Below are 72,089 nucleotides of genomic sequence, written 5' to 3'. Positions count from 1 at the left end.
GAGCATACAGATGCCCATTGTGATAATTCTGAAGAAGAATGGAAAAATCAAAGTATGTGTGGATTTAAAGAAGGTTAACATAGCCACTAGACGTGACCACTACCCCCTGCCATTCACGGAACATGTTCTAGAAAGGGTTGTTTGGAAAGGAAGGGTATAACTTCTTAGATGGATTTTCGGGTTACAACCAAGTCTCAATCGGCCCCCAAGATCAACATAAGACCACCTTCACAACCAAATGGGGAGTATATGCAGCCAAGGTTATGATATTTGGTCTAACCAATGCCCCAGCTACTTTCCAATGTATGGTGATCATGGTATTCAAGTACCTGAGGGACTTTGTAGAAGTCTTCTTGGACGATATCTGCATGAACTCGAAATGGGATGACCACCTGAAGTATCTCAGGCTCATCCTCGAGGAGTGTCGCTTATACCGCATATCCCTCAACCCCCTCAAGTGCCAATTTTGGGTCAAACATGGTGTCATCTTGGGTCACATAGTGTCCCGGAATGAAATCTCTACAGACCACAATAAAATCAAACTAATTAGCCCCCCACCAATGCTAAGGGAGTCCAATGATTTATTGCACATATGGGCTATTACCAAAGATTCATACTATTCTATGCCAACATAGCCTGCGTGTTATACAAACTGCTAGTATCCTTTGAGTGGACTGATGAATGTCAAACATCCTTTGAAACCTTCAAGCTAGCTCTAGCCACCGCCCCAGTATGGACATCTCCCGATTGTCTCGACTGTGAGAGAGGGTCTTGCCATGGCCTTTGCAGTCAAGAAATTTAGGCACTACTTGTTAGCTATAACATGTTTCTCTTCACAGCATAAAAAGTGCTGCAAGCTGGTCTCTGGTGGCTAACGCTCTTCGGAGATGTGGCCAAATTCATCAAATGATGTGACCCCTGCCAGTGCATCCAAATCCCACACAGGGATGACATGATGCCCCTAACTGAGATCCTAGAGCTGACCAACCCTTTGAGAAGTGAGGCATCGATTTCATTGATCCCATAAGCCCAGTCGCTAAGGGGACCGGGGCTCGATACATCATCCTAGCTACCGACTACTTTACCAAGTGGGTCGAAGGAAGAGCCACAATAAAGGCTAATGCAAGATCCATCGCAAAGTTCTTATATGAACAAGTCATCACGTGGTTTGGATGCCCGTTAGAGTTAGTCAGCGACCAAGGAACTCACTTCCTCAACAAAACCATAGCAATCCTAACAAGCGAGTTTATGATCATTCATAGGATGTCAACGCCATACTACCCCAGAGCAAATGGCTTGGCTAAAAGATCAAACAAAACTTGTTGTAAGATTATCACATGTACGGTAGAAGCCAGTCATACCGACTGGGCGCATAAGCTCATAGCAGTGTTATGGGCCTACAAGACCTCCTACAAGGTGGCAACTCATTGTAGCCCCTTCAAATTAGCCTTTGGGGTAGAGGCAGAATTGCGAATGGAGTATGTAGTGCCTAGCCTCCGTCTTGCTATAAAGGAAAGACTCACGAAAAATGCACGAAAAATGCACTGGTCGAATGGCTAGTCGACCTCGAAAAGCTAGAGGAGACAAGGTTGCAAGCAGCTTATGCTCTCCAAGTAGAAAAGGTTCAATGTAAAAAGTGGTTCGACTGCAACCTCAAGAACAAGGACCTGGCAGAAGGAGACTTGGCACTCCTGTACAATGTTTGCAACATCAAACATAAGCTTAAGTACCGAGGTATGGGTCCTTCCCATGTAGCTGAGATCACCCCCCAAGGGGCGTGCTGAATAGCCACCCTTGATGGAACATAAATGGATGGCTACCTAAACAGAAGCAAATTGAAAAGATACTATGATGTTCACTGCCAACCGTCGCCATAAATTCAACGCCGATCGTCGCCAAACTAGTATCCCACCAATCGGGGGGATAAAAATCTATAAAAGTAGGCCTACACAGCTAGGTCATCGCCATAGCAGTTGCAGCCAAACTCTATCAACATTTCCCAAAATCTGACAGTTTCCTACCCACTTCCCCTCCATTCCCACCAACAAATTGATGTCCTCTTGTTCTTCCTCATCCACCGATTCCCTTGTCATGCAACTCCCACTTCTGTTTGCCATGGAGTCTGACCACGACTTTTTCGAATTTGAGTCACACTTGGACCTCCACCCTCGCCCTATTCCAGAGGCCACTGGCCCATCAGACTCTCAGAGCACCCCTTCAGCCACAATTCGAATGCTAGACAAAATACCCACGAAGGACTTACAAGAGGAAGACACCTCCACCAGACAAGCTACTCAAGAGGAGCCAGTCGCAGTAGGCACAACTCCCATCAAACACGAAAGCGCACCCCGGTCCCAACCGTTGGTGAGGACAAGATCATGTGTTCGGAAGCACACTTGCGATTGGGAGAATCATAGCTTCGAGATCTAAATGCTTGCATGGTCCACTCGCGCTTCGCATTCGAGGGTCGGGACTACACCTTCCACTAGCACACTGTAGCAGCATATTCCACTCTCCAGGACTCAGTAGTCATGGAAGACCTTAACTTTTTAGGCTTGCAGAGAGTAGCAGATTGCTTCGCATGCCACCTGGACATGAAGTTATTGGCAGAGTTCCAAGACATACAACGACAACACCAAAATCGGTGTCTTGAGAGATGCAGCAGGCAACTCCCACCACTATCAAATTACTCAAGACACGGTGTGGGTAATATTCAACCTGCCAGTGGTGGCAGAAAGATATTCTCAGCAAAATAAGAACCTCGACTCCCGAAAGAAGTTATGTCCCTACAACCACCACAAGTGCAGAGGCCACTACAGAGGCCACATCTAGTTCAACACCATCTACAAGCCCGAGGTAGAGCACCCAGCAAGAGCCCTGCAATGGCTCACTCAAGTAAAGCACTCAAATCATCATCAAGCCATTGTGCCCAATATCTTGCTGAGGATGGTGAACTTTCAAAAGACGAAGTGGGCTGACTACTATTGCATTCAAATAAGAGAGGACCTCAGCACCCATGGGGACATCATCAGCAACCCCATGTTGTACATGCCGGTCCTCTACTACCTCAAAAGTCAGCATCCACCCATCGGCTATGGACTTGTTGAGAAATCTGCCATCCGTCCCATGCCGATCGAGCACGAAGAGACAGAAACTAGGCCCAAGAGAGCATGGACAATCCCAGGTGCCACTCCGGTCCCCAAGTGCAACCAGAACAAAGTCAGCCACCCAACCCATATGAGGAAAGCCAGTTCCATGAATTTGTGCAATGACAACTACGCATGCAGTGCGGCCAGGTCCTCAAGATAAGGGCAAATAGGTGCAAGGAGGGCCTATTCTCATTGAAGACCTCCAAGGCAATGACACCATCAAAATCAACATCCATCCAGGAGCTGAGACTATGCCGACAACCCTGGCCCCACCCTTCGTCTCAATATCCACCACCCCTCAGGAGACTGCATCCTTTGCCAGAGGCACCTCTTCCATGCCTTGGGCAAGCCTAGCAGAGACCACACAATTTTTCAGCACACCCCAGTACAGGGCAATGGGAGGCTATAGCCATATGTGATGGCAGATTAATTGTCACGCACCGACACCATAGAAATGAACCTCTTTGAAGCCATGGCACAATTGCCGCAAGTCACCCGCACAATCTTACAAAGGATGCAAAAGCAAGCCTCACAACTCTCCTCCAACCTCGTTCAAGCCCAGCTCTCGGCACATGAAAGCCACTCGACAATGGTCACAGCGGCGAAGCCGCACTACATCGAGCCGAAGAGTACTGGGCTAAGGTGGAAGAGCTCAAGCTCACTCTGATGAAAGTCAAAGATGACCTCACCACTAGCAAATCCTTGGTCCAAACGTTTATGGATCAAGTAGAAAAGGCAGAATCAGCCTGGCATCATACGACGTTGGAGCAGCAATAATACGCAGAGCAGTGGTACGCCTGCACCGAGGAGACCTAGGACCACAGATCCGCTCCCTATAAAATCTCTTGGCACAAGAGAGGAGCCTCACTGTCTCCCTCCAAGATGAGAGACAACATGCCACTGGCCACTCGGAAGAGTCAAGGTTGGAAGACCGCGAGCTTTAGGAGTTCACGATGTATGGGAGGTGTCTCCGTAGTTAGCCATGTATACACTTGCACCACGCACCATCATGCAAATCCTCCAAATGCACTTTGATGCACTTCATGCACAAAACCTCACCTTCTACCTAGACCTCACTACTCCACTACCGCCCAAAGCCCTTCAAACCATCCTCCATCGTAATCCCGACCACTACCGCCCCATCTTAGCCATGTCATATTTTTCTCTTGATCTTCAGCCCACCTCCCTATCTCTTCTTTGCCCCTCTGATCTATAAACCCTATCCGCCCATCCCATTCTTCTCAACTTTCAAGGTTGGTGCTGCATCACCATTGAGTCCTTCAATTATCTCACAGACGACGAGGTGATGCAACTCGCAAAGCTCGAAGAGCTCACGCCATGGATTTGCACTCCCAAAATTCTACATGGAGACATAACTTGGATGCAGACCTATGGCAGAGTCTAAGTAGTCCAATCTCAAGGACACCTTGTGGCCTACCAGACCACCACCTACCGTCCCCTCGGAATCATATTAATGTTTAATCGGGTGCTACAAGCTCTCCAAGACTCACTTGAGTCCTTGGTGAGCAATTTTGAAACAATTCACATAGCATACCTCTCCCCCCATCAATAAGGGGAGGGGGCCACTTTTTGAAATTTGAATTTCAAATTTTGGATCTCCCTCCCTCCCTCTGTCTCTCCCTCCCTCCCTTCCTCCTCCTTCCTCTCCCTCTCCCTCCCTCCCCCTCCCTCCTCTCCCCTCCTCCATCTTGCTCCTCCTCCTCCCTCCTCCCTCCTCCCTCTCCCCTCCTCCTCCTCCTTCTGGCTCCTCCTCCCTCCTTCCTCTCCCCTCCCCAAAGAAATAACCTAGGATGAAGAACAAAATGCAATCACCCTCTTTCATACCACTGCCCCCCCTACTGATATTCCATTACCACCTCCACTAGATCTCACCCAACAAGCTACCCAACCTCCTCTCCCTCGGATAACACTACCCGAGTACTTCTCCACAATGCCTCCAACACCACCACTTCAAAGCACAGACCTTCCCCGTCCATCACCTCAAATGCTTCAGTCACCTCCCTGATGAGGCATTCAAGATGCCGCTCAAAGCAACATATTTTGTACAAAGCACCGATGTCGTGACTCCTATAGGCCCCCCAAAGACAGAGCCAATGCCGCTTGCAAATGATGAAGCTATGCCATCCCCGCCAAGGTCTCCTCTTGAAGATCTTCATTGGTATCTGGACTTACAGTCCTTCGAAGAGTTATCGGATAGTGCGCTCATGCACCACTGGAAGTGCCAACTCAAGGGCTCCAACCTCCATCTCTATGAAATTCTGGAGGTGCTTCCTTTCACACAATTCATCACACAGTCATTCAACGACTGGCAGCAAGCACATCCCAAGCGCACAAGAAGATAATACACCACAACACATGAGTCACCCACTAAGACCACACCACAGACCTTAAATTTGTAAACTGTAATATTTTAGAGAATGGCATTGTTGTTCTACCACTTTGGTAAATCTGTAACAAATATCGTAAGGAATAACTAAGTACAACTATCGAAGGTTAGATCAAGAGTATGATTCGAGAAGGAAACCAAAAGCTACTATCTCTATTAGTTAAGAAATCATCATTTTTTTCTAATAAAAGATAGTGAATAGGTTGAAGACCATATATACCTACAATAACTCTTAGCTTTCCACAAATATGATAATTCATTGAGGTCATTACATTCATACAAGTTTGTATTGGTTTTCCTAGTTTATACCCAAGTTGAATTTAATATTGTTAGAATCCTTGCTAACTGAGATCACTATATATTTAGAACATCAGCTACCTGCGCTTCTATAAGACCAACTTTCAATTGTATTGATGTTATAAGAGAAATTGAGTATTGAGTAAGAACTACTAGAATGCACTTGATCTTGGGATTTATAAACAATTGAGGATATTATCATTCTAATTATGATTTTTAAAAAAATTAATGCCTTTGTTCTCTTGTACTCGTTGAGATTATTTCCACCAATATGCTTAGAGAAATTTATATCAACCATGTGTAGCAAAAATATAACAAGTCTATTTGACAAAGAGAACCTTTTCTTATTACTACTTTACTTGTAGTTATCAATCCTTTCAAATGGGTAATATATTCAGAGTCTTTAGTCATTCTATCAAGTTTCATGCCATAGAGTAAAACTATTCTTCACTATAATTTAAAGACATGTGCTGAAATCTACAGCTAAGTCCTACAACGCAACTAGTTAATATATATACAGTTTTTACTAATTGATGAAAACCAAGACTTAGACGAGTCACCCACCAACCAATCTCTCTCCCTCTCTCTCTTGTAAAAAGTAGTCACCCACCGACCAATCTCTCTCTCTCTCTCATTAAAATTGAATTTTGAGAGGAGAGTGAAACCACATGAGAACATCATCCATGATCGAATATTCCTACATGGTGCCAAAAATGGCTTCCAAAAATCCTTTAATGCCATGTGCATAAAACCAAAGTTGAAAGGGTATATATTGACTCCTTGTACAAAGGAGTCAATCGCCGACCAATCTCTCTCTCTCTTGTGCGTGTAGTGTAAAAAAATGTCAACATCTGAAGGACAAGAAAAAGGCAATGCCAATACGCAAATTGGAATATTGGTCTTTTTCCACACGTCTTTCTAGCCCTCTGTTCCCCTTAGTACTTCCTTCTCTTTCTCTCTCTCTCTCCCTCTCTCTCTCTCTATTAATTTTCCTTGGCAATCGTTACATGTATTGTAACTTATATTGACTGCATAGTAACTTGTTAATGAATATGAAATTTAATGCCATTATAGAAGGTTGGCCCTTCAAAAATGGCTTCCAAAAATCCTTTAATTCCACGTGAATAGAATCAACGTTGAGAGGGCGTATATGCTTACTCCTTATATATATTGGCTCCTTGTAAAAAGTAGTCACCCATCGTCCAATCTCTCCCTCTCCCTCTCTCTCTTGTAAAAAGTAGTCACCCACCGACTAATCTCTCTCTCTCTCTCTCTCATTAAAATTGAATTTTGAGAGGAGAGTGAAACCACATGATAACATCCTCCATGATCGGATATTCCTACATGGTGCCAAAAATGGCTTCCAAAAATCCTTTAACGCCATGTGCATAAAACCAAAGCTGAAAGGGTATATATTGACTCCTTGTACAAGGAGCCAACCACCGACCAATCTCTTTCTCTCTCTCTCTCTTTCTCTGTCTCTCTCTCTCTTGTGGATGTGGTGTAAGAAAATGTCAACATCTGAAGGACAGAAAAAGGCAATGGCAATGTGCACATCTCTTTCAGCTAGCCCTCTATTCCCCTTATTACTTTCTTCTCTCTCTCTCTCTCTCTCTCTCTCTCTCTCTCTCTCTCGGTTTTCCTTGGGAGTCGTTACATGCATTGCAACTTTTATTCACCGCATAGTAACTTGTTAATGAATATGAAATTTAATGCCATTATAGAAGGTCGGCACTTAAAAAATGGCTTCCGAAATTCCTTTACTTCAACACGTATGATCGACAGAGTGGCCTATATAAGTGTATGGCTGGGTGCTTCCACCTGCACTACTTACTCTGAGGCCTTCCAAGTCCTTTGCAAGCCACATTAGTCAGGCAAGAGAGCATGGATAAGCCAACCTTTTCGACTTTGCCTCAACTTGACCGCTCCGAGAAGATGCATCCCCCTACCCATCCCCAGAATGCCCCCCCTAAAATCGCCCCTCCTACTCAACTAGTAGACGCACGGAGTTTCTACCTTCCCCCGCTCCCTTGCTCGACGCTACCCAAATTGCATCGCCATTATGATGCTGTCCGAAAGGCCTACGACCCTTGGTTGATAGCTTGTTTGCAGCCACCAAATGAAGCATCCAAGGAGTTGCTCATTCAATCGAACGCCCATTGTTTGTTTGTTTGGCAATGCCGGATGCGGTGCATCACAAGGTATTGCCCTTGTGTAAGATGATCGCCTTGCTGGGCATCCTGGATGACTTGAGTGAAGATTTGTTGCTTTTGGCCGACGATTTGACGTCAGGAAAGGAGTACTACGACTATATCCTGTCTCTGCTAGAAGGCCGGCCTTGCTCCTCCAACAATTACTTGAAGATCAGCGATCTACAGCAATTGTCCGAACAGCTGCTCTATGTATGGACAGAAATCCGCTCCTCCATGTCCTCACGGCTGCAAAAGCGTTTCATTAACAGTGTGAAAGATTTCTTCTACGCCTTACTCCTGGAGTCTCGGTTGTGCCGAGAGAAAGGGATCGTCGATCTTGCAACTTACCAGTCTTTCCGGAAATTCAGCGGCGAGGGCTACGTATTCATGATCATGGCGGAATATGGTAACGATCTGGATCTAGAGGACGAGATTCTTGCGGATCCTGCTATTGTCAGGCTTCAAGAGCTCGTAGCTTATCACATAGCCTATGTGAACGACCTTCTATCCTTTCGGAGAGAATTTTGCGAAGGCCAATATGAAAATCTGCCATCCTCCACAATTACAGCCTGCAGGAGTCCATATACCAAGTCAGTAACATGATACACACCTTGGACGACAAGTTTGTAAGTTTGCAAAACAAGGTTCTGAATTCCGATCAGCTGGTCAACAGACAGGGGCTGAGGTCCTATGTGGATGTCTTAGGCTACGTGATGTCTGGGTTCTTGGAATGGGCTTATCAAACTGCGCGATACCACGGAGTCAACAATCGTCTCACGCTCCGACATGGATTGGTGAGCTTACTTCACCGAGATCGGACGTTGATCACCCAAACCGGCGTGTCGACCTTAGTACAGCACTAAGAAATAAGACAGCTTTGTTTATGGGTATAGTACGCTACTAAGTGTTCAAGCGGGGTGGGATGGGCTATGAGAGCCGAAAATTTGATCTTGTAAGTCTGTCTATATGTCACAAAATCTCACTATGTATGTGCTATGAAGTAAAATTTCCCTTGCTCAAGAAAAGGTGTTGCTAATCAATTCTTTAAAATCTATTTAGCAGAAGAATCCATAGGTGTATAAGGACATGATTATACCATTCTACAGAACAAAGAAAAGGTGTTGCTAATCAATTCTTTAAAATCTATTTAGCACCATAACTTAAAAAATGAAAATCTCTCTCTCTCCCTCACACACACACACATACACACCCCAAAAAAGCATATAACATGCATGTCGAGCACCATTTCTTGTCACTCATTCAATTCTTGGTCACATATTCCTCCTCATTTGCAAAAGATAAATTGTATGCACAAATGATGGGAAAAATGGGAAACCTTATCGAGAATGTTCCAATGAGTTATCATGTAATTACCTACACATATTTCTATACCTCAACTACTATTGTTCTCACCTGACAAAGATGGTGTTGATGTGCTTTCTTTGGTGCAGCAGATTCCTAATGATGAAGGGATAACTTCTTTTAAGCTGCCTCCATCCATAAATGCCTTGGATTTGTACAATATTATCAAAGCTATAGACTTTATTAATGGGATGCATTTATAAGCATGCGGAGTGTGCTATATTCTCTTTGCACGGGCTTATTAATGGGATGCATTTACAGCATGTGCACTCGGGGGGTTCACCTCTCAAAAAATTAATGTACAATGTGCATTCAAAACAAGGGATATTTTTATAAAATATATAAAAAAAGTATATATATATATGTATATATATATATATGTATGTATATATATATATATGTATGTATATGTATATATATATATATATATATATATATGTATGTATGTATGTATATGTATATATACGTATGTATATGTATGTGTGTATATATATATATATATAGATATATATACGTCTATATATATATGTATATATATGTATATATATGTATATATATGTATATGTATGTATGAATATATATGTATATATATGTATATATGTATATATGTATATGTGTGTGTGTATATATATATATGTGTGTGTGTGTGTGTACGTATATGTATATGTATATACATAATATTCATAGGAGCAAAATAAAAGATGGAGACTCACACACGGTTCCATACACAAACCATCCCTAACCATCACCCAAGGCGTAATACACAAAACAACCTTAAGTCCCCCTTGGGTCTCCTAAGGCCTATAGTGAATGTATATCTTTTACCGTCACAATGACCCTATTCGTGTGGATGACAATTAGTATAAGATCATCCACGAGGTGTACCAAGTAGGCCTCAATTGCATGCTACAAGGGAAGAAAGGCATCTGCTAAATATGCCAAGAGGCCTCCACAACCCCTCACCTCAACCACCTAGATGTTGTGCTTTGGTTAAGATCCTGCATGATCTCATGTACCACTCTGGCAAACCTCATCTTTGGGATAAGTAGATCGATTGACTTCTAAAGCCTCTAAATTTACCAAAGTGCCACAATACCCAGTTTGAACCTATATTTCTTCACTACAGGAGGACCTCTTTGGCCTGGACATAGAGGTGGTTGATGTGCTCTCCTTGGCATGGGTGTGGGAAGAGGTGGCTGCTATTTGATTCCCTAGGGGTGTCCTTGAGCTTGAATCTCTTTTTGTGCTTGCGCCTCATGAAAAATTTGCTCATTTAATTGATTTTGTTTCATCCTCTGCTCCCTTCATTGCTAGAACTCCTCTTTGGCTTCTTCTTTGGTCTTTGAATCATCTCTTCTTCTTGAATTTTCTTCCTTCACACTAGAATCTTCTACCAGTGTCTCTTGTTAAAGGTGGGGGATTATTGAGTGTGTCCTCATCATTTGATGGCAGCTTCTCACCCAGATTCCTCGCCTTCTACTTGGTCTTAGCCATGGGGGATGGAGAGAGAGAGAGAGAGAGAGAGAGAGAGAGAGAGAGAGAGAGAGAGGGAGAGAGGAAGAGAGGGGGAGAGAGAGAGAGAGAGAGAGAGAGAGAGAGAGAGAGAGAGAGCGACCTACTAGACCACCACCTACCATCCCCTCGGAATAAAATAATGTTTAATCGGGTGCTACAAGCTCTCCAAGACTCACTTGAGTCCTTGGTGAGCAATTTTGAAACAATTCACATGGCATACCTCTCCCCCCATCAATGAGGGGAGGGGGCCACTTTTTGAAATTTGAATTTCAAATTTTGAATCTCCCTCCCTCCCTCTCTTTCTCTCTCCCTCCCTTCCTCCCTCCCTCACTCCCTCCCTCCCTCCTCCTTCCTCTCCCTCTCCCTCCCTCCCCCTCCCTCCTCCTCTTCCCTCCTCCATCTTGCTCCTCCTCCTCCCTCCTCCCTCCTCCGTCTCCCCTCCTCCTCCTCCTTCTAGCTCCTCCTCCCTCCTTCCTCTCCCCTCCCCAAAGAAATAACCTAGGATGAAGAACAAAATGCAATCACCCTTTTTCATACCACCACCCCCCCTGCTGAAATTCCATTACCACCTCCACTAGATCCCTCCCAACCCACCCAACAAGCTACCCAACCTCCTCTCCCTCGGACAACACTACCCGAGTACTTCTCCACAATGCCTCCAACACCACCACTACACAGCATAGACCTTCCCTGTCCATCACCTCCAATGCTCCAGTCGACCTCCCTGATGAGGCATTCAACATGTTGCTCAAAGCAACACATTTTGTACAAAGCACCGACGTCACAACTCCTACAGGCCCCCCAAAGAAGAACCAATGCCGCTCGCAGATGATGAAGCTCTGCCATCCCTGCCAAGGTCTCGTCTTGAAGATCTTCATTGGCATCTAGACTTACAGTCCTTCGAAGAGTTATCGGATAGTGCGTCATGCACCACTGGAAGCGCCAGCTCAAGGTCTCCAACCTCCATCTCTATGAAATTCTGGAGGTGCTTCCTTTCACACAATTCATCACACAATCATTCAACGACTGGCAACAAGCGCATCCCAAGTGCATAAGAGGATAATACACCACAACACGTGAGTCACCCACTGAGACCACACCATAGACCTTAAATTTGTAAACTTTAATATTTTAGAGAATGGCATTGTTGTTCTACCACTTTGGTAAATCTGTAACGAGTCTGTAACAAATATCGTAAGGAATAACTAAGTACAACTATCTAAGGTTAGATCAAGAGTACGATTTGAGAAGGAAACCAAAGTAATCTCTATTAGTTAAGAAATCATCATTTTTTTCTAATAAAAGATAGTGAATAGGTTAAAGACCATATATACCTACAATAACTCTTAGCTTTCCACAAATATGATAATTCATTGAGGTCATTACATTCATACGGGCATATGGAAAAGGGAGAATCCCTACGGGCTCTAGACCTTGACTTTTCTTATTTCAAAAGAGTTATGTAGATCTTGTGATGGGACTCATGTCAAGAGTAACCAAGAAGGACATGGATGGTGACATACGAGCTTATGTGCTTACTGGGGAAAGGAATCTACAGGTAGTAATTATGGGTGAAGGAGGGTGACATAGTATCCATATAAGGAGCACTCCTCTCCCTTGTTCAACAAGTATCCCACCGTTAGGCCACATATTGTTGTATCTCTTGTCTTCTCAAGCCTCTTCCTTGAGCCTTCTCTCTCACTCTTGCATATGTTCCCTTGTATAGAATTTGGAGTCTACTTTTCTCCATAGTGGATGAGTAGTCTTGGAGCTTTTTTCCTCTCTTTTTCTCTTCCTTATGAAAACTCTACTTCTCTTATGATATGAGCTCCGTGAGTTGCAATTTCATTTCTTCTAAAAATATGGCATTTCTCTTGAGTCTTCCTTTCTTCTCTCTCCATGCTTCATTTCTTGCCTACGAGCCATCTTTCTTTGGATTCTCATTGCAACCACGTGGGTCAACCTTTTCTAAAGATATTGTGTATATATATCTTTTTCTTCTCTTCAAATTTCATGGGCCTTGGATCATTGATGAAGGTGGGGCCTTGAGGGAGAATTCTACTCAGGCAAAATTAGTATGAATAGAGGGCAATTTATATGACTATTCAACCCCATTGTGGCCCATAACATTTTTCTCAATTCTTTGTTATTTATGAAATTTATATCATTTCCAAGATCTCTTTTAGGTGCATCATTCTATGCATTTAGTTTTAGCACTTGATATATACATGCATGTTGAGCCATAAGATCTTCTTTCAACAATGCATTGCCCTTCTCTTTAAATTTTTTTCTCAATTCTTAGTTATTTATGAAATTTATATAATTTCCAAGATCTCTTTTAGGTGCATCATTCTATGCATTTAGTTTTAGCACTTAATATATGCATGCATGTTGAGCCATAAGATCTTCTTTCAACAATTCATTGCCCTTCTCTTTGGTGCAGATCAACTTGGTAAGATCATGGACTTCCTTGATCCTTTTCTTTTCCCTCTTCTAGACTATAATGTAACTTAGGATGTTAGCATATTTATCCTTTGCATAAAATGTATGTTTTATCCCTCTTTTCAAGTGATAAAGGATCTTTGTCAAAGAAACAAAAAGCAAAGAGGTGCGTGAAATTCACTACCCCCAACTTCATGTCATAATATCAATTGAAGCTTTTTAATGTTTTGTAGCACAGAGTGATGTTGAGGAAAAAATTCCAGCTAAGAGAGAAAGAGAAATATTTGAAAAAAGTAAGAGAAAGAGGGGTTTATGGACATCAAAGTTAGAGAGAAGTTCACAAACAAGATGAGTATCTCAAGATAGTTGACCCCTTGAAGAGGAAACAAGTGTTTTGAGATGGAATCAAGCTAAATTTGGAAAAATTATACAATTTGCGCATGCAGATCTAGACAATGACTTGAAATGCAAGATCTTAGGGTATTGTATGAGTAGCAAAGAGATACGGTATTACCATAGAGTGTCTTCAACAAGTGCAAGACACAATTTCATAACTTTATAATAGAGTTTCATGCTAGTACATGACCTTTAATTTACAATGGCTTGAGGTAACACTTGGAGAACTAGGAGACAAGGAATTATGTGTTTGGGTTGGCAAAGAAGTTTTTTATGACACGCTGATGGAGAGGACCAACAACTTAAAGAAATAGCTCATTATTGAGATGAAGGTGACAATATACAATCTTTTAGGCATGTCTTTGCTCTCTAGTGCAAAATAAGTAGTTGAGATTACACAACTAATTTATATCGACTCCACTTTTACAAAAAGTTTTGACTTGCCAATGACACCAAAGATTGCACGTAGCACCTATCCCTTGTAGGTTTGCTATCATCAATAACTTCTCAAGAATTATTAAGTGAAGCAAAGCCTATTCTGGGTGGTAAAATGCTTGGAGAGATTTGCTTGGCTTCAAAGAGGCTTCTATGGGGGTAGTTGCTATCTTTACTTGTCAAATTGTTTTTCTATTATTTTTGTATTTCTTACATTTACTTAACTTTTGGTTGTAGGCTTTTGTTTCATTTGTTTGCTATAAGAATGATGCCAGTCAAGTGTGACATGTGGAATCAAGTCACCACTTTGAAGGATCTTGCCATCTACTTTGGCATGGAAAATTTGGATCAAAGGGGGACCTATTGGATTGGGAGATGAAGTACTATCCTGGGTGGTTAGATTTCATGCCAGAGCTTTTTCCTTCACATGAGCTTGTGCAATGTAGATCCATAAAATTTTCAGGTTATTTCAAAGGACATAAGGCATTTCTTTCTTGATATGAGAGGAATCGTGAAGTTTTGACAAGTTCAAGAAGCAGTAGACTAACTGAACAAATGTCTAGCCTTTTTCTCAAGGGAGATCTCCAAGACTATGCTAAATAACTTGAAGAATGCACAGGATGGCAGATCCAAACTAACATCTGAGACTGCAGAAAGATGATCTTATAGATCAATTGAGAAGGGACATTGCACAAATCCGAGTAGTGATGTAGGAGCTACAAAAGTGCTTTAAATTCATGAAGGATGTAGATCGGGAAGAGAGTAGGAAAAATGCACACAACAAGAATGAGAATGTGCAATATTGGAAAGAGAAGGTGCAATATTGGGAAGATAAGAACAATGCCCTATAGTTTAGTTACAGGAGCAACATGCTGTGGCTCTTGAAAATTTGAGGAAGTCCTCCATCCTTTCTGAAACCCAAACTACTCTAGTGGTCTTGCAAGAAGTTTACGATAAAGTTGCTAAAGAATTTAAAGAGATTCAACTGTGTAGGTAAAAGAATTAGAGCTGTTGTTGTTAGTGAGAAGCAAGTGGAGCAGTGAATGAGAACATCTGCGCTCTCATGATGAGGTAGCGCCTATCCCTTGTAGGTTTGCTATCATCAATAACTTCTCAAGAATTATTAAGTGAAGCAAAGCCTATTCTAGGTGGTAAAATGCTTAGAGAGATTTGCTTGGCTTCAAAGAGGCTTCTATGGGGGTAGTTGCTATCTTTACTTATCAAATTGTTTTTCTATTGTTTTTGTATTTCTTACATTTACTTAACTTTTGGTTGTAGGCTTTTGTTTCATTTGTTTCCTATAAGAATGATGCCAGTCAAGTGTGACATGTGGAATCAAGTCACCACTTTGAAGGATCTTGCCATCTACTTTGGCATGGAAAATTTGGATCAAAGGGGGAACTATTGGATTGGGAGATGAAGTACTATCCTTGGTCGTTAGATTTCATGCCAGAGCTTTTTCCTTCACATGAGCTTGTGCAATGTAGATTAGATGAGGAGGGTACATTGACCATGATCGAGAAAGATGAAGAGGAGGCAAAAACAATCACCATTCTTGGTCCCCATGAGAAGCCAAAAGATCCCAAGTCATCACAATATCTACCTTCAAATGATGTCTTTGGGGAAGGTAATTGGAAATTGCAAACCAAAGACTATCCAGTCATGCAAGTTGTAGGTGCAAGGCACCCACTCACCCAATGCATTTTTGGTGTTCTCAAGAGGTCATAGTATTGCATGGTCTTGTAGCCCTACTCCTCACCATCCTTGAAGATAGGTTTGCCAATGGGCCAAGGCCACAGTTCCACTCATGCCGCAATACTTCTCTCGGAGAAGCTGTATGAGCATCATCTTGGGACACCATTGGGATTCTTCCATCCACTCATGAGGGTTCATCGGCTTGCAGCCTGACATTTTCTACTTGTAACATGGTTGGTAGATGTTTTGCTTTTGGTGAAGTTGGGCGATGAGATCATGTTCGAAGAGCACTAGAGCCTCGACGTTCATCTTTTGAGTCTGACATGTAGACACTTTGCTTGGCTCCTTCCATTCCACGTGTGTCATCATAACTTACGTCAAATAGTTCAGATGCAAAACTTTACGATCGCACCCCAATTGATAGGACGTACACTTTATGCATCACCTAATGTACACTCATGTCTGAGCAGAGGCAAATTCCTAGGTACTCAGAACACAATCATCAATAACTTCATGACAATATTCGTTCATATCGGTTTGCAAAGCATGTCGACCTTCGCACGCAAGACGGTGTGATGGATACGATTCGTCAAGATTGTCGACTGCAGAAGCCCGTAATGGAACATCTACATTCATCCATCAATTCTAGTCCACCACTTCATCATCAATACGAACATGGAGTTGACAGGGTATTCATTCAACATGATCGCCAGTGTTTTGGGGTTCATCCAGAACCTTGAAAATAATTCGGGTATGCATAAACAATATGCTTTCCTCTCATTGTGTTACGATAGTCATACACTTTGTTCACTCACGTTGCAATGAATAAACAATGTATCATTAGATTCGTCAACAATATCTTACGAATAATAGGAATCAGAGATTATACATTGTAGAGACAATATAGATAGAACATGAAACAATAATGAATCAGAACAGTTGGGGATCATGTATATGCAAAACAGAGAACTTTCATTTCATTATCAGATCACAAATACAATCTCATCATCTCATTACAACAACATCTGAATTGAATCCCATTTCATCTCTTGCATGCATGAAAGAGAACTGAAGGGGTACACCCAATAGATGGTGTCCCTTCCTATCTAGATCCTATACGGATAAATATGGATTAGTACATTTATTGATTGCCATAGATTATTTACCACTTTCTTTTTATGAACAATGTATGTGCAATCGCTACTTTCTCTGGGTTGATATTTGCAATAGGTAGACACAATTGGTCTCTCCATGACTTGAGAATTAGCTTATGGCAAGCTTTGCATATAAAGTTTACATGCACAAACACCCCAAAGTTAAACCCATGCATAGAGTGGCCACACTGGGACCATCGGATATAGCACTCATCTATGATGTACCCATGGCAGATTGTGCACATACAACCCTACATCAGAAAAGAAGTTCTTCTAATTTAACTATTACAACGGCAGTCAATATCATAGTCTCACCTAGTACATGAGTAAGCTCTTTCTTGATTCCCTTCTTTCTCATCATGAGAGTGCAGATGTTCTCATTCACTGCTCCACTTGCTTCTCACTAACAACAACAGCTCTAATTCTTTTACCTACACAGTTGAATCTCTTTAAATTCTTTAGCAACTTTATTATAAACCTCTTGCAAGACCGCTAGAGTAGTTTGGGTTTCGGAAAGGATGGAGGACTTCCTCAAATTTTCAAGAGCCACAGCATGTTGCTCCTGTAACTAAACAATAGGGAATTGTTCTTATCTTCCCAATATTGCACCTTCTCTTTGCACATTCTCATTCTTGTTGTGTGCATTTTTCCTACTCTCTTCCCGATCTACATCCTTCATGAATTTAAAGCACTTTTGTAGCTCCTACATCACGGCTCTGATTTGTGCAATGTCCCTTCTCAATTGATCTATAAGATCATCTTTCTGCAGTCTCAGATGTTAGTTTCGATCTACCATCCTGTACATTCTTCAATTTGTTAACAATAGTCTTGGAGATCTCCCTTGAGAAAAAGGCTAGACATTTGTTCAGTTACTCTACTACTTCTTGAACTTGCTGAAACTTCATGATTCCTCTCATATCAAGAAAGAAATGCCTTATGTCCTTTGAAATAACCTGAACATTTTATGGCAAGTTCAAATCCTTAACTTCATTGTCTCTACTAGTCTAAGCTTTGAGGAATAAATCTGAAAGGTCCTTTTTCCTCCATGCCTTCTCCAAGTAATGAGGTTGTGGATTGCCAAAGCCGAGCATATTTTCAATCAAGATATCGTCGACAAGAGTTTTTTTATCATTATAGACAATATAGTTGATAGAGAACCCATATCACGCTTCTAAAGTTGGATGGGACCATGTTTCATGGTTTCAAGATGGTACGAGCTAGATTGAAGCTAGATGGAACTATGTCTCACGATTTCAAGATGGGAAGAGCTAGATGGTGAGTGTTAGACTCAGTATATCCACTAGAGGGATCCACTGGAGAATGGTTGGATGGTGAGCTAGAGGATCTATTAGGGAGGGTTTGCATGGTGAGCCAAGGGGATCCATTTGGGATAGAATGGATTGTGAGCCAGAGGGATCCATTAGGGAGGGGCTGGATGGCAAAACTCAGTGTTTCCAAAGGGACCTATTGTGAGAGGTAATAGAAGTTACACGAGGAGATAAACATTGCAAGAAGTTGGAGATGGCTAAGTGCAAAGGATTGTGCAAGGGCATAAGTTCAAGAACTGCAAGGGAGTAAAATGGTGCAACCGTGACGTCAATTTAAGAAGAATATAATGATTCAAACTACAACCATGATGACAACCACCGGGCTTACATACAGAGTAAGTAGAGCGAGTAGTTAATTACTGATCAATCGAGACTTAATTTGGCAGACCAACCATTGGGGATGCAGTCACTTGGTTGGCGTGCATTGGACACAAGTAATTGGCTCAAATTTTGATTGATTGGTTGAGTGCAAGGGAGTGTGCAAGGGCATAAGGTCAAGAACTACAAGAGAGTGTACAAAGATGGCATCAATTTAAGAATGTAATGATGATTCAAATCGCAGCCACCATGACAACCATTGAGCTTGCATGCACCATTGGACTTGCATGCAGAGTAAATAGAGTGAGCAATTATGAGTCACTGAGACTTAATTTGGCAGCCCATCCACTGGGAATGAAGCCTTATTTTTGGAATGCATTGAACGTAAGTATACAACTGAATTTTGATTGGTTGGTTGAGTGCAAGGGAGTGTGCAAGGGTGTAAGATCAAGAACTGCAAGGGAGTGTATAGGGGTGGCATCAATTTAAGAATGTAATGATGATCTCGAGGGGGTCACTATGTATAAACCCTCTATACCACGTGCGTTCAAGCCATATTTCTAAAATCCCTTATCTATAAATTTTTCATTAATAAAATGCACCCCTTTTCTATACAAATCTATAAATTTTTACCAAAACTATTTTAAATAGTCCCTTACGTATATTTATTTTTGTAAATTTTAGAAATAAAAAATATCCTTCTGTTGAACTCACGTGATAGGGTTACATATGATGAGTGACCCCCCCAAGATGATGATTCAAACTATAACCATGATGATAACCATCAGGCTTGCATGCAAAGTAAATAGAGTAAGCAGTTAATTACCAATCATCAAGACTTAATTTGATGGCCCAACCATTGGAAATGAAGCCACATGGCAGGCATGCATTGGACGCAAGTATACAACTCAAATTTTGATTGATTGGATGCAACTCATGATTATTTAGGCATTCCATTGGGTTGGCATACGTGATTAATTCGCCTTAAATTTGGTGGTTTGGAATGATGCCATCATGTGAAGGCATGCGTTATTAATTCAGCTTGAATTTTGATTCATTGAAGGGAACTCGTGATTAGTTGAATACGTGCATAAAAGATCGATTGAAGTCTAATTCCACCCACCACAATGAATTACCTATCGCCATCATAGTTTTGTAGGAGAATCATGCCATCAGGACTTGACAATATGGCCCTTGCCCCTAAAGGGGAGCCCTCAAGGGCCATATTGACTTTGATTGATTGAAGGCAATTCATGATAATTTGGGTATGCCAATTGGTCAAATGTCACGTGTTTGATAGGAAGTATTGGGTTGGTAATGCTTAGATGTAGGCATAAAAGAGCCTCATCTCATACAAAATGCTATTTCTCCACTGCTCATTGCCTATTTGTCAATTGCTCCTTGTTTTCCATGCTTGCTTTTATGAACATCTTGCCCGTTTTATCTTCTTCTTTCTACAATGTGGTCGCATTGCATTTCAAACATGATAATGCCATGTGTTGTATTCAAGCTTCATATTCTTGAGCGACTTTCCATTTTACCTCTTTTACCCATTGAACGTCTTCATCTCTAGCCTCGTCTCCCCCTATGCATGGTGGACCTATTCTATTTATGTCTGACATCCTCCAAAGGCTTGCATGGCAAGGCAGTATTCCTTTTCAAGTGGATCTCTCCTGATGGCCTTGTTCATGCCTGACCTTTAAAGGCTTGCATGACAGGGCAATATTTCTTTCGAAGGCACTCATAGTGAGGGAAGAAATCCAAAAATTCATAGATGCAGGATTCATCTATGAGATCAAGCATACAAATGCCCATTGTGATAGTTCTAAACAAGAATGGAAAAATCAAAGTATGCGTGGATTTAAAGAAGGTTAACGCAGCCACTAGACATGACCACTACCCCCTGCCATTCATGGAACATGTTCTAGAAAGGGTTGTTTGGAAAGGAAGGGTATAGCTTCTTAGATTGATTTTCAGGTTACAACTAAGTCTCAATCGGCCCCCAAGATCAACATAAGACCACCTTCGCAACCAAATGGGGAGTATATGCAGCCAAGGTTATGATATTTGGTCTAACCAATGCCCCAGCTACTTTCCAATGTATGGTGATCATGGTATTCAAGTACCTGAGGGACTTTGTAGAAGTCTTCTTGGACAATATCTGCATGAACTTGAAATGGGATGACCATTTGAAGTATCTCAGGCTCGTCCTCGAGAAGTGTCGCTTGTACCACATATCCCTCAACCCCCTCAAGTGCCAATTTTGGGTCAAACATGGTGTCATCCTGGGTCACATAGTGTCCCGGAGCCGCCGACAACCCTAGCCGCACCCTCTCCTCCACCACCCCTCAGGAGACTGCATCCTTTGCCACAAGCACCTCTTCCATGCCTTAGGTAGGCCTAACAGAGGCCACACAATTTTTGAGCACACCCCAGTACAGGGCAACGGGATGCTATAGCCATATGTGATGGCAGATCAATTGTCACGCACCGACACCATAGAAATGAACCTCTTTGAAGCCATGGCACAATTGCCGCAAGTCACCCCCACAATCTTACAAAGGATGCAAAAGCAAGCCTCACAACTCTCCTCCAACCTCGTTCAAGCCCAACTCTCGGCAGATAAAAGCCACTCGACAATGGTTGCAGCTCAAGCAATGGGCCAGGCCGCACTACATCGAGCCGAAGAGTACTGGGCTAAGGTGGAAGAGCTCAAGCTCACTCTAATGAAAGTCAAAGATGACCTCGCCACTAGCAAATCCCTAGTCCAAATGTTTGTGGATCAAGTAGGAAAGGCAGAATCAGCCCGGCACACGATGTTGGAGCAGCAATAATAGGTAGAGCAGTGGTACGCCTACACCCAAGAGACCCAAGACCAACAGATCGCCACTCCCTATAAAATCTCTTGGCACAAGAGAGGAGCCTCATAGTCTCCCTCCAAGATGAGAGATAGCATGCCACCGGCCACTCGAAAGAGTCAGGGTTGGAAGACCGTGAGCAGTAGGAGTTCACGATGTATGGGAGGTGTCTCCATAGTTAGCCATGTATACACTTGCACCACACACCATCATTCAAATCCTCCAAATGCACTTTAATGCACTCCACGCACAAAACCTCACCTTCTACCTAGACCTCACTACTCCACTACTGCCGAATGCTCTTCAAACCATCCTCCATTGTAATCCCGACCATTACCACCCCATATTAGCCATGTCATATTTTTCTCTTGATCTTCAGCCCACCTCCCTATCTCTTCTTAACCCCTCTGATCTATAAACCCTATCCGCCCATCCCATTCTTTTCAACTTTCAAGGCTGGTGCCGCATCACCACTGAGTCCTTCAATTATCTCGCAGACGATGAGGTGATGCAACTCGCAAAGCCCGAAGAGCTCACGCCATGGATTTGCACTCCCAACATTCTACATGTAGACATAACTTGGATGCAGACCTATGGCAGAGTCTAAGTAGTCCAATCTCAAGGACACCCCTCCTTCCCTCTCTCTCTCCCTCCCTCCCTCCCTCCCTTCCTCCTCCTTCCTCTCCCTCTCCCTCCCTCCCCCTCCCTCCTCCTCTCCCCTCCTCCATCTTGCTCCTCCTTCTCCCTCCTCCCTCCTCCCTCTCCCCTCCTCCTCCTCCTTCTGGCTCCTCCTCCGTCCTTCCTCTCCCCTCTCGAAAGAAATAACCTAGGATGAAGAACAAAATGCAATCACCCTCTTTCATACCACCACCCCCCCTGCTGATATTCCATTACCACATCCACTAGATCCCACCCAACCCACCCAACAAGCTACCCAACCTCCTCTCCCTCAGACAACACTACCCGAGTACTTCTCCACAATGCCTCCAACACCACCACTGCACAGCACAGACCTTGCCCGTCCATCACCTCCAATGCTCCAGTAACCTCCCTGATGAGGCATTCAACATGCTACTCAAAGCAGCACATTTTGTACAAAGCACCGATGTCACGACTCCTACATGACCCCAAAGACAGAGCCAATGCCACTCTCAAATGATGAAGCTCTGCCATCCCCACCAAGGTCTCTTCTTGAATGTCTTCATTGGCATCTGGACTTACAGTCCTTCGAAGAGTTACCGGATAGTGCGCTCATGCACCACTGGAAGCGCCAACTCAAGGGCTCCAACCTCCATCTCTATGAAATTCTAGAGGACCTGCTTCCTTTCACACAATTCATTACACAGTCATTCAATGACTGGCAGCAAGCGCATCATCCCAAGCGCACAAGAGGATAATACACCACAACACGTGAGTCACCCACTAAGACCACACCACAGACCTTAAATTTGTAAACTTTAATATTTTACAGAATGGCATTGTTGTTCTACCACTTTGGTAAATCTGTAACAAATATCGTAAGGAATAACTAAGTACAACTATCTAAGGTTAGATCAAGAGTATGATTTGAGAAGGAAACCAAAAGCTACTATCTCTATTAGTTAAGAAATCATCATTTTTTTCTAATAAAAGATAGTGAATAGGTTGAAGACCATATATACCTACAATAACTCTTAGCTTTCCACAAATATGATAATTCATTGAGGTCATTACATTCATACAAGTTTGTGTTGGTTTTCCTAGTTTATACCCAAGTTGAATTTAATATTGTTAGAATCCTTGCTAACTGAGATCACATTTATATATTTAGAACATCAGCTACCTACGCTTCTATAAGACCAACTTTCAATTGTATTGATGTTATGAGAGAAACTGAGTATTGAGTAAGAACTACTAGAATGCACTTGATCTTGGGATTTATAAACAATTGAGGATATTATCATTCTAATTATGATTTTAAAAAAAATTAATGCCTTTGATCTCTTGTACTCGTTGAGATTATTTCCACCAATATGCTTAGAGAAATTTATATCAACCATGTGTAGCAAAAATATAACAAGTCTATTTGACAAAGAGAACCTTTTCTTATTACTAATTCACTTGTTGTTACCAATCCTTTCAAAGGGGTAATATATTCAGTCTTTAGTCATTCTATCAAGTTTCATGCCATAGAGTAAAACTATTCTTCACTACAATTTAAAGACATGTGCTGAAATCTACAGCTAAGTCCTACAACATATATACATTTTTTACTTATTGATGAAAACCAAGACTTAGACGAGTCACTAAGTCATTCTATACTAAAAGCATTCTAAACATATTATGTTTCTATACAATCCAATAATTTTTCTATTGTACAGCTTAGTTTAGGAATTGCAAATGCGAGTTGTCTATTAATAAGAAATTGATTCCAACTAAAGTAATCTAGTTCAAATCATTTCCAAAACATATACTCTACATCTAGTGTACTATAAAAAGATTTGTAGCATTCATCTCATGCTTTGCCCAAAAAGTGTATAAATTCTATTCAAGAAAGATTTTTTTTCAACCATGTTTGCATTCATCCCATGTATACACTATTGGTACACTACTTTCTGTTTTCCTATCTAAGTACTAATAAAAAAGCCCTTTTTATTTTTGCATTGTTTTCGTACAGTAGAATATAAGAAGAAAACTTCAAAAACCTATATTACTATTGTATATATTGACAAGCCATACCAAGGTATCATAGGAACAAATTGACCAATTAGAACTTTGTAAGCATATCTCTATTATGTATTTTCCATGCTCGACTATTCCACATATCCCTTCTTAATCAAAGCAATGATCAATTAGTCAAGGCAATATGGTTCAAATACCCTCATTTGTACTCCTATCCTATACGTGATGGGACACGTACATACTCAATATGTGTGCATATTTTAGTAATCCTTCTACTTGTACTTGTTATTACTGAGAAGGAAAACCATAGTGTATCCTTATATCTATATCAAAAGACCTATATGAGGACTTACCATTTGATATAAACCAAAGACATAGGTGCTTCTACTTTTATATATTGTATCTATTTCTATAATACATCAAAGCTTCATTCACAAAACTAATAAACTATAACTCATTAATGTATGTCCCAACTCAACTGCACTATATGAATAGAGACTTTGGGTTTATAAACTCAAGCTTTATGACTACCAAATATTTAGATCAATACCCTTTTAGCATTCATAGCATGGACGCACGTGTATTTAATAAAACTAGCATTGTGAAGTATTCATAATAAGCAATCAAACACTCACCCTGTAATCAATTTACTTTTTCTTTAAAACAAAAACAGGCAAGCAATAAATTATTGATCATAGACATTTAGTGGTCTATCAGCATGCATATTTCTATCATGCAGGTTCTATTACGATTTTTTATTTTAAAAAAGCACTTGCAATTTCCTCTATTTCCAATTTGTGACATACCACAGGATTTTTGTGTAAAATTACACTTCATAATTTTCCTAGAAAAAATAAGAAACTAGAAATAGACCACACCTGATTAGATGCCGTAGATTCGGATACAAGTGAGAGTAAGTGCAACTTGATGGCTTTGCATGACGACTACATGAATACATTTCCATAGATTAATGATAGTAGCAAGTTCAATTTTGGGATGAAGGTAACTAGGAAAACATGTGTTTATGCCTCAATCAAGAGCTTTGTGAGGTAGGAGGCTTCAGAGTTAGGTTGTATTGCATCGAGAAAGGGGGAGGGAGAGTGTCTCTATTATGATAAGCAAGAGGGGGGAAATGGGGCTTGGATAAGGATTACTTCTATATGCTTACCATTTAATACTGTTTTCCACATGTGTACACCATACAAGCACCGTGTTACCTAATATAGCATCCACCTAGTTGTTTCATGTGCCATTCTAATTTTTTAGGATTTAGCATTTAGGGTTTAGGGTTTATGACTATTATTTTAGGGTTTAGGATTTAGGGTTTAGGGTTTAGTATATAAGGTCATGAGCTTAGAGTCTAGAATCTAGGGTTTAGGATCTAGAAATTAGGTTTTAGAATTGAAGCGATAGGGGTTAGGGTTTAAGGTTTAGGGTTTAGGGTCTAGGGATTAGAACTGTTATATAAGTTTAAGAGCTTAGATTGTATAACCTAAGATTTAGGGAACTTTAGGATTCAAGATTTAGGGTGTAAGATTTAAGGTATATAGACTATATAAAATATGCATTCTAAAGTATTTAGTTTAGATATATATAGACTATATATTATTTGCTTTCCAAAGTGTTTTGTTTATATCCAATACTAGGTACGAGCCTTTGCAAAGGCTCTACTTTAAGTAATTATAAGTCTACCTAGTCAAAGTATCCTACTGATTAGGGACAAGCACATAGGCTAAAAGCACACTGATTCATATTTTCTTACATTCATACTGCATGATGTATTAGAAGAAATGAAGAATTATGTGATAAGAAATATTTAGAAGAAATATGTATTCCATATCATGGATTCATACCATGGATGTCTGGTGGTTGCTAAAGTAGAAAAATGATATGGATTCAATGATACTGTAGTTTTGTGCAAAGCCTTAAACAAAGTTTAAGGCTTTTGCAAAGTATTACATACTGTAACAAAGATAAACAAGTATGCTAAACCTCTATGGTTTTAAATACCTACCTTACAAATACATTATCTATTCTTCGACTAACAATTATTATACACATGGAAGAAAAGCATATATGTTAAAAGCAGGTGTGTAAATTTTAATATTTTCTTATTTTTTAAATTAATTCAATTCTTTGATTGACTACTTTTTAAAATTTAAAGGTTATTACTTTATAATATACATAATTTTAAATGTTATTAATGTATAATATAATATTATTTAAATTTATACAATAATTATATTATATTTATATTAGTTTTTAAGTTGATAATGTATATTTTTATTAAAACTAAAATTTAATATCTAGTTAATAGTAGGAAGAATATTGTAGAGATTTTTCAGATTAAGAACTACCTTACAAATACGTTCACTAATTCTTCGTTGTTTAAAGAATAAGTATTATATAAAGCACATATGCTAGAAGACCTCCCTTTCAAAATTATTTTCATTGTTATATTTTTTTAATTAATGTATTTATATAATAATTTTATAATATTTATATTAATTTATAGATTAACTCATATTCAACAATTGATAATGGATAGATGTTGGGAAGAACTCCATGAAAATCAACGTAGGCCGCAGCTATCCCCCCTTGTAGTCAGCCCTGTTTTGTAATTGGTCTTTCTTTTTTGAGGCCTAACCAGCCCTTTAATATAGCTGGCATTTTTTGTAAAAAATAAAATTATAATTTTAAAAATAATAAAATTTGTGAGGTGAACCCCCTGAGCGAAAGAGTAAGGCTTTCATCTTTTAGATTAATTTAGCCTTTTGCAGGAGTGCAGGGATGTAAAGACGAATGAATTAATTGTATTTTGAGAGGCGAGTGAAACCAAGACTCGAAGAACATCATCCATGATCGGATATTCCTACATAGTGCCACCCTTCAAAAATGGATTCTAAGAATCCTTTAATGCCACTTGCATAAAACCAAAGTTGAAAGGGTATATGCTGGCTCCTTGTAAAAAGTAGTCACCCATCATCCAATCTCTCTCTCTAGTCCCTCTCTCTCTTGTAAAAAGTAATTGCCCACCGACCAATCTCTCTCTCTCTCATTAAAATTAAATTTTGAGAGGAGAGTGAAACCACATGAGAACATCATCCATGATCGAATATTCTTACATGGTGCCAAAAATGGCTTCCAAAAAATCTTTAATGCCATGTGCATAAAACCAAAGTTGAAAGGGTATATTGACTCCTTGTACAAAGGAGTCAATCACCGACCAATCTCTCTCTCTGTCTCTCTCTCTCGTGCGTGTAGTGTAAGAAAATGTCAGCATCTGAAGGACAAAAAAGGCAATGCCAGTATGCAAATTGGAATATTGGTCTTTTTCCACACGTCTTTCTAGCGCTCTGTTCCCCTTAGTACTTCCTTCTCTCTCTCTCTCTCTCTCTCTCTCTCTCTCTCTCTCTCTCTCTCTCTCTCTCTCTCTCTCTCCCTCTCCCTCTCTCTCTCTCTATTGATTTTCCTTGGCAATCGTTACATGCATTGTAACTTATATTGACCGCATAGTAACTTGTTAATGAATATGAAATTTAATGCCATTATAGAAGGTTGGCCCTTCAAAAATGGCTTCCAAAAATCCTTTAATGCCACGTGAATAGAATCAACGTTGAGAGGGTGTATATGCTTACTCCTTATATATACTGGCTCCTTGTAGAAAGTAGTCACCCATTGTCCAATCTCTCTCTCTCCCTCTCTCTCTTGTAAAAAGTAGTCACCCACCGACCAATCTCTCTCTCTCTCATTAAAATTGAATTTTGAGAGGAGAGTGAAACCACATGAGAACATCATCCATGATCGAATATTCCTACATGGTGCCAAAAATGGCTTCCAAAAATCCTTTAATGCCATGTGCATAAAACCAAAGTTGAAAGGGTATATTGACTCCTTGTACAAAGGAGTCAATCAGCGACCAATCTCTCTCTCTGTCTCTCTCTCTCGTGTGGGTAGTGTAAGAAAATGTCAACATCTGAAGGACAAAAAAAAGGCAATGCCAATATGCAAATTAGAATATTGGTCTTTTTCCACACGTCTTTCTAGCCCTTTGTTCCCCTTAGTACTTCCTTCTCTCTCTCTCTCTCTCTCTCTCTCTCTCTCTCTCTATTGATTTTCCTTGGCAATCGTTACATACATTGTAACTTATATTGACCGCATAGTAACTTGTTAATGAATATGAACATTAATGCCATTATAGAAGGTTGGCCCTTCAAAAATGGCTTCCAAAAATCCTTTAATGCCACGTGAATAGTTCTAATCAACGTTGAGAGGGCGTATATGCTTACTCCTTATATATACTGGCTCCTTGTAAAAAGTAGTCACCCGTCGTCCAATCTCTCTCTCTGCCTCTCTTTCTTGTAAAAAGTAGTCACCCACCGACCAATCTCTCTCTCTCTCATTAAAATTGAATTTTGAGAGGAGAGTGAAACCACATGAGAACATCATCCATGATCGAATATGAACCTACATGGTGCCAAAAATGGATTCCAAGAATCCTTTAATGCCATATGCATAAAATCAAAGTTGAAAGGGTATATTGACTCCTTGTACAAAGGAGTCAATCACCGACCAATATCTCTCTCTGTCTCTCTCTCTCGTGTGTGGTGTAAGAAAATGTCAACATCTGAAGGACAAAAAAAAGGCAATGCCAATATGCAAATTGGAATATTGGTCTTTTTCCACACGTCTTTCTAGCCCTCTGTTCCCCTTAGTACTTCCTTCTCTCTCTCTCTCTCTCTCTCTCTCTCTCTCTCTCTCTCTCTCTCTCTCTCTCCCTCTCCCTCTCTCTATTGATTTTCCTTGGCAATCGTTACATGCATTGTAACTTATATTGACTGCATAGTAACTTGTTAATGAATATGCAATTTAATGCCATTATAGAAGGTTGGCCCTTCAAAAATGGCTTCCAAAAATCCTTTAATGCCACGTGAATAGAATCAACGTTGAGAGGGCGTATATGCTTACTCCTTATATATACTGGCTCCTTGTAAAAAGTAGTCACCCATCGTCCAATCTCTCTCTCTCCCTCTCTCTCTTGTAAAAAGTAGTCACCCACCGACTAATCTCTCTCTCTCTCTCTCTCTCTCTCTCTCTCTCATCAAAATTGAATTTTGAGAGGAGAGTGAAACCACATGATAACATCCTCCATGATCGGATATTCGTACATGGTGCCAAAAATGGCTTCCAAAAATCCTTTAACGCCATGTGCATAAAACCAAAGCTGAAAGGTATATTGACTCCTTGTACAAGGAGCCAACCATCGACCAATCTCTTTCTCTCTCTCTCTCTCTTTCTCTGTCTCTCTCTCTCTTGGGCATGTGGTGTAAGAAAATGTCAACATCTGAAGGACAGAAAAAGGCAATGGCAATGTGTACATCTCTTTCATCTAGCCCTCTATTCCCCTTATTACTTTCTTCTACGCCTTACTCCTAGAGTCTTGGTTGTGTCAAGAGAAAGGGATCGTCGATCTTGCAACTTACCAGTCTTTCCTGAAATCCAGCGGTGAGGGCTATGTATTCATGATCATGGCGGAATATGGTAACGATCTAGATCTAGAGGACGAGATTCTTGCAGCTCCTGCTATTGTCAGGCTTCAAGAGCTCGTAGCTTATCACATAGCCTATGTGAATGACCTTCTATCCTTTCGGAGAGAATTTTGTGAAGCCCAATATCAAAATCTACCATCCGTACTCTACGTTCTCCACAATTACAGCCTGCAGGAGTCCATATACCAAGTCAGTAACATGATACACACCTTGGACGATGAGTTTGTAAGTTTGCAAAACAAGGTTCTGAATTCCGATCAGCTGGTCAACAGACCGGGGCTGAGGTCCTATGTGGATGTCTTAGGCTATGTGATGTCTGGGTTCTTGGAATGGGCTTATCAAACTGCACGATACCATGGAGTCAACAATCGTCTCATCCTCTGACATGGATTGGTGAGCTTACTTCACCGAGATCGGACCTTGATCACCCAAACCGGTGCATCGACCTTAGTACAGCACTAAGAAATAAGACAGCTTTGTTTATGGGTATAGTACGCTACTAAGCGGGGTGGGATGGGCTATGAGAGGAGAAATTTTGATCTTGTAAGTCTATCTATATGTCACAAAATCTCACTATGTATGTGCTATGAAGTAAAATTTCCCTTGCTCAAGAAAAGGTGTTGCTAATCAATTCTTTAAAATCTATTTAGCAGAAGAATCCATAGGTGTATAAGGACATGATTATACCATTCTACAAAACAAAGAAAAGGTGTTGCTAATCGATTCTTTAAAATCTATTTAGCACGATAACTTTAAAAATGAAAATCTCTCTCTCTCTCTCACACACACACATACATAAATAGATTTTAAAGAATTGATTAGCAACACCTTTTCTTTGTTTTGTAGAATGGTATAATCATGTCCTTATACACCTATGGATTCTTCTGCTAAATAGATTTTAAAGAATTGATTAGCAACACCTTTTCTTGAGCAAGGGAAATTTTACTTCATAGCACATACATAGTGAGATTTTGTGACATATAGATAGACTTACAAGATCAAAATTTCTCCTCTCATAGCCCATCCCACCCCGCTTGAACACTTAGTAGCGTACTATACCCATAAACAAAGCTGTCTTATTTCTTAGTGCTGTACTAAGGTCGACGCACCGGTTTGGGTGATCAACGTCCGATCTCGGTGAAGTAAGCTCACCAATCCATGTCAGAGCATGAGACGATTGTTGACTCCATGGTATTGCGTAGTTTGATAAGCCCATTCCAAGAACCCAGACATCACATAGCCTAAGACATCCACATAGGACCTCAGCCCCAGTCTATTGACCAGCTGATATGAATTCAGAACCTTGTTTTGCAAACTTACAAACTCGTCGTCCAAGGTGTGTATCATGTTACTGACTTGGTATATGCTCCTATAGGCTGTAATTATGGAGGACGCAGAGTACAGATGGTAGATTTTGATATTGGGCTTCACAAAATTCTCTCCGAAAGGATAGAAGGTCGTTCACATAGGCTGTGTGATAAGCTACGAGCTCTTGAAGCATGAAAATAGCAGGATCTGCAAGAATCTCATCCTCTAGATCTAGATCATTACCATATTCCGCCATGATCATGAATACGTAGCCCTCACCACTTAATTTCAGGAAAGACTGGTAAGTTGCAAGATCGACGATCCCTTTCTCTCGACACAACCAAGACTCCAGGAGTAAGGCGTAGAAGAAAGTAATAAGGGGAATAGAGGGCTAGCTGAAAGAGATGTACACATTGCCATTGCCTTTTTTTGTCCTTCAGATGTTGACATTTTCTTACACCACATGCCCAAGAGAGAGAGAGACAGAGAAAGAGAGAGAGAGAGAAAGAGATTGGTCGATGGTTGGCTCCTTGTACAAGGAGTCAATATACCTTTCAGCTTTGGTTTTATGCACATGGCGTTAAAGGATTTTTGGAAGCCATTTTTGGCACCATGTAGGAATATCCGATCATGGAGGATGTTATCATGTGGTTTCACTCTCCTCTCAATATATATATATATATATATATATATATATATATATAGATATATATATATATATATGTACGTATATATATATATGTATATATATGTATATATATGTATATGTATGTATGCATATATATGAATATATATGTATATATGTATATATGTATATGTGTGTGTGCATATATATATGTGTGTGTGTGTGTGTGTGTGTGTACGTATATGTATATGTATATATATAGTATTCATAGGAGCAAAATAAAAGATGGAGACTCACACACGGTTCCATACACAAACCATCCCTAACCATCACCCAAGGCGTAATACACAAAACAACCTTAAGCCCCCCTTGGGTCTCCTAAGGCCTATAGTGAATTTATATCTTTTACAATCACAATGACCCTACTCGTGTGGATGACAATTAGTATAAGATCATCCAGGAGGTGTACCAAGTAGGCCTCAATTGCATGCTACAAGGGAAGAAAGGCATCTGCTAAATATGCCAAGAGGCCTCCACAACCCCTCGCCTCAACCACCTAGATGTTGTGCTTTGGTTAAGATCCTGCATGATCTCATGTACCACTCTGGCAAACCTCATCTTTGGGATAAGTAGATCGATTGACTTCTAAAGCCTCTAAATTTACCAAAGTGCCACAATACCCAGTTTGAACCTATATTTCTTCACTACAGGAGGACCTCTTTGGCCTGGACATAGAGGTGGCTGATGTGCTCTCCTTGGCGTGAATGTGGGAAGAGGTGGCTGCTATTTGATTCCCTAGGGGTGTCCTTGAGCTTGAATCTCTTTTTGTGCTTGCGCCTCATGAAAAATTTGCTCATTTAATTGATTTTGTTTCATCCTCTGCTCCCTTCATTGCTAGAACTCCTCTTTGGCTTCTTCTTTGGTCTTTGAATCATCTCTTCTTCTTGAATTTTCTTCCTTCACACTAGAATCTTCTACCAGTGTCTCTTGTTAAAGGTGGGGGATTATTGAGTGTGTCCTCATCATTTGATGGCAGCTTCTCACCCAGATTCCTCACCTTCTACTTGGTCTTAGCCATGGGGGATGGAGAGAGAGAGAGAGAGAAGAGAGAGAGAGAGAGAGAGAGAGAGAGGGAGAGAGAGAGAGAGAGAGAGAGAGAGAGAGAGCGACCTACCAGACCACCACCTACCATCCCCTCGGAATAATAATAATGTTTAAGCAGGTGCTACAAGCTCTCCAAGACTCACTTGAGTCCTTGGTGAGCAATTTTGAAACAATTCACATAGCATACCTCTCCCCCCATCAATGATGGGAGGGGGCCACTTTTTGAAATTTGAATTTCAAATTTTGAATCTCCCTCCCTCCCTCTCTTTCTCTCTCCCTCCCTCCCTCCCTCCCGCACTCCCTCCCTCCCTTCCTCCTCCTTCCTCTCCCTCTCCCTCCCTCCCCCTCCCTCCTCCTCTCCCCTCCTCCATCTTGCTCCTCCTCCTCCCTCCTCCCTCCTCCCTCTCCCCTCCTCCTCCTCCTTCTAGCTCCTCCTCCCTCCTTCCTCTCCCCTCCCCAAAGAAATACCCTAGGATGAAGAACAAAATGCAATCACCCTCTTTCATACCACCAACCCCCCGCTGATATTCCATTACCACCTCCACTAGATCCCACCCAACCCACCCAACAAGCTACCCAACCTCCTCTCCCTCGGACAACACTACCCGAGTACTTCTCCACAATGCCTCCAACATCACCACTGCACAGCATAGACCTTCCCTGTCCATCACCTCCAATGCTCCAGTTGACCTCCCTGATGAGGCATTCAAGATGCTGCCCAAAGCAGCACATTTTGTACAAAGCACTGATGTCACGACTCCTACAGGCCCCCCAAAGAAGAGCCAATGCCGCTCGCAGATGATGAAGCTCTGCCATCCCCACCAAGGTCTCCTCTTGAAGATCTTCATTGGCGTCTAGACTTAGAGTCCTTTGAAGAGTTATCGGATAGTGCACTCAAGCACCACTGGAAGCGCCAACTCAAGGTCTCCAACCTCCATCTCTATGAAATTCTGGAGGTGCTTCCTTTCACACAATTCATCACACAGTCACTCAACGACTGGCAACAAGCGCATCCCAAGTGCACAAGAGGATAATACACCACAACACGTGAGTCACCCACTGAGACCACACCACAGACCTTAAATTTCTAAACTTTAATATTTAGAGAATGGCATTGTTGTTCTACCACTTTGGTAAATCTGTAGCAAATATCATAAGGAATAACTAAGTACAACTATCTAAGGTTAGATCAAGAGTACGATTTGAGAAGGAAACCAAAATCTACTATCTCTATTAGTTGAGAAATCATCATTTTTTTCTAATAAAAGATAGTGAATAGGTTGAAGACCATATATACCTACAATAACTCTTAGCTTTCCACAAATATGATAATTACATTCATACAAGTTTGTATTGGTTTTCCTAGTTTATACCGAAGTTGAGGTCATTACATTCATACAAGTTTGTATTGGTTTTCCTAGTTTATACCGAAGTTGAATTTAATATTATTAGAATCCTTGCTAACTGAGATCACATTTCTATACAATCCAAGTATTTTTCTATTGTACAGCTTAGTTTAGGAATTGCAAATGCGAGTTGTCTATTAATAAGAAATTGATTCCATCTAAAGTAATCTACTTCAAATCATTTCCAAAACATATACTCTACATCTAGTGTACTATAAAAATATTTGTAGCATTCATCTCATGCTTTGTCCAAAAAGTGTATAAATTCTATTCAAGAAAGATTTTTTTTCAACCATGTTTGCATTCATCCCATGTATACACTATTGGTACACTATCTTTGTGTTCTCCCATCTAAGTACTAATACAAAATCCCTTTTGTATTTTTGCATTGTTTTCGTACAGTAGAGTATAAGAAGAAAACTTCAAAAACCTATATTACTATTGTATATCGACAAGCCATACCAATGTATCATAGGAACAAATTGACCAATCATAACTTTGTAAGCATATCTCTATTATGTATTTTCCATGCTTGACTATTCCACATATCCCTTCTCAATAAAAGCAATGATAAATTAGTCAAGGAAATATGGTTCAAATGCCCTCATTTGTACTTCTATCCTATACATGATGGGACACGTACATACTCAATATGTGTGCATATTTTAGTAATCCTTCTACTTGTACTTGTTATTGCTGAGAAGGAAAACCATAGTGTATCCTTATATCTATATCAAAAGACCTATACGAGGACTATACCATTTGATATAAACCAAAGACATAGGTGCTTCTACTTTGATATACTGTATCTATTTCTATAATACATCAAAGCTTCATTCACAAAACTAACAGACTATAACTCATTAATGTATGTCCCAACTCAACTGCACTATATGAATAGAGACTTTGAGTTTATAAACTCAAGCTTTATGACTACCGAATATTTGGATCAATACCCTTTTAGCATTCATAGCATGGACACGTGTATCTAATAAAACTAACCATGTGAAGTATTCATAATACGCAATCGAAGACTCACCCTCTAATCAATTTACTTTTTCTTTAAAACAAAAACGAGCAAGCAATAAATTATTGATCATAGACATTTAGTGGTCTATCAGCATGCATATTTCTATCATGCAAGTTCTACTACGATTTTTTATTTTGAAAAAGCACTTGCAATTTCCTCTATTTCCAATTTGTGACATACCACAGGATTTTTATGTAAAATTACACTGCATAATTTTCCTAGAAAAAATAAGAAACTAGAAATAGACCACACTTGATTAGATGCCATAGATTCGGATACAAGTGAGAGTAAGTCCAACTTGATGGCTTTGCACGACGACTACATGAATACATTTCCACAAATTATTGATAGTAGCAAGTTCGATTTTGGGATGAAGGTAACTAGGGAAACATGTGTATATGCCTCAATCAAGAGCTTTGTGAGGTAGGAGGCTTCAGAGTTAGGTTGTATTGCATCGAGAAAGGGGGAGGGAGAGTGTCTCTATTATGATAAGCAAGAGGGGGGAAATGGGGCTTGGATAAGGATTACTTCTATATGCTTACCATTTAATAGTGTTTTCCACATGTACCATACAAGCACCGCTTTACCCAATATAGTATCCACCTAGTGGTTTCATGTGCCATTCTAATTTTTTAGGATTTAGCATTTAGGGTTTAGGGTTTATGACTATTATTTTAGGGTTGAGGATTTAGGGTTTAGGGTTTAGGGTTTAGGGTTTAGTATATAAGGTCATGAGCTTAGAGTCTAGAATCTAGGGTTTAGGATCTGGAAATTAGGTTTTAAAATTTAAGCGATAGGGGTTAGGGTTTAAGGTTTAGGGTTTAGCATCTAGGGATTAGAACTATTATATAAGTTTAAGAGCTTAGATTGTATAACCTAAGATTTAGGGAACTTTAGGATTCAAGATTTAGGGTGTAAGATTTAAGGTATATAGACTATATAAAATATGCATTCTAAGTATTTAGTTTAGATATATATAGATTATATATTATATGCTTTCCAAAGTGTTTTGTTTATATCCAATACTAGGTATGATCCTTTGCAAAGGCTCTACTTTAAGTAATTATAAGTCTACCTAGTCAAAGTATCCTACTGATTAGGGACAAGAACATAGGCTAAAAGCACACCGATTCATATTTTCTTACATTCATACTGCATGGTGTATCAGAAGAAATGAAGAAATATGTGATAAGAAATATTTAGAAGAAATATGTATTCCATATCATGGATTCATATCATGGATATCTGGTGGTTGCTAAAGTAGAAAAATGATATGGATTCAATGATACTGTAGCTTTGTGCAAAGCCTTAAACAAAGTTTAAGGCTTTTGCAAAGTATTACATACTATAGTAAAGATAAGCGTCATCTTGGGACACCATTAGGATTCTTCCATCCACTCGTGAGGGTTCATCGGCTTGCAGCCCGACATTTTCTACTTGTAACATGGTTGGTAGATGTTCATTTTGCTTTTGGCGAAGGGCGATGAGATCACGTTCAGAGAGCACTCGAGCCTGGTTCATCTTTTGAGTCTGACATGTAAACACTTTGCTTGGCTCCTTCCATTCCACCTATGTCATCATAACTCGCGTCAAATAGTTTAGATGCAAAACTTCACGATCGCACCCCAACTGATACGACATACAATTTATGCATCACCTAATGTACACTCATGTCTGAGCGGAGGCAAATTCCTAGGTACTCAGAACATAATCATCAATAACTTCATGACAATATTCGTTCATATCGGTTTGCAAAGCATGTCGACCTTCGCACGCAAGACGGCGTGACGGATACGATTCGTCAAGATTGTCGACTGCAGAAGCTCGTAAATGGATTATCTACATTCATCCATCAATTCTAGTCCACCACTTCATCGTCAATACAAACATGGAGTTAACAAGGTATTCATTCAACATTATCGCCAGTGTTTTGGGGTTCATCCAGAACCCTGAAAATAATTCGGGTATGCATAAACAATACGCTTTCCTCTCATTGCGTTACGATAGTCATACACTTTGTTCACTCACGTTGCAATGAATAAACAATGTATCATTAGATTCGTAAACAATATCTTACGAATAACAGGAATTAGAGATTATACATTGTAGAGACAATACAGATAGAACATGGAACAATAATGAATCAGAACAGTTGGGGATCATGTATATGCAAAACAGAGAACTTTCATTTCATTATCAGATCATAAATACAATCTCATCATCGCATTACAACAACATCTGAATTGAATCCCATTTCATCTCTTGCATGCATGAAAGAGAACTGAAAGGGTACACCTAATAGATGGTGTCCCTTCCTATCTAGATCCTATACGGATAAATATGGATTAGTACATTTATTGATTGGCATAGATTATTTACCACTTTCTTTTTATGAACAATGTACGTGCAATCGCTACTTTCTCTGAATTGATATTTGCAATAGGTAGACACAATTGGTCTCTCCATGACTTTAGAATTAGCTTATGGCAAACTTTGCATATAAAGTTTACATGCACAAACACCCCAAAGTTAAACCCATGCATAGAGTGGCCACACTGGGACCATCGGATATAGCACTCATCTATGATGTACCCATGGCAGATTGTGCACATAGAACCCTACATCAGAGGAGAAGTTCTTCTAATTTAACTATTACAATGGCAGTCAATATCATAGTCTCACCTAGTACATGAGCAAGCTCTTTTTTGATTCCCTTCTACCTCATACATAGCATACCTCTCCCCCCATCAATGACGGGAGGGGGCCACTTTCTGAAATTTGAATTTCAAATTTTGAATCTCCCTCCCTCCCTCTCTTTCTCTCTCCCTCCCTCCCGCACTCCCTCCCTCCCTTCCTCCTCCTTCCTCTCCCTCTCCCTCCCTCCCCCTCCCTCCTCCTCTCCCCTCCTCCATCTTGCTCCTCCTCCCTCCTCCCTCCTCCCTCTCCCCTCCTCCTCCTCCTTCTAGCTCCTCCTCCCTCCTTCCTCTCCCCTCCCCAAAGAAATAACCTAGGATGAAGAACAAAATGCAATCACCCTCTTTCATACCACCAACCCCCCGTTGATATTCCATTACCACCTCCACCAGATCCCACCCAACCCACCCAACAAGCTACCCAACCTCCTCTCCCTCGGACAACACTACCCGAGTACTTCTCCACACAATGCCTCCAACACCACCACTGCACAGCATAGACCTTCCCTGTCCATCACCTCCAACGCTCCAGTCGACCTCCCTGATGAGGCATTCAAGATGCTGCCCAAAGCAGCACATTTTGTACAAAGCATTGACGTCACGACTCCTACAGGCCCCCCAAAGAAGAGCCAATGCCGCTCGTAGATGATGAACCTCTGCCATCCCCGCCAAGGTCTCCTCTTGAAGATCTTCATTGGCGTCTAGACTTACAGTCCTTTGAAGAGTTATCGGATAGTGCACTCATGCACCACTGGAAGCGCCAGCTCAAGGTCTCCAACCTCCATCTCTATGAAATTCTGGAGGTGCTTCCTTTCACACAAATCATCACACAGTCATTCAACGACTGGCAACAAGCGCATCCCAAGTGCACAATCCCAAGTGCACAAGAGGATAATACACCACAACACGTGAGTCACCCAGTGAGACCACACCACAAACCTTAAATTTCTAAACTTTAATATTTTAGAGAATGGCATTGTTGTTCTACCACTTTGGTAAATCTGTAACAAATATCATAAGGAATAACTAAGTACAACTATCTAAGGTTAGATCAAGAGTACGATTTGAGAAGGAAACCAAAAGCTACTATCTCTATTAGTTAAGAAATCATCATTTTTTTCTAATAAAAGATAGTGAATAGGTTGAAGACCATATATACCTACAATAACTCTTAGCTTTCCACAAATATGATAATTCATTGAGGTCATTACATTCATACAAGTTCTTATTGGTTTTCCTAGTTTATACCGAAGTTGAATTTAATATTGTTAGAATCCTTGCTAAGTGAGATCACATTTATATATTTAGAACATCAGCTACCTGCGCGTCTATAAGACCAACTTTTAATTGTATTGATGTTATGAGAGAAATTGAGTATTGAGTAAGAACTACCAGATTGCACTTGGTCTTGGGATTTATAAACAATTGAGGATATTATCATTCTAATTAGCATTTTAAAAAAAATTAATGACTTTGATCTCTTGTACTCGTTGAGATTATTTCCACCAATATGCTTAGAGAAATTTATATCAACCATCTGTAGCAAAAATATAACAAGTCTATTTGACAAAGAGAACCTTTTCTTATTACTACTTTACTTGTAGTTACCAATCCTTTCAAAGGGGTAATATATAAGGTCTTTAGTCATTCTATGAAGTTTCATGCCATAGAGTAAAATCTATTCTTCACTACAATTTAAAGACATGTGCTGAAATCTACAGCTAAGTCCTACAACACAACTAGTTGATATATACATTTTTTACTTATTGATGAAAACCAAGACTTAGACGAGTCACTAAGTCATCCTATACTAAAAGCATTCTAAACATATTATGTTTCTATACAATCCAAGTATTTTTCTATTGTACAGCTTAGTTTAGGAATTGCAAATGCGAGTTGTCTATTAATAAGAAATTGATTCCATCTAAAGTAATCTACTTCAAATCATTTCCAAAACATATACTCTACATCTAGTGTACTATAAAAATATTTGTAGCATTCATCTCATGCTTTGTCCAAAAAGTGTATAAATTCTATTCAAGAAAGATTTTTTTTCAACCATATTTGCATTCATCCCATGTATACACTATTGGTCTACTATCTTTGTGTTCTCCCATCTAAGTACTAATACAAAATCCCTTTTGTATTTTTGCATTGTTTTTGTTTTTGTACAGTAGAGTATAAGAAGAAAACTTCAAAAACCTATATTACTATTGTATATTGACAAGCCATACCAATGTATCATAGGAACAAATTGACCAATCATAACTTTGTAAGCATATCTCTATTATGTATTTTCCATGCTTGACTATTCCACATATCCCTTCTCAATAAAAGCAATGATCAATTAGTCAAGGCAATATGGTTCAAATGCCCTCATTTGTACTCCTATCCTATACATGATGGGACACGTACATACTCAATATGTGTGCATATTTTAGTAATCCTTCTACTTGTACTTGTTATTGCTAAGAAGGAAAACCATAGTGTATCCTTATATCTATATCAAAAGACCTATATGCGGACTATACCATTTGATATAAACCAAAGACATAGGTGCTTCTACTTTGATATACTGTATCTATTTCTATAATACATCAAAGCTTCATTCACAAAACTAACAAACTATAACTCATTAATGTATGTCCCAACTCAACTGCATTATATGAATAGAGACTTTGGGTTTATAAACTCAAGCTTTATGACTACCGAATATTTGGATCAATACCCTTTTAGCATTCATAGCATGGACTCGTGTATTTAATAAAACTAGCCATGTGAAGTATTCATAATAAGCAATTGAAGACTCACCTTGTAATCAATTTACTTTTTCTTTAAAACAAAAACGAGCAAGCAATAAATTATTGATCATAGACATTTAGTGGTCTATCAGCATGCATATTTCTATCATGCAAGTTCTACTACGATTTTTTATTTTGAAAAAGCACTTGCAATTTCCTCTATTTCCAATTTGTGACATACCACAGGATTTTTATGTAAAATTACACTTCATAATTTTCCTAGAAAAAATAAGAAACTCGAAATAGACCACACTTGATTAGATGCCATAGATTCGGATACAAGTGAGAGTAAGTGCAACTTGATGGCTTTGCATGTTGACTACATGAATACATTTCCACAAATTATTGATAGTAGCAAGTTCGATTTTGGGATGAAGGTAACTAGGGAAACATGTGTCTATGCCTCAATCAAGAGCTTTGTGAGGTAGGAGGCTTCAGAGTTAGGTTGTATTGCATCGAGAAAGGGGGAGGGAGAGTGTCTCTATTATGATAAGCAAGAGGGGGGAAATGGGGCTTGGATAAGGATTACTTCTATATGCTTACCATTTAATAGTGTTTTCCACATGTGTACACCATACAAGCACCGTGTTACCCAATAAAGTATCCACCTAGTGGTTTCATGTGCCATTCTAATTTTTTAGGATTTAGCATTTAGGGTTTAGGGTTTATGACTATTATTTTAGGGTTTAGGATTTAGGGTTTAGGGTTTAGTATATAAGGTCATGAGCTTAGAGTCTAGAATCTAGCGTTTAGGATCTGGAAATTAGGTTTTAAAATTTAAGCGATAGGGTTTAGGGTTTAAGGTTTAGGGTTTAGCGTCTAGGGATAAGAACTGTTATATAAGTTTAAGAGCTTAGATTGTATAACCTAAGATTTAGGGAACTTTAGGATTCAAGATTTAGGGTGTAAGATTTAAGGTATATAGACTATATAAAATATGCATTCTAAAGTATTTAGTTTAGATATATATAGACTATATATTATATGCTTTCCAAAGTGTTTTGTTTATATCCAATACTAGGTACAATCCTTTGCAAAGGCTCTACTTTAAGTAATTATAAGTCTACCTAGTCAAAGTATCCTACTGATTAGGGACAAGCACATAGGCTAAAAGCACACCGATTCATATTTTCTTACATTCATACTGCATGGTGTATCAGAAGAAATGAAGAAATATGTGATAAGAAATATTTAGAAGAAATATGTATTCCATATCATGGATTCATATCATGGATATCTGGTGGTTGCTAAAGTAGAAAAATGATATGGATTCAATGATACTGTAGTTTTGTGCAAAGCCTTAAACAAAGTTTAAGGCTTTTTCAAAGTATTACATACTGTAGTAAAGATAAGCGTCATCTTGGGACACCATTGGGATTCTTCCATCCACTCGTGAGGGTTCATCGGCTTGCAGCCCGACATTTTCTACTTCTAACATGGTTGATAGATGTTCATTTTGCTTTTGGCGAAGTTGGGCGATGAGATCACCTTCAGAGAGCACTCGAGCCTAGTTCATCTTTTGAGTCTGACATGTAGACACTTTGCTTGGCTCCTTCCATTCCACCTATTTCATCATAACTCGTGTCAAATAGTTTAGATGCAAAACTTCACGATCGCACCCCAACTGATACGACGTACACTTCATGCATCACCTAATGTACACTCATGTTGTACACTCATGTCTGAGCGGAGGCAAATTCCTAGGTACTCAGAACATAATCATCAATAACTTCATGACAATATTCGTTCATATCGGTTTGCAAAGCATGTCGACCTTCGCACACAAGACGGTGTGACGGATACGATTCGTCAAGATTGTCGACTGCAGAAGCCCATAAATGGAACATCTACATTCATCCATCAATTCTAGTCCACCACTTCATCGTCAATACAAACATGGAGTTAACAAGGTATTCATTCAACATGATCGCCAATGTTTTGGGGTTCATCCAAAACCCTGAAAATAATTTGGGTATGCATAAACAATACGCTTTCCTCTCATTGCGTTACGATAGTCATACACTTTGTTCACTCACGTTGCAATGAATAAACAATGTATCATTATATTAATAAACAATATCTTACGAATAACAGGAATTAGAGATTATACATTGTAGAGACAATACAGATAGAACATGAAACAATAATGAATCAGAACAGTTGGGGATCATGTATATGCAAAACAGAGAACTTTCATTTCATTATCAGATCACAAATACAATCTCATCATCTCATTACAACAACATCTGAATTGAATCCCATTTCATCTCTTGCATGCATGAAAGAGAACTGAACGGGTACACCCAATAGATGGTGTCCCTTCCTATCTAGATCCTATACGGATAAATATGGATTAGTACATTTATTGATTGGCATAGATTATTTACCACTTTCTTTTTATGAACAATGTACATGCAATCGCTACTTTCTCTGAATTGATATTTGCAATAGGTAGACACAATTGGTCTCTCCATGACTTTAGAATTAGCTTATGGCAAACTTTGCATATAAAGTTTACATGCACAAACACCCCAAAGTTAAACCCATGCATAGAGTGGCCACACTGGGACCATCGGATATAGCACTCATCTATGATGTACCCATGGTAGATTGTGCACATACAACCCTACATCAGAGGAGAAGTTCTTCTAATTTAACTATTACAATGGCAGTCAATATCATAGTCTCACCTAGTACATGAGCAAGCTCTTTCTTGATTCCCTTCTACCTCATCATGAGAGCGCAGATGTTCTCATTCACTGCTCCACTTGCTTCTCACTAACAACAATAGCTCTAATTCTTTTACCTACACAGTTGAATCTCTTTAAATTCTTTAGCAACTTTATCGTAAACTTCTTGCAAGACCACTAGAGTAGTTTGGGTTTCAGAAAGGATGGAGGACTTCCTCAAATTTTCAAGAGCCACAACATGTTGCTCCTGTAACTAAACTATAGGGCATTGTTCTTATCTTCCCAATATTGCACCTTCTCTTTCCAATATTGCACATTCTCATTCTTGTTGTGTGCATTTTTCCTACTCTCTTCCCGATCTACATCCTTCATGAATTTAAAGCACTTTTGTACCTCCTACATCACTACTCGGATTTGTGCAATGTCCCTTCTCAATTGATCTATAAGATCATCTTTCTGCAGTCTCAGATGTTAGTTTGGATCTGCCATCCTGTACATTCTTCAAGTTGTTTAGCATAGTCTTGGAGATCTCCCTTGAGAAAAAGGCTAGACATTTGTTCAGTTAGTCTACTGCTTCTTGAACTTGTCGAAACTTCACGATTCCTCTCATATCAAGAAAGAAATGCCTTACGTCCTTTGAAATAATCTGAAAATTTTATGGATCTACATTGCACAAGCTCATGTGAAGGAAAAAGCTCTGGCATGAAATCTAACCACCAAGGATAGTACTTCATCTCCCAATCCAATAGGTCCCCCTTTGATCCAAATTTTCCATGCCAAAGTAGATGGCAAGATCCTTCAAAGTGGTGACTTGATTCCACATGTCACACTTGACTGGCATCATTCTTATAGCAAACAAATGAAACAAAAGCCTACAACCAAAAGTTAAGTAAATGTAAGAAATACAAAAATAATAGAAAAACAATTTGACAAGTAAAGATAGCAACTACCCCCATAGAAGCCTCTTTGAAGCCAAGCAAATCTCTCCAAGCATTTTACCACCCAGAATAGGCTTTGCTTCACTTAATAATTCTTGAGAAGTTATTGATGATAGCAAACCTACAAGGGATAGGTGCTACGTGCAATCTTTGGTGTCATTGGCAAGTCAAAACTTTTTGTAAAAGTGGAGTCGATATAAATTAGTTATGTAATCTCAACTACTTATTTTGCACTAGAGAGCAAAGACATGCCTAAAAGATTGTATATTGTCACCTTCATCTCAATAATGAGCTATTTCTTTAAGTTGTTGGTCCTCTCCATCAGCGTGTCATAAAAAACTTCTTTGCCAACCCAAACACATAATTCCTTGTCTCCTAGTTGTCCAAGTGTTACCTCAAGCCATTGTAAATTAAAGGTCATGTACTAGCATGAAACTCTATTATAAAGTTATGAAATTGTGTCTTGCACTTGTTGAAGACACTCTATGGTAATACCGTATCTCTTTGCTACTCATACAATACCCTAAGATCTTGCATTTCAAGTCATTGTCTAGATCTGCATGCGCAAATTGTATAATTTTTCCAAATTTAGCTTGATTCCATCTCAAAACACTTGTTTCCTCTTCAAGGGGTCAACTATCTTGAGATACTCATCTTGTTTGTGAACTTCTCTCTAACTTTGATGTCCATAAACCCCTCTTTCTCTCACTTTTTTCAAATATTTCTCTTTCTCTCTTAGCTGGAATTTTTTCCTCAACATCACTCTGTGCTACAAAACATTAAAAAGCTTCAATTGATATTATGACATGAAGTTGGGGGTAGTGAATTTCACGCACCTCTTTGCTTTTTGTTTCTTTGACAAAGATCCTTTATCACTTGAAAAGAGGGATAAAACATACATTTTATGCAAAGGATAAATATGCTAACATCCTAAGTTACATTATAGTCTAGAAGAGGGAAAAGAAAAGGATCAAGGAAGTCCATGATCTTACCAAGTTGATCTGCACCAAAGAGAAGGGCAATGAATTGTTGAAAGAAGATCTTATGGCTCAACATGCATGCATATATTAAGTGCTAAAACTAAATGCATAGAATGATGCACCTAAAAGAGATCTTGGAAATTATATAAATTTCATAAATAACTAAGAATTGAGAAAAAAATTTAAAGAGAAGGGCAATGCACTGTTGAAAGAAGATCTTATGGCTCAACATGCATGTATATATCAAGTGCTAAAACTAAATGCATAGAATGATGCACCTAAAAGAGATCTTGGAAATGATATAAATTTCATAAATAACAAAGAATTGAGAAAAATGTTATGGGCCACAATGGGGTTGAATAGTCATATAAATTGCCCTCTATTCATACTAATTTTGCCTGAGTAGAATTCTCCCTCAAGGCCCCACCTTCATCAATGATCCAAGGCCCATGAAATTTGAAGAGAAGAAAAAGATATATATACACAATATCTTTAGAAAAGGTTGACCCACGTGGTTGCAATGAGAATCCAAAGAAAGATGGCTCGTAGGCATGAAATGAAGCATGGAGAGAGAAGAAAGGAAGACTCAAGAGAAATGCCATATTTTTAGAAGAAATGAAATTGCAATTCACGGAGCTCATATCATAAGAGAAGTAGAGTTTTCATAAGGAAGAGAAAAAGAGAGGAAAAAAGCTCCAAGACTACTCATCCACTATGGAGAAAAGTAGACTCCAAATTCTATACAAGGGAACATATGCAAGAGTGAGAGAGAAGGCTCAAGGAAGAGGCTTGAGAAGACAAGAGATACAACAATATGTGGCCTAACGGTGGGATACTTGTTGAACAAGGGAGAGGAGCGCTCCTTATATGGATACTATGTCACCCTCCTTCACCCATAATTACTACCTGTAGATTCCTTTCCCCAACAAGCACATAAGCTCGTATGTCACCATCCATGTCCTTCTTGGTTACTCTTGACATGAGTCCCATCACAAGATCCACATAACTCTTTTAAAATAAGAAAAGTCAAGGTCTAGAGCCTGTAGGGATTCTCCCTTTTCCATATGCCCGTATGAATGTAATGACCTCAATGAATTATCATATTTGTGGAAAGCTAAGAGTTATTGTAGGTATATATGGTCTTTAACCTATTCACTATCTTTTATTAGAAAAAAATGATGATTTCTTAACTAATAGAGATTACTTTGATTTCCTTCTCAAATCGTACTCTTGATCTAACCTTAGATAGTTGTACTTAGTTATTCCTGACAATATTTGTTACAGACTCGTTACAGATTTACCAAAGTGGTAGAACAACAATGGCATTCTCTAAAATATTAAAGTTTACAAATTTAAGGTCTGTGGTGTGGTCTCAGTGGGTGACTCACGTGTTGTGGTGTATTATCCTCTTGTGCACTTGGGATGCGCTTGTTGCCAGTCGTTGAATGACTGTGTGATGATATGTGTGAAAGCAAGCACCTCCAGAATTTCATAGAGATGGAGGTTGGAGACCTTGAGCTGGCGCTTCCAGTGGTGCATGACGCACTATCCGATACCTCTTCGAAGGACTGTAAGTCTAGACGCCAATGAAGATCTTCAAGAGGAGACTTTGGCGGGGATGGCAGAGCTTCATCATCTGCGTGTTATGCTTTTTTGGGGTGTGTATGTGTGTGTGTGTGTGTGAGAGAGAGAGAGAGAGATTTTCATTTTTTAAGTTATGGTGCTAAATAGATTTTAAAGAATTGATTAGCAACACCTTTTCTTTGTTTTGTAGAATGGTATAATCATGTCCTTATACACCTATGGATTCTTCTGCTAAATAGATTTTAAAGAATTGATTAGCAACACCTTTTCTTGAGCAAGGGAAATTTTACTTCATAGCACATACATAGTGAGATTTTGTGACATATAGACAGACTTACAAGATCAAATTTTCGCCTCTCATAGCCCATCCCACCCCGCTTGAACACTTAGTAGCGTACTATACCCATAAACAAAGCTGTCTTATTTCTTAGTGCTGTACTAAGGTCGACGCACCGGTTTGGGTGATCAACGTCCGATCTCGGTGAAGTAAGCTCACCAATCCATGTCGGAGCGTGAGACGATTGTTGACTCCGTGGTATCGCGCAGTTTGATAAGCCCATTCCAAGAACCCAGACATCACGTAGCCTAAGACATCCACATAGGACCTCAGCCCCGGTCTGTTGACCAGCTGATCGGAATTCAGAACCTTGTTTTGCAAACTTACAAACTCGTCGTCCAAGGTGTGTATCATGTTACTGACTTGGTATATGGACTCCTGCAGGCTGTAATTGTGGAGGACGCAGAGTACGGATGGCAGATTTTCATATTGGCCTTCGCAAAATTCTCTCCGAAAGGATAGAAGGTCGTTCACATAGGCTATGTGATAAGCTACGAGCTCTTGAAGCCTGACAATAGCAGGATCCGCAAGAATCTCGTCCTCTAGATCCAGATCGTTACCATATTCCGCCATGATCATGAATACGTAGCCCTCGCCGCTGAATTTCCGGAAAGACTGGTAAGTTGCAAGATCGACGACCCCTTTCTCTCGGCACAACCGAGACTCCAGCAGTAAGGCGTAGAAGAAATCTTTCACACTGTTAATGAAACGCGTTTGCAGCCGTGAGGACATGGAGGAGCGGATTTCTGTCCATACATAGAGCAGCTGTTCGGACAATTGCTGTAGATCGCTGATCTTCAAGTAATTGTTGGAGGAGCAAGGCCGGCCTTCTAGCAGAGACAGGATATAGTCGTAGTACTCCTTTCCTGACGTCAAATCGTCGGCCAAAAGCAACAAATCTTCACTCAAGTCATCCAGGATGCCCAGCAAGGCGATCATCTTACACAAGGGTAATACCTTGTGATGCACCGCATCCGGCATTGCCAAACAAACAAACAATGGGCGTTCGATTGAATGAGCAACTCCTTGGATGCTTCATTTGGTGGCTGCAAACAAGCTATCAACCAAGGGTCGTAGGCCTTTCGGACAGCATCATAATGGCGATGCAATTTAGGTAGCGTCGAGCAAGGGAGCGGGGGAAGGTAGAAACTCCGTGCGTCTACTAGTTGAGTAGGAGGGGCATTCTGGGGATTCTGGGGATGGGTAGGGGGATGCATCTTCTCGGAGCGGTCAAGTTGAGGCAAAGTCGAAAAGGTTGGCTTATCCATGCTCTCTTGCCTGACTAATGTGGCTTGCAAAGGACTTGGAAGGCCTCAGAGTAAGTAGTGCAGGTGGAAGCACCCAGCCATACACTTATATAGGCCACTCTGTCGATCATACGTGTTGAAGTAAAGGAATTTCGGAAGCCATTTTTTAAGGGCCGACCTTCTATAATGGCATTAAATTTCATATTCATTAACAAGTTACTATGCGGTGAATAAAAGTTGCAATGCATGTAACGACTGCCAAGGAAAACCGAGAGAGAGAGAGAGAGAGAGAGAGAGAGAGAAGAAAGTAATAAGGGGAATAGAGGGCTAGCTGAAAGAGATGTGCACATTGCCATTGCCTTTTTCTCTCCTTCAGATGTTGACATTTTCTTACACCACATCCGCAAGAGAGAGAGAGACAGAGAAAGAGAGAGAGAGAGAGAAAGAGATTGGTCGGTGGTTGGCTCCTTGTACAAGGAGTCAATATATACCCTTTCAGCTTTGGTTTTACGCACATGGCGTTAAAGGATTTTGGAAGCCATTTTTGGCACCATGTAGGAATATCTGATCATGGAGGATGTTATCATGTGGTTTCACTCTCCTCTCAAAATTCAATTTTAATGAGAGAGAGAGAGAGAGAGAGAGAGAGAGAGAGAGAGATTAGTCGGTGGGTGACTACTTTTTACAAGAGAGAGAGGGAGAGAGAGACATTGGACGATGGGTGACTACTTTTTACAAGGAGCCAGTATATATAAGGAGTAAGCATATACGCCCTCTCAACGTTGATTCTATTCACGTGGCATTAAAGGATTTTTGGAAGCCATTTTTGAAGGGCCAACCTTCTATAATGGCATTAAATTTCATATTCATTAACAAGTTACTATGCGGTTAATATAAGTTACAATGCATGTAACGATTGCCAAGGAAAATCAATAGAGAGAGAGAGGGAGAGAGAGAGAGAGAGAGAGAAGGAAGTACTAAGGGGAACAGAGGGCTAGAAAGACGTGTGGAAAAAGACCAATATTCCAATTTGCGTATTGGCATTGCCTTTTTCTTGTCCTTCAGATGTTGACATTTTTTTACACTACACGCACAAGAGAGAGAGAGACAGAGAGAGAGATTGGTCGGTGATTGACTCCTTTGTACAAGGAGTCAATATATACCCTTTCAACTTTGGTTTTATGCACATGGCATTAAAGGATTTTTGGAAGCCATTTTTGGCACCATGTAGGAATATTCGATCATGGATGATGTTCTCATGTGGTTTCACTCTCCTCTCAAAATTCAATTTTATTGAGAGAGAGAGAGAGATTGGTCGATGGGTGGGTCGGTGGGTGACTACTTTTTACAAGAGAGAGAGGCAGAGAGATTGGTTGGTGGGTGACTCGTCTAAGTCTTGGTTTTCATCAATAAGTAAAAAATGTATATATCAAGTAGTTGCATTGTAGGACTTAGCTGTAGATTTCAGCACATGTCTTTAAATTATAGTGAAAAATAGTTTTACTCTATGGCATGAAACTTGATAGAATGACTAAAGACTGAATATATTACCCATTTGAAAGGATTAATAACTACAAGTAAAGTAGTAATAAGAAAAGGTTCTCTTTGTCAAATAGAGTTGTTATATTTTTGCTACACATGGTTGATATAAATTTCTCTAACCATATTGGTGGAAATAATCTCAACCTCAAGGGGGTCACTCATCATATGTAACCCTATCACGTGAGTTCAACAGAAGGATATTTTTTATTTCTAAAATTTACAGAAATAAATATACATAAGGGACTATTTAAAATAGTTTTCGAAAAAATTTACAAATTTGTATAGAAAAGGGGTACATTTTATTAATGAAAAAATTTACAAATAAGGGATTTTAAATATAGGCCTTGAACGCACGTGATATAGAGGGTTTATACATAGCGACCCCCCTGAGATCTCAACGAGTACAAGAGAGCAAAGGCATTAATTTTTTTTTAAATGATAATTAGAATTCAATAATATCCTCAATTGTTTATAAATCCCAAGATCAAGTGCATTCTAGTAGTTCTTACTCAATACTCAGTTTCTCTCATAACATCAATACAATTGAAAGTTGGTCTTATAGAAGCGCAGGTAGCTGATGTTCTAAATATATAGTGATCTCAGTTAGCAAGGATTCTAACAATATTAAATTCAACTTGGGTATAAACTAGGAAAACCAATACAAACTTGTATGAATGTAATGACCTCAATGAATTATCATATTTGTGGAAAGCTATGAGTTATTGTAGGTATATATGGTCTTCAACCTATTCACTATCTTTTATTAGAAAAAAATGATGATTTCTTAACTAATAGAGAGAGTAGCTTTTGGTTTCCTTCTCGAATCATACTCTTGATCTAACCTTCTATAGTTGTACATAGTTATTCCTTACGACATTTGTTACAGATTTACCAAAGTGGTAGAACAACAATGCCATTCTCTAAAATATTAAAGTTTAGAAATTTAAGGTTTGTGGTGTGGTCTCACTGGGTGACTCACGTGTTGTGGTGTATTATCCTCTTGTGCACTTGGGATGCGCTTGTTGCCAGTCGTTGAATGACTGTGTGATGATTTGTGTGAAAGGAAGCACCTCCAGAATTTCATAGAGATGGAGGTTGGAGCCCTTGAGTTGGCGCTTCCAGTGGTGCATGAGCGCACTATCCGGTAACTCTTCGAAGGACTGTAAGTCTAGATACCAATGAAGATCTTCAAGAGGAGACCTTGGCGGGGATGGCAGAGCTTCATCATTTGCAAGCGGCATTGTCTCTATCTTTGTGGGGCCTGTAGGAGTCGCGACATCGGTGCTTTATACAAAATGTGCTGCTTTGAGCAGCATCTTGAATGCCTCATCAGGGAGGTGACTGGAGCATTGGAGGTGATGGACGGGGAAGGTCTGTGCTGTGCAGTGGTGGTGTTGGAGGCATTATGGAGAAGTACTCGGGTAGTGTTGTCCGAGGGAGAGGAGGTTGGGTAGCTTGTTGGGTGGGATCTAGTGGAGGTGGTAATGGAATATCAGCAGGGGGGGCAGTGGTATGAAAGAGGGTGATTGCATTTTGTTCTTCATCCTAGGTTATTTCTTTGGGAACGGGAGAGGAAGGAGGGAGGAGGAGCCAGAAGGAGGAGGAGGAGGGGAGAGGGAGGAGGGAGGAGGGAGGAGGAGGAGCAAGATGGAGGAGGGGAGAGGAGGGAGGGGGAGGGAGGGAGAGGGAGAGGAAGGAGGAGGGAGGGAGGGAGGGAGAGAGGGAGAGACAGAGGGAGGGAGGGAGATCCAAAATTTGAAATTCAAATTTCAAAAAGTGGCCCCCTCCCCTTATTGATGGGGGGAGAGATATGCTATGTGAATTGTTTCAAAATTGCTCACCAAGGACTCAAGTGAGTCTTGGAGAGCTTGTAGCACCCGATTAAACAACCCGATTAAACATTAATATGATTCCGAGGGGACGGTAGGTGGTGGTCTAGTAGGCCACAAGGTGTCCTTGAGATTGGACTACTTAGACTCTGCCTCGGGGGGGTCACTCATCATATGTAACCCTATCACGTGAGTTCAATAGAAGGATATTTTTTATTTCTAAAATTTACAGAAATAAATATACATAAGGGACTATTTTAAATAGTTTTGGAAAAAATTTACAGATTTGTATAGAAAAGGGGTACATTTTATTAATGAAAAATTTACAGATAAGGGATTTTAGAAATATGCCTTGAACGCACGTGGTATAGAGGGTTTATACATAGTGACCCCCCTGAGGACTCTGCCATAGGTCTGCATCCAAGTTATGTCTGCATGTAGAATTTTGGGAGTGCAAATCCATGGTGTGAGCTCTTCGAGCTTTGCGAGTTGCATCACCTCTTCGTCTGCGAGATAATTGAAGGACTCAATGGTGATGCGGCACCAACCTTGAAAGTTGAGAAGAATGGATGGGCGGATAGGGTTTATAGATCAGAGGGGCAAAGAAGAGATAGGGAGATGGGCTGAAGATCAAGAGAAAAATATGACATGGCTAAGATGGGGCGGTAGTGGTCGGGATTACGATGGAGGATGGTTTGAAGGGCATTGGGCGGTAGTGGAGTAGTGAGGTCTAGGTAGAAGGTGAGGTTTTGTGTCCGAAGTGCATCAAAGTGCATTTGGAGGATTTTCATGATGGTCCGTGGTGCAAGTGTATACATGGCTAACTATGGAGACACCTCCCATACATCGTGAACTCCTAAAGCTCGCGGTCTTCCAACCCTGACTCTTCCGAGTGGCCAGTGGCATGTTGTCTCTCATCTTGGAGGGAGACTGTGAGGCTCCTCTCTTGTGCCAAGAGATTTTATAGGGAGCGGATCTGTTGGTCCTGGGTCTCCTGGGTGCAGGCGTACCACTGCTCTGCATATTATTGCTGCTCCAACGTCGTACGCTGGGCTGATTCTGCCTTTTCTAATTGATCCATAAACGTTTGGACCAGGGATTTGCTAGTGGTGAGGTCATCTTTGACTTTCATCAGAGTGAGCTGGAGCTCTTCCACCTTAGCCCAGTACTCTTCGGCTCGATGTAGTGTGGCCTGGCCCGTTGCTTGAGCTGCGACCATTGTCGAGTGGCTTTCATGTGCTGAGAGCTGGGCTTGAACAAGGTTGGAGGAGAGTTGTGAGGCTTGCTTTTGCATCCTTTGTAAGATTGTGCGGGTGACTTGTGGCAATTGTGCCATGGCTTCAAAGAGGTTCATTTCTATGGTGTCAGTGCGTGACAATTGATTAGCCATCACATATGGCTATAGCCTCCCGTTGCCCTGTACTGGGGTATGCTGAAAAATTGTGTGGCCTCTACTAGGCTTGCCCAAGGCATGGAAGAGGTGCCTCTGGCAAAGGATGCAGTCTCCTGAGGGGTGGTGGATATTGAGATGAAGGGTGGGGCCAGGGTTGTCGGCATAGTCTCGGCTCCTGGATGGATGTTGATTTTGATGGTGTCATTGCCTTGGAGGTCTTCAATGAGAATAGGCCCTCCTTGCACCTATTTGCCCTTATCTTGAGGACCTGGCCGCACTGCATGCATAGTTGTCATTGCACAAATTCATGGAACTGGCTTTCCTCATATGGGTTGGGCGCTGACTTTGTTATGGTTGCACTTGGGGGACCGGAGTGGCACCTAGGATTGTCCATGCTCTCTTGGGCCTAGTTTCTACTCGATCGACATGGGACCGATGGCAGATTTCTCAACAAGTCCATAGCCAATGGGTGGATGCTGGCTTTTGAGGTAGTAGAGGACCGGCATGTACAACATGGGGTTGCTGATGATGTCCCCGTGGGTGCTGAGGTCCTCTCTCATATGAATGCAATAGTAGTCAGCCCACTTCGTCTTTTGAAAGTTCACCATCCTCAGCAAGATATTGGTCAGACTCCATGGCAAACAGAAGTGGGAGTTGCATGACAAGGGAATCGGTGGATGAGGAAGAACAAGAGGACATCAATTTGTTGGTGGGAATGGAGGGGAAGTGGGTAGGAAACTGTCAAATTTTTGGAAATGTTGATAGAGTTTGGCTACAACTACTATGGCGATGACCCGGCTGTGTAGGCCTACTTTTATAGATTTTTATCCCCCCGATTGGTGGGATACTAGTTTGGCGATGATCGGAGTTGAATTTATGGCGACGATTGGCAGTGAACATTGTAGTATCTTTTCAATTTGCTTCTGTTTAGGTAGCCATCCATTTATGTTCCATCAAGGGTGGCTATTCGGCACGCCCCTTGGGGGGTGATCTCAGCTACATGGGAAGGACCCATACCTCGGTACTTAAGCTTATGTTTGATGTTGCAAACATTGTAGAGGAGTGCCAAGTCTCCTTCTGCCAGGTCCTTGTTCTTGAGGTTGCAGTCGGACCACTTTTTACGTTGAACCTTTTCTACCTGGAGAGCATAAGCTGCTTGCAACCTTGTCTCCTCTAGCTTTTCGAGGTCGACTAGCCATTCGGCCAGTGCATTTTTCGGGAGTCTTTCCTTTATAGCAAGACGGAGGCTAGGCACTACATACTCCATTCGCAATTCTGCCTCTACCCCAAAGGCTAATTTGAAGGCGCTACAATGAGTTGCCACCTTGTAGGAGGTCTTGTAGGCCCATAACACTACTATGAGCTTATGCGCCCAGTCGGTACGACTGGCTTCTACCGTACATGTGATAATCTTACAACAAGTTTTGTTTGATCTTTTAGCCAAGCCATTTGCTCTGGGGTAGTATGGCGTTGACATCCTATGAATGATCATAAACTCGCTTGTCAGGATTGCTATGGTTTTGTTGAGGAAGTCAGTTCCTTGGTCGCTGACTAACTCTAACGGGCATCCAAACCACATGATGACTTGTTCATATAAGAACTTGGCGATGGATCTTGCATTAGCCTTTATTGTGGCTCTTCCTTCGACCCACTTGGTGAAGTAGTCGGTAGCTAGGATGATGTATCGAGCCTCGGTCCCCTTAGCGACTGGGCTTATGGGATCAATGAAATCGATGCCCCACTTCTCGAAGGGTTGGTCAGCTCTAGGATCTCAGTTAGGGGCATCATGTCATCCCTGTGTGGGATTTGGATGCGCTGGCAGGGGTCACATCGTTTGATGAATTTGGCCGCATCTCCGAAGAGCGTTAGCCACCAGAGACCAGCTTGCAGCACTTTTTATGCTGTGAAGAGAAACATGTTATAGCTAACAAGTAGTGCCTGAATTTCTTGACTACAAAGGCCATGGCAAGACCCTCTCTCTCAGTGGTGGTGTAGTTAACCTCGACCTCATTTAGTTGATGGCTGGTGAAGTATACCAGGTAATCCAAATTATGTTCCTCGGGCTGAGCTAACACACATCCAATGGTAAAGTTAGAGGCATCAATGTGGATGTGGAATATTAAATTACAATCGGGAGACGTCAATACTGGGGCGGTGGCTAGAGCTAGCTTGAAGGTTTCAAAGGATGTTTGACATTCATCAGTCCACTCAAAGGATACTAGCAGTTTGTATAACACGCAGGCTATGTTCGCATAGAATAGTATGAATCTTTGGTAATAGCCCATATGTGCAATAAATCATTGGACTCCCTTAGCATTGGTGGGGGGCTGTAACTCCAAAATTAGTTTGATTTTATTGTGGTCTGTAGAGATTTCATCCCGGGACACTATGTGACCCAAGATGACACCATGTTTGACCCAAAATTGGCACTTGAGGGGGTTGAGGGATATGCGGTATAAGTGACACTTCTCGAGGATGAGCCTGAGATACTTCAAATGGTCATCCCATTTCGAGTTCATGTAGATATCATCCAAGAAGACTTCTACAAAGTCCCTCAGTTACTTGAATACCATGATCACCATACATTGGAAAGTAGCTGGGATATTGGTTAGACCAAATATCATAACCTTGGCTACATATACTCCCCATTTGGTTGTGAAGGTGGTCTTATGTTGATCTTGGGTGCCGATTGAGACTTGGTTGTAACCCGAAAATCCATCTCAGAAGTTATACCCTTCCTTCCCAAACAACCCTTTCTAGAACATGTTCCGTGAATGGCAGGGGGTAGTTGTCACGTCTAGTGGCTATGTTAACCTTCTTTAAATCCATGCATACTTTGATTTTTCCATTCTTCTTCAGAATTATCACAATGGGCATCTGTATGCTCGATCTCGTAGATGAATCCTGCATCTATGAGTTTTTGGATTTCTTCACTCACTATGAGTGCCTTCGAAAGAAATATTGCCCTATCATGCAAGCCTTTGAAAGTCAAGCATGAACAAGGCCATTAGGAGAGCTCCACTTGAAAAGGAATATTGCCCTACCATGCAAGCCTTTGGAGGATGTCAGACATAAATAGAATAGGTCCACCATGCATAGGGGGAGACGAGGCTAGAGATGAAGACGTTCAATGGGCAAAAGAGGTAAAATGGAAAGGCGCTCAAGAATATGAAGCTTGAATACAACACATGGCATTATCATGTTTGAAATGCAATGCGACCACATTGTAGAAAGAAGAAGATAAAACGGGGAAGATGTTCATAAAACCAAGCATGGAAAACAAGGAGCAATTGAGAAATAGGCGATGAGCAGTGGAGAAATAGCATTTTGTATGAGATGAGGCTCTTTTATGCCTACATCTAAGCATTACCAACCCAATATTTCCTAGTCAAACAAGTGCCATTTGACCAGTTGGCATACCCAAATTATCATGAGTTGCCTTCAATCAATCAAAGTCAATATGGCCCTTGAGGGCTCCCCTTTAGGGGCAAGGGCCATATTGTCAAGTCCTGATGGCATGATTCACCTACAAAACTATGATGGCGATAGGTAATTCATTATGGTGGGTGGAATTAGACTTCAATCGATCTTTTATGCATGCGTTCAAATAATCACGAGTTCCCTTCAATGAATCAAAATTCAAGCTGAATTAATCACGCATGCCTTCACATGATGGCATCATTCCCAACCACCAAATTTAAGGCGAATTAATCACATATGCCAACCCAATGGAATGCCTAAATAATCATGAGTTGCATCCAATCAATCAAAATTTGAGTTGTATACTTGTGTCCAATGCATGCCAGCCATGTGGCTTCATTTCCAATGGTTGGGCCATCAAATTAAGTCTTGATGACTGGTAATTAACTGCTTACTCTATTTACTTTGCATGCAAGCCTGATGGTTATCACTCGGGGGGGGTCACTCATCATATGTAACTCTATCACGTGAGTTCAACAGAAGGATATTTCTTATTTCTAAAATAAATATACTCATCATACAGAAGGCATACCCAAATTATCATGAGTTGCCTTCAATCAATCAAAGTCAATATGGCCCTTGAGGGCTCCCCTTTAGGGGCAAGGGCCATATTGTCAAGTCCTGATGGCATGATTCACCTACAAAACTATGATGGCGATAGGTAATTCATTGTGGTGGGTGGAATTAGACTTCAATTGATCTTTTATGCATGTGTTCAAATAATCACGAGTTCCCTTCAATGAATCAAAATTCAAGCTAAATTAATCACACATGTCTTCACATGATGGCATCATTCCCAGCCACCAAATTTAAGGCAAATTAATCACGTATGCCAACCCAATGGAATGCCTAAATAATCATGAGTTGCATCCAATCAATCAAAATTTCAGTTGTATACTTGCGTCCAATGCATGCCAGCCAAGTGGCTTCATTCCCAATGGTTGGGCCATCAAATTAAGTCTTGATGACTAGTAATTAACTGCTTACTCTATTTACTTTGCATGCAAGCCTGAGGGTTATCATCATGGTTATAGTTTGAATCATCATCTCAGGGGGGTCACTCATCATATGTAACCCTATCACGTGAGTTCAACAGAAGGATATTTTTTATTTCTAAAATTTACAAAAATAAATATACATAAGGGACTATTTAAAATAGTTTTGGAAAAAATTTACAGATTTGTGTAGAAAAGGGGTACATTTTATTAATGAAAAATTTATAGATAAGGGATTTTAGAAATATGGCTTGAACGCATGTGGTATAGAGGGTTTATACATAGTGACCCCCTCGAGATCATCATTACATTCTTAAATTGACACCACCCCTGTACACTCCCTTGCAGTTCTTGATCTTACACCCTTGCACACTCCCTTGCACTCAACCAACCAATCAAAATTCAGTTCTATACTTGCGTTCAATGCATTCCAAAAATATGGCTTCATTCCCAGTGGATGGGCTGCCAAATTAAGTCTCAGTGACTCATAATTGCTCACTCTATTTACTCTACATGCAAGTCCAATGGTGCATGCAAGCTCAATGGTTGTCATGGTGGCTGCAATTTGAATCATCATTACATTATTAAATTGATGCCATCTTTGTACACTCTCTTGTAGTTCTTGACCTTATGCCCTTGCACACTCCCTTGCACTCAACCAATCAATCAAAATTTGAGCCAATTACTTGTGTCCAATGCACGCCAACCAAGTGACTACATCCCCAATGGTTGGTCTGCCAAATTAAGTCTCGATTGATCAGTAATTAACTACTCACCTTACTTACTCTGTATGCAAGCCCAGTGGTTGTCATCATGGTTCTAGTTTGAATCATTACATTCTTCTTAAATTGACACCACCCTTGCACCATTTTACTCCCTTGCAGTTCTTGAACTTATTCCCTTGCACACTCCTTTGCACTTAGCCATCTCCAACTTCTTGCAATGTTTATCTCCTCGTGTAACTTCTATTACCTCTCACAATAGGTCCCTTTGAAAACACTGCGTTTTGCCATTTAGCCCCTCCCTAATGGATCCCTCTGGCTCACAATCCATTCTGTCCCAAATGGATCCCCTTGGCTCACCATGCAAACCCTCCCTAACAGATCCTCTAGCTCACCATCCAACCCCTCTCTAATGGATCCCTCTAGTGGATATACTGAGTCTAACACTCAGCATCCAGCTCTTCCCATCTTGAAATCATGAGACATAGTTCCATCTAGCTTCAATCTAGCTCGTACCATCTTGAAACCATGAAGCATGGTCCCATCCAACTTTAGAAGCCTGATATGGGTTCTCTATCAAGTATATTGTCTATAATGATAAAAAAACTCTTGTCGATGATATCTTGATTGAAAAGATGCTCAGCTTTGGCAATTCACAACCTCATTACTTGGAGAAGGCATGGAGGAAAAAGGACCTTTCAGATTTATTCCTCAAAGCTTAGACTAGTAGAGACAATGAAGTTAAGGATTTGAACTTGCCATAAAATTTTCAAGTTATTTCGAAGGACATAAGGCATTTCTTTCTTGATATGAGAGGAATCGTGAAGTTTCGGCAAGTTCAAGAAGCAGTAGAGTAACTGAACAAATGTCTAGCCTTTTTCTCAAGGGAGATCTCCAAGACTATGCTAAACAACTTGAAGAATGTACAGGATGGCAGATCCAAACTAACATCTGAGACTGCAGAAAGATGATCTTATAGATCAATTGAGAAGGGACATTGCACAAATCCGAGTAGTGATGTAGGAGCTACAAAAGTGCTTTAAATTCATGAAGGATGTAGATCGGGAAGAGAGTAGGAAAAATGCACACAACAAGAATGAGAATGTGCAATATTGGAAAGAGAAGGTGCAATATTGGGAAGATAAGAACAATGCCCTATAGTTTAGTTACAGGAGCAACATGCTGTGGCTCTTGAAAATTTGAGGAAGTCCTCCATCCTTTCTGAAACCCAAACTACTCTAGCAGTCTTGCAAGAGGTTTACGATAAAGTTGCTAAAGAATTTAAAGAGATTCAACTGTGTAGGTAAAAGAATTAGAGCTGTTGTTGTTAGTGAGAAGCAAGTGGAGCAGTGAATGAGAACATCTGCGAGGACTCAAGTGAGTCTTGGAGAGCTTGTAGCACCTGATTAAACACCTGATTAAACATTATTATTATTCCGAGGGGATGGTAGGTGGTGGTCTGGTAGGTCGCTCTCTCTCTCTCTCTCTCTCTCTCTCTCTCCCTCTCTCCCTCTCTCTATCTCTCTCTTTCTCTCTCTCTCTTCTGTCTCTCTCTCTCTCCATCCCCCATGGCTAAGACCAAGTAGAAGGCGAGGAATCTGGGTGACAAGCTGCCATCAAATGATGAGGACACACTCAATAATCCCCCACCTTTAACAAGAGACACTGGTAGAAGATTCTAGTGTGAAGGAAGAAAATTCAAGATGAAGAGATGATTCAAAGACCAAAGAAGAAGCCAAAGAGGAGTTCTAGCAATGAAGGGAGCAGAGGATGAAACAAAATCAATTAAATGAGCAAATTTTTCATGAGGCGCAAGCACAAAAAGAGATTCAAGCTCAAGGACACCCCTAGGGAATCAAATAGCAGCCACCTCTTCCCACACCCACGCCAAGGAGAGCACATCTCGGAGCACATCAGCCACCTCTATCTCCAGGCCAAAGAGGTCCTCCTGTAGTGAAGAAATATAGGTTCAAACTGGGTATTGTGGCACTTTAGTAAATTTAGAGGCTTTAGAATTCAATCGATCTACTTATCCCAAAGATGAGGTTTGCCAGAGTGGTACATGAGATCATGCAGGATCTTAACCAAAGCACAACATCTAGGTGGTTGAGGTGAGGGGTTGTGGAGGCCTCTTGGCATATTTAGCAGATGCCTTTCTTCCCTTGTAGCATGCAATTGAGGCCTACTTGGTACACCTCCTGGATGATCTTATACTAATTGTCATCCACACGAGTAGGGTCATTGTGATTGTAAAAGATATACATTCACTATAGGCCTTAGGAGACCCAAGGGGGGCTTAAGGTTATTTTGTGTATTACGCCTTGGGTGATGGTTAGGGATGGTTTGTGTATGGAACCGTGTGTGAGTCTCCATCTTTTATTTTTCTCCTATGAATATTATATATATACATATACATATACGTACACACACACACACACATATATATATATACACACACACATATACATATATATACATATATATGCATACATACATATACATATATATACATATATATACATATATATACATATATATATATATACGTATATATATATATATATATATTTTTTTTTTTATTTTTTTTTTTTTTTTGAGAGGAGAGTGAAACCACATGATAACATCCTCCTTGATCGGATATTCCTACATGGTGCCAAAAATGGCTTCCAAAAATCCTTTAACGCCATGTGCATAAAACCAAAGCTGAAAGGTATATTGACTCCTTGTACAAGGAGCCAACCATCGACCAATCTCTTTCTCTCTCTCTTTCTTTCTCTATCTCTCTCTCTCTTGGGCATGTGGTGTAAGAAAATGTCAACATCCGAAGGATAGAAAAAGGCAATGGCAATGTGTACATCTCTTTCAGCTAGCCCTCTATTCCCCTTATTACTTTCTTCTACGCCTAACTCCTTAACTCCTGGAGTCTTGGTTGTGTCGAGAGAAAGGGATCGTCGATCTTGCAACTTACAAGTCTTTCCTGAAATTCAGCGGTGAGAGCTACGTATTCATGATCATGGCAGAATATGGTAATGATCTAGATCTAGAGGACGAGATTCTTGCGGATCCTGCTATTGTCGGGCTTCAAGAGCTCGTAGCTTATCACATAGCCTATGTGAACGACCTTCTATCCTTTCGGAGAGAATTTTGTGAAGCCCAATATCAAAATCTGCCATCCGTACTCTGCGTCCTCCACAGGCTATGTGATAAGCTACGAGCTCTTGAAGCCTGACAATAGCAGGATCCGCAAGAATCTCGTCCTCTAGATCCAGATCGTTACCATATTCCGCCATGATCATGAATACGTAGCCCTCGCCGCTGAATTTCCGGAAAGACTGGTAAGTTGCAAGATCGACGATCCCTTTCTCTCGGCACAACCGAGACTCCAGGAGTAAGGCGTAGAAGAAATCTTTCACACTGTTAATGAAACGCTTTTGCAGCCGTGAGGACATGGAGGAGCGGATTTCTGTCCATACATAGAGCAGCTGTTCGGACAATTGCTGTAGATCGCTGATCTTCAAGTAATTGTTGGAGGAGCAAGGCCGGCCTTCTAGCAGAGACAGGTATAGTCGTAGTGCTCCTTTCCTGACGTCAAATCGTCGGCCAAAAGCAACAAATCTTCACTCAAGTCATCCAGGATGCCCAGCAAGGCGATCATCTTACACAAGGGCAATACCTTGTGATGCACCGCATCCGCCATTGCCAAACAAACAAACAATGGGCTCTCCTGCCTGACTAATGTGGCTTGCAAAGGACTTGGAAGGCCTCAGAGTAAGTAGTGCAGGTGGAAGCACCCAGCCATACACTTATATAGGCCACTCTGTCGATCATACGTGTTGAAGTAAAGGAATTTCGAAAGCCATTTTTTAAGGGCCGACCTTCTATAATGGCATTAAATTTCATATTCATTAACAAGTTACTATGTGGTGAATAAAAGTTGCAATGCATGTAACGACTGCCAAGGAAAACCGAGAGAGAGAGAGAGAGAGAGAGAGAGAGAGAGAGAGAGAGAAGAAAGTAATAAGGGGAATAGAGGGCTAGCTGAAAGAGATGTGCACATTGCCATTGCCTTTTTCTCTCCTTCAGATGTTGACATTTTCTTACACCACATCCGCAAGAGAGAGAGAGAAAGAGATTGGTCGGTGGTTGGCTCCTTGTACAAGGAGTCAATATATACCCTTTCAGCTTTGGTTTTATGCACATGGCGTTAAAGGATTTTTGGAAGCCATTTTTGGCACCATGTAGGAATATCTGATCATGGAGGATGTTATCATGTGGTTTCACTCTCCTCTCAAAATTCAATTTTAATGAGAGAGAGAGAGAGAGAGAGAGAGAGAGAGAGAGAGATTAGTCGGTGGGTGACTACTTTTTACAAGAGAGAAAGGGAGAGAGAGACATTGGACGATGGGTGACTACTTTTTACAAGGAGCCAGTATATATAAGGAGTAAGCATATACGCCCTCTCAACGTTGATTCTATTCACGTGGCATTAAAGGATTTTTGGAAGCCATTTTTGAAGGGCCAACCTTCTATAATGGCATTAAATTTCATATTCATTAACAAGTTACTATGCGGTCAATATAAGTTACAATGCATGTAACGATTACCAAGGAAAATCAATAAAGAGAGAGAGAGGGAGAGAGAGAGAGAGAGAGAGAAGGAAGTACTAAGGGGAACAGAGGGCTAGAAAGACGTGTGGAAAAAGTCCAATATTCCAATTTGCGTATTGGCATTGCCTTTTTCTTGTCCTTCAGATGTTGACATTTTTTTACACTACACGCACAAGAGAGAGAGAGACCGAGAGAGAGATTGGTCGGTGATTGACTCCTTTGTACAAGGAGTCAATATATACCCTTTCAACTTTGGTTTTATGCACATGGCATTAAAGGATTTTTGGAAGCCATTTTTGGCACCATGTAGGAATATTCGATCATGGATGATGTTCTCATGTGGTTTCACTCTCCTCTCAAAATTCAATTTTATTGAGAGAGAGAGAGAGATTGGTCGATGGGTGGGTCGGTGGGTGACTACTTTTTACAAGAGAGAGAGGGAGAGAGATTGGTTGGTGGGTGACTCGTCTAAGTCTTGGTTTTCATCAATAAGTAAAAAATGTATATCTCAAGTAGTTGCATTGTAGGACTTAGCTATAGATTTCAGCACATGTCTTTAAATTATAGTGAAGAATAGTTTTACTCTATGGCATGAAACTTGATAGAATGACTAAAGACTGAATATATTACCCATTTGAAAGGATTGATAACTACAAGTAAAGTAGTAATAAGAAAAGGTTCTCTTTGTCAAATAGACTTGTTATATTTTTGCTACACATGGTTGATATAAACTTCTTTAAGCATATTGGTCGAAATAATCTCAACGAGTACAAGAGAACAAAGGCATTAAATTTTTTTTAAATGATAATTAGAATGATAATATCCTCAATTGTTTATAAATCCCAAGATCAAGTGCATTCTAGTAGTTCTTACTCAATTTTCAGTTTCTCTCATAACATCAATACAATTGAAAGTTGGTCTTATAGAAGCATAGGTAGCTGATGTTCTAAATATATAGTGATCTCAGTTAGCAAGGATTCTAACAATATTAAATTCAACTTGGGTATAAACTAGGAAAACCAATACAAACTTGTATGAATGTAATTACCTCAATGAATTATCATATTTGTGGAAAGCTAAGAGTTATTGAAGGTATATATGGTCTTCAACCTATTCACTATCTTTTATTAGAAAAAAATGATGATTTCTTAACTAATAGAGATAGTAGCCTTTGGTTTCCTTCTCGAATCATACTCTTGATCTAGCCTTCGATAGTTGTACTTAGTTATTCCTTACGATATTTGTTACAGATTTACCAAAGTGGTAGAACAACAATGCCATTCTCTAAAATATTACAGTTTACAAATTTAAGGTCTGTGGTGTGGTCTTAGTGGGTGACTCACGTGTTGTGGTGTATTATTCTCTTGTGCGCTTGGGATGTGCTTGTTCCCAGTCGTTGAATGACTGTGTGATGAATTGTGTGAAAGGATGCACCTCCAAAATTTCATAGAGATGGAGGTTGGAGCCCTTGAGTTGGCGCTTCCAGTGGTGCATGAGCGCACTATCCGATAACTCTTCGAAGGACTGTAAGTCCAGATACCAATGAAGATCTTCAAGAGGAGACCTTGGCGGGGATGGCAGAGCTTCATCATTTGCAAGCGGCATTGGCTCTGTCTTTGGGGGGCCTGTAGGAGTCGCGACATCGGTGCTTTGTACAAAATGTGCTGCTTTGAGCAGCATCTTGAATGCCTCATCAGGGAGGTGAGTGGAGCATTGGAGGTGATGGACGGGGAAGGTCTGTGCTGTGCAGTGGTGGTGTTGGAGGCATTGTGGAGAAGTACTCGGGTAGTGTTGTCCGAGGGAGAGGAGGTTGGGTAGCTTGTTGGGTGGGATCTAGTGGAGGTGGTAATGGAATATCAGCAGGGGGGGCAGTGGTATGAAAGAGGGTGATTGCATTTTGTTCTTCATCCTAGGTTATTTCTTTGGGAAGGGGAGAGGAAGGAGGGAGGAGGAGCCAGAAGGAGGAGGAGGAGGGGAGAGGGAGGAGGGAGGAGGGAGGAGGAGGAGCAAGATGGAGGAGGGGAGAGGAGGGAGGGAGAGGGAGAGGAAGGAGGAGGAAGGGAGGGAGGGAGAGAGGGAGAGACAGAGGGAGGGAGGGAGATCCAAAATTTGAAATTCAAATTTCAAAAAGTGGTCCCCTCCCCTTATTGATGGGGGGAGAGGTATGCTATGTGAATTGTTTCAAAATTGCTCACCAAGGACTCAAGTGAGTCTTGGAGAGCTTGTAGCACCCGATTAAACATTAATATGATTCCGAGGGGACGGTAGGTGGTGGTCTGGTAGGCCACAAGGTGTCCTTGAGATTGGACTACTTAGACTCTGCCATAGGTTTGCATCCAAGTTATGTCTGCATGTAGAATTTTGGGAGTGCAAATCCATGGCGTGAGCTCTTCGAGCTTTGCGAGTTGCATCACCTCTTCGTCTGCGAGATAATTGAAGGACTCAATGGTGATGCAGCACCAACCTTGAAAGTTGAGAAGAATGGGATGGGCGGATAGGGTTTATAGATCAGACGGGCAAAGAAGAGATAGGGAGGTGGGCTGCAGATCAAGAGAAAAATATGACATGGCTAAGATGGGGCAGTAGTGGTCGGGATTACGATGGAGGATGGTTTGAAGGGCATTGGGCGGTAGTGGAGTAGTGAGGTCTAGGTAGAAGGTGAGGTTTTGTGTGCGAAGTGCATCAAAGTGCATTTGGAGGATTTGCATGATGGTCCGTGGTGCAAGTGTATACATGGCTAACTATGGAGACACCTCCCATACATCGTGAACTCCTAAAGCTCGCGGTCTTCCAACCCTGACTCTTCTGAGTGGCCAGTGGCATGTTGTCTCTCATCTTGGAGGGAGACTGTGAGGCTCCTCTCTTGTGCCAAGAGATTTTATAGGGAGCTCAGGCTAAACAACTTGAAGAATGTACAGGATGGCAGATCCAAACTAACATCTGAGACTGCAGAAAGATGATCTTATAGATCAATTGAGAAGGGACATTGCACAAATCCGAGTAGTGATGTAGGAGCTACAAAAGTGCTTTAAATTCATGAAGGATGTAGATCGGGAAGAGAGTAGGAAAAATGCACACAACAAGAATGAGAATGTGCAATATTGGAAAGAGAAGGTGCAATATTGGGAAGATAAGAACAATGCCCTACAGTTTAGTTACAGGAGCAACATGCTGTGGCTCTTGAAAATTTGAGGAAGTCCTCCATCCTTTCTGAAACCCAAACTACTCTAGCGGTCTTGCAAGAGGTTTACGATAAAGTTGCTAAAGAATTTAAAGAGATTCAACTATGTAGGTAAAAGAATTAGAGCTGTTGTTGTTAGTGAGAAGCAAGTGGAGCAGTGAATGAGAACATCTGCGCTCTCATGATGAGGTAGAAGGGAATCAAAAAAGAGCTTGCTCATGTACTAGGTGAGACTATGATATTGACTGCCATTGTAATAGTTAAATTAGAAGAACTTCTCCTCTGATGTAGGGTTGTATGTGCACAATCTGCCATGGGTACATCATAGATGAGTGCTATATCCGATGGTCCCAGTGTGGCCACTCTATGCATGGGTTTAACTTTGGGGTGTTTGTGCATGTAAACTTTATATGCAAAGTTTGCCATAAGCTAATTCTAAAGTCATGGAAAGACCAATTGTGTCTACCAATTGCAAATATCAATTCAGAGAAAGTAGCATTTGCATGTACATTGTTCATAAAAAGAAAGTGGTAAATAATCTATGCTAATCAATAAATGTACTAATCCATATTTATCCGTATAGGATCTAGATAGGAAGGGACACCATCTATTGGGTGTACCCCTTCAGTTCTCTTTCATGCATGCAAGAGATGAAATGGGATTCAATTCAGATGTTGTTGTAATGAGATGATGAGATTGTATTCTCATTGTATTTATGATCTGATAATGAAATGAAAGTTCTCTGTTTTGCATATACATGGTCCCCAACTGTTATGATTCATTATTGTTTCATGTTCTATCTGTATTGTCTCTACAATGTATAATCTCTAATTCCTGTTATTCGTAAGATATTGTTTACGAATCGAATGATACATTGTTTATTCATTGCAACGTGAGTGAACAAAGTGTATGACTATCGTAACGCAATGAGAGGAAAGCGTATTGTTTCTGCATACCCGAATTATTTTCAGGGTTCTGGATGAACCCCAAAACACTGCCGATCATGTTGAATAAATACCCTGTTAACTCCATGTTTGTATTGACGATGAAGTGGTGGACTAGAATTGATGGATGAATGTAGATAATCCATTTACGGGCTTCTGCAATCGACAATCTTGACGAATAGTATCCGTCACGCCGTCTTGCGTGCGAAGGTCGACATGCTTTGCAAACCGATATGAACGAATATTGTCATGAAGTTATTGATGATCATGTTCTGAGTACCTAGGAATTTGCCTCCGCTCAGACATGAGTGTACATTAGGTGATGCATAAAGTGTACGTCGTATCAGTTGGGGTGCGATCGTGAAGTTTTGCATCTAAACTATTTGATGTGAGTTATGATGACATAGGTGGAATGGAAGGAGCCAAGCAAAGTGTCTACATGTCAGACTCAAAAGATGAACCAGGCTCCAGTGCTCTCTGAACGTGATCTCATCGCCCAACTTCGCTAAAAGCAAAATGAACATCTACCAACCATGTTACAAGTAGAAAATGTCGGGCTGCAAGCCGATGAACCCTCACGAGTGGATGGAAGAATCCCAATGGTGTCCCAAGATGACGCTTATCTTTACTACAGTATGTAATACTTTGCAAAAGCCTTAAACTTTGTTTAAGGCTTTGCACAAAACTACAGTATCATTGAATCCATATCATTTTTCTACTTTAGCAACCACCAGATATCCATGATATGGAATACATATTTCTTCTAAATATTTCTTATCACATATTTCTTCATTTCTTCTGATACACCATGTAGTATGAATGTAAGAAAATATGAATCGGTGTGCTTTTAGCCTATGTGCTTGTCCCTAATCAGTAGGATACTTTGACTAGGTAGACTTATAATTACTTAAAGTAGAGCCTTTGCAAAGGATCGTACCTAGTATTGGATATAAACAAAAACACTTTGGAAAGCATATAATATATAGTCTATATATATCTAAACAAAATACTTAGAATGCATATTTTATATAGTCTATATACCTTAAATCTTACACCCTAAATCTTGAATCCTAAAGTTCCCTAAATCTTAGGTTATACAATCTAAGCTCTTAAACTTATATAACATTTCTAATCCCTAGACGCTAAACCCTAAACCTTAAACCCTAACCCCTATCGCTTAAATTTTAAAACCTAATTTCCAGATCCTAAACCCTAGATTCTAGACTCTAAGCTCATGACCTTATATACTAAACCCTACACCCTAAACCCTAAACCCTAAATCCTAAACCCTAAAATAATAGTCATAAACCCTAAACCCTAAATGCTAAATCCTAAAAAATTAGAATGGCACATGAAACCACTAGGTGGATACTATATTGGGTAACACGGTGCTTGTATGGTGTACACATATGGAAAACACTATTAAATGGTAAGCATATAGAAGTAATCCTTATCCAAGCCCCATTTCCCCCCTCTTGCTTATCATAATAGAGACACTCTCCCTCCCCCTTTCTCAATGCAATACAACCTAACTCTGAAGCCTCCTACCTCTCAAAGCTCTTGATTGAGGCATAGACACATGTTTCCCTAGTTACCTTCATCCCAAAATCGAACTTGTTACTATCAATAATTTGTGGAAATGTATTCATGTAGTCGTCGTGCAAAGCCATCAAGTTGGACTTACTCTCACTTGTATCCGAATCTATGGCATCTAATCAAGTGTGGTCTATTTCTAGTTTCTTATTTTTTCTAGGAAAATTATGCAGTGTAATTTTACATAAAAATCATGTGGTATGTCACAAATTGGAAATAGAGGAAATTGCAAGTGCTTTTTCAAAATAAAAAATCGTAGTAGAACTTGCATGATAGAAATATGCATGCTGATAGACCACTAAATGTCTATGATCAATAATTTATTGCTTGCTCGTTTTTGCTTTAAAGAAAAAGTAAATTGATTACAGGGTGAGTCTTCGATTGCTTATTATGAATACTTCACATGGCTAGTTTTATTAAATACATGTGTCCATGCTATGAATGCTAAAAGGGTATTGATCCAAATATCAGGTAGTCATAAAGCTTGAGTTTATAAACCCAAAGTCTCTATTCATATAGTGCAGTTGAGTTGGGACATACATTAATGAGTTATAGTTTGTTAGTTTTGTGAATGAAGCTTTGATGTATTATAGAAATCGATATAGTATATCAAAGTAGAAGCACCTATGTCTTTGGTTTATATCAAATGGTATAGTCCTCGTATAGGTCTTTTGATATAGATATAAGGATACACTATGGTTTTCCTTCTCAGCAATAACAAGTACAAGTAGAAGGATTACTAAAATATGCACACATATTGAGTATGTACGTGTCCCATCATGTATAGGATAGGAGTACCAATGAGGGCATTTGAACCATATTGCCTTGACTGATTGATCATTGCTTTTATTGAGAAGGGATATGTGGAATAGTCGAGCATGGAAAATACATAATAGAGATATGCTTACAAAGTTATGATTGGTCAATTTGTTCCTATGATACATTGGTATGGCTTGTCAATATACAATAGTAATATAGGTTTTTGAAGTTTTCTTCTTATACTCTACTGTACGAAAACAATGCAAAAATACAAAAGGGATTTTGTATTAGTACTTAGATGGGAGGACACAAAGATAGTGTACCAATAGTGTATACATGGGATGAATGCAAACATGGTTGAAAAAAAATCTTTCTTGAATAGAATTTATACACTTTTTGGACAAAGCATGAGATGAATGCTACAAATATTTTTATAGTACACTAGATGTAGAGTATATGTTTTGGAAATGATTTGAAGTAGATTACTTTAGATGGAATCAATTTCTTATTAATAGACAACTCGCATTTGCAATTCCTAAACTAAGCTGTAGAATAGAAAAATACTTGGATTGTATAGAAACATAATATGTTTAGAATGCTTTATAGGATGACTTAGTGACTCGTCTAAGTCTTGGTTTTCATCAATAAGTAAAAAATGTATATATCAACTAGTTGTGTTGTAGGACTTAGCTGTAGATTTCAGCACATGTCTTTAAATTGTAGTGAAGAATAGATTTTATTCTATGGTATGAAACTTGATAGAATGACTAAAGACCTTATATATTACCCCTTTGAAAGGATTGGTAACTACAAGTAAAGTAGTAATAAGAAAAGGTTCTCTTTGTCAAATAGACTTGTTATATTTTTGCTACAAATGGTTGATATAAATTTCTCTAAGCATATTGGTGGAAATAATCTCAACGAGTACAAGAGATCAAAGTCATTAATTTTTTTAAAAATGCTAATTAGAATGATAATATCCTCAATTGTTTATAAATCCCAAGACCAAGTGCAATCTGGTAGTTCTTACTCAATACTCAATTTCTCTCATAACATCAATACAATTAAAAGTTGGTCTTATAGAAGCGCAGGTAGCTGATGTTTCGAGTCTTGGTTTCACTCGCCTCTCAAAATACAATTAATTCATTCGTCTTTACATCCCCGCACTCCTGCAAAAGGCTAAATTAATCTAAAAGATGAAAGCCTTACTCTTTCGCTCAGGGGGTTCACCTCACAAATTTTATTATTTTTAAAATTATGATTTTATTTTTTACAAAAAATGCCAGCTATATTAAAGGGCTGGTTAGGCCTCAAAAAAGAAAGACCAATTACAAAACAGGGCTGACTACAAGGGGGGATAGCCGCGGCCTATGTTGATTTTCATGGAGTTCTTCCCAACATCTATCCATTATCAATTGTTGAATATGAGTTAATCTATAAATTAATATAAATATTATAAAATTATTATATAAATACATTAATTAAAAAAATATAACAATGAAAATAATTTTGAAAGGGAGGTCTTCTAGCATATGTGCTTTATATAATACTTATTCTTTAAACAACGAAGAATTAGTGAATGTATTTGTAAGGTAGTTCTTAATCTGAAAAATCTCTACAATATTCTTCCTGCTATTAACTAGATATTAAATTTTAGTTTTAATAAAAATATACATTATCAACTTAAAAACTAATATAAATCTAATATAATTATTGTATAAATTTAAATAATTATATATTATACATTAATAACATTTAAAATTATGTATATTATATAGTAATAATCTTTAAATTTTAAAAAGTAGTCAATCAAAGAATTGAATTAATTTAAAAAATAAGAAAATATTAAAATTTACACACCTGCTTTTAACATATATGCTTTTCTTCCATGTGTATAATAATTGTTAGTTGAAGAATAGATAATGTATTTGTAAGGCAGGTATTTAAAACCATAGAGGTTTAGCATACTTGTTTATCTTTGTTACATGTAGTATGTAATACTTTGCAAAAGCCTTAAACTTTGTTTAAGGCTTTGCACAAAACTACAGTATCATTGAATCCATATCATTTTTCTACTTTAGCGACCACCAGATATCCATGGTATGAATCCATGATATGGAATACATATTTTTTCTAAATATTTCTTATCACATAATTCTTCATTTCTTCTGATACATCATGCAGTATGAATGTAAGAAAATATGAATCAGTGTGCTTTTAGCCTATGTGCTTGTCCCTAATCAGTAGGATACTTTGACTAGGTAAACTTATAATTACTTAAAGTAGAGCCTTTGCAAAGGTTTGTACCTAGTATTGGATATAAACAAAACACTTTGGAAAGCAAATAATATATAGTCTATATATATCTAAACTAAATACTTTAGAATGCATATTTTATATAGTCTATATACCTTAAATCTTACACCCTAAATCTTGAATCCTAAAGTTCCCTAAATCTTAGGTTATACAATCTAAGCTCTTAAACTTATATAACAGTTCTAATCCCTAGACCCTAAACCCTAAACCTTAAACCCTAACCCCTA

The 72,089-nt window shown here is 39.9% G+C and overlaps 1 protein-coding gene and 2 pseudogenes across 1 annotated transcript; 2 read left to right on the top strand and 1 right to left on the bottom strand.

Moving 5' to 3' along the window:
* The first annotated feature begins 7,652 nt into the window (after positions 1-7,652).
* LOC147899166 (microbial Terpene synthase-like protein 13) lies at positions 7,653-8,908 on the top strand (annotated as a pseudogene).
* A 20,829-nt stretch (positions 8,909-29,737) lies between these two features.
* LOC147899165 (microbial Terpene synthase-like protein 13) lies at positions 29,738-30,142 on the top strand. Its single transcript, XM_087377648.1, has one exon. It carries the CDS (start codon positions 29,738-29,740, stop codon positions 30,140-30,142), a length of 405 nt encoding a protein of 134 aa, XP_087233774.1.
* Positions 30,143-47,192: 17,050 nt separating this feature from the next.
* LOC147899164 (microbial Terpene synthase-like protein 13) lies at positions 47,193-48,562 on the bottom strand (annotated as a pseudogene).
* Positions 48,563-72,089: the final 23,527 nt, after the last annotated feature.

The sequence above is a fragment of the Dipteris shenzhenensis genome, chromosome 8 (assembly GCF_047967505.1).
Source record: "Dipteris shenzhenensis isolate YYH24624 ecotype China chromosome 8, Dip_SZ_1.0, whole genome shotgun sequence".
Classification (NCBI taxonomy): Eukaryota; Viridiplantae; Streptophyta; class Polypodiopsida; order Gleicheniales; family Dipteridaceae; genus Dipteris; species Dipteris shenzhenensis.
The sequence above is the reverse complement of the archived record's forward strand: the minus strand, read 5'-3'. Positions and strand labels throughout refer to the sequence as shown.

Coding starts and splice junctions, on each gene's coding strand:
- LOC147899165 (XM_087377648.1), top strand. CDS start 29,738: ATGGCGGAATATGGTAACGATCTAGATCTAGAGGACGAGATTCTTGCA.